This window comes from Mus caroli, unplaced genomic scaffold (assembly GCF_978045245.1).
Source record: "Mus caroli unplaced genomic scaffold, Mus_caroli_1 scaffold_17, whole genome shotgun sequence".
Classification (NCBI taxonomy): domain Eukaryota; kingdom Metazoa; phylum Chordata; class Mammalia; order Rodentia; family Muridae; genus Mus; species Mus caroli.
The window spans coordinates 19,900,979-19,972,510 of NW_028227272.1; the positions used below are offsets into that span (position 1 = coordinate 19,900,979).

The 71,532-nt window shown below is 43.7% G+C and overlaps 1 protein-coding gene, 1 long non-coding RNA gene and 2 pseudogenes across 5 annotated transcripts; 3 read left to right on the forward strand and 1 right to left on the reverse strand.

The window, feature by feature from the left end:
- Positions 1-10,286: 10,286 nt before the first annotated feature.
- Positions 10,287-10,956, forward strand: LOC110312041 (guided entry of tail-anchored proteins factor 1 pseudogene; annotated as a pseudogene).
- Positions 10,957-13,389: 2,433 nt separating this feature from the next.
- Positions 13,390-26,040, reverse strand: LOC147000609 (uncharacterized). The gene is made up of 4 exons (XR_015045748.1): positions 25,917-26,040; positions 21,436-21,483; positions 19,213-19,305; positions 13,390-13,415 (listed from the first exon to the last, which is right to left on the reverse strand). It is a non-coding gene; the product is annotated as an uncharacterized LOC147000609 (long non-coding RNA).
- Positions 26,041-33,918: 7,878 nt separating this feature from the next.
- Positions 33,919-56,897, forward strand: LOC110311183 (kininogen-1). 4 transcript variants are annotated; one of them, XM_021184424.3, is made up of 11 exons: positions 33,926-34,308; positions 35,881-35,991; positions 36,899-36,980; positions 42,699-42,871; positions 44,428-44,535; positions 48,514-48,598; positions 49,571-49,740; positions 52,604-52,711; positions 52,814-52,900; positions 54,378-54,455; positions 54,984-55,404. In XM_021184424.3, the coding sequence occupies exons 1-11, from the start codon at positions 34,114-34,116 to the stop codon at positions 55,224-55,226; spliced, it is 1,440 nt and encodes a 479-aa protein (XP_021040083.1). In that variant the 5' UTR covers positions 33,926-34,113; the 3' UTR covers positions 55,227-55,404. The 4 variants fall into 4 exon arrangements, with proteins under 4 accessions (XP_021040082.1, XP_021040083.1, XP_085688481.1 ...); XM_085832355.1 differs by having other exon boundaries at positions 33,927-34,308; positions 55,114-55,404; XM_021184427.3 differs by lacking the exon at positions 54,984-55,404 and adding an exon at positions 56,683-56,897 and having other exon boundaries at positions 33,931-34,308.
- Positions 56,898-68,479: 11,582 nt separating this feature from the next.
- On the forward strand, positions 68,480-70,022 carry LOC110312042 (AT-rich interactive domain-containing protein 1A pseudogene; annotated as a pseudogene).
- The last annotated feature ends 1,510 nt before the right edge of the window (positions 70,023-71,532 follow it).

Sequence of the window (71,532 nt, forward strand, 5' to 3'; positions counted from 1 at the left end):
AGGTGCTGTCAGCGTGTGCTGAATCAGGACTTTATAGAAGTGCAGCAGGAACAGTCGCTGGGCCAGAGTTCCTAAGGAATGCCAATGTAGCTCTACCCATGACCTTCTATGTGACTCGGTCTGTACAGGTGTGTGCACATATGCCAGTGTGCATGAGTTTCATGCTTGGCTGAGTGTGTGCCTCTGTCTCCATGTATGAGTTTTTCTGTGTGTCAGGATATGAACCAGTGTAGGTTTGTATCTCTGCCCATGTGTATATGAGTCAGAGTCAGAGAACCTTCCCATCAGGGTTTCTTCCCTGAATGATGTGGAAATCATAATACCTCAATGGGATTGCTTTAGGGCTTTCACAGAAATCCTTTTATTTTGAGCAAGTTTTAGAAGTGAAACCTGAGACACTTAAGCTTTCCTGTAACCAAAACAGCCTAACACCATGCGTCACAGAAGCAAAGACAAGTGAAGACAGGGGCTGAAGAGAGAACAAAGCATAGAGGGAAAGGCTTTGACTTTAGTTTCCCCAAAGTGGCATGCTGACGTCAAGAATTTCTTTTTTTTTTTTTTCATTTATTTTATTTTATTTTATTTTACTTTATTTTATTGAGTGTATGGTGGGAGAGTGAAAATGGGTCAAAAAGGAGGGAAGAAGGGAGGGAGGGAAGGAGGAAGGGATGGATGGAGGGAGGGAGGTCTTTCCCATGCTGGGAAAAATCTGTGCTTTGGGAAGGAAGGCAGCCAAAGGGGTTAGTGCTAGTGCGTAGTCTGTTGTGGTGCTTTATCCAAAAGACTTTGGTTCTGGCCTCCCATTTTATTCTCAAAGGGCAGTCTGGGAACCCTCTTCCTCCATGATTGTCCCCCACTGTGGAGCTTGCATGTGTGTGTGTGTGTGTGTGTGTGTGTGTGTGTGTGTGTGTGTGTGTGTGTGTGTTATGGAAAACAGAAGGCAGAAGGAACTGGCGGACCTCCTTATAAAAATCTAGCCATCTCACTGTCACCTTCATCCATTCCGTTGAGATACCCGAGAGATACCTGGAGGTCAAGAATTTCTACAGTTAGGAAGTTTATATAAGTCACAAGCTTTGCAATTTTTGTAAAAGTCAGACTGTAAATGTGTTCTGTTCAGAACCAAAGGTATGCCCAAGTGACTATTTATATTCCTTTAAGCCCACCAAATGTCCTGAATATTAATAACAAAAAGAAAAGCTTGCAAGGCAGTGATGGCACACACCTTTAATTCCAGCACTTGAATGCAAATGTTGGTGGATCTCTGAGTTCAAGGTCATGCTGTGCCACACCCACTCCAGTGAAATCTCGACAGGCCTAAAGACTTGGATGCAGTCCCGAGGCAAAGAGTTTCATGGAATCTTAGCCTCCTGGAACCTTGGCATTCCCATAGCACGAATGCTCCAAATCTGTCCCTGAGTTAGTCGGTTAATGGATCTGTGTGCTTTCTTTCAGTATCATTTTATTATAGGTGCCTTCAAGAAATGATTTTACAAATACCTAAATCAGGTTGAACTTTACTGCCTGGCCTTCACCAATGTCCTAGGCAGACCTTGAGCTGACCCTGGGCTTGGAATTTCGTAAGAATGTTCTTCATCCAGACAAAATGCCCCAGTGTTGACAGTTAGTAATCAGGCATCTCAGTTTTCCAGATCGGAGCTAGTATTCTCAGGGCTAGTTCAAAATAGTAAACTTAGAATTCTCATTGCAAACATGAATGGCAGCCTACATTACATACTAGTAGAAAGAAGGTGGGTTGTGGTTTTAGGAGGAACTGAAGTATTATTCATGAAAGGGTTATTAAAAAGAAATTCCCCTAGTGCATGTTGTTGACTAGGCCCAGAGGAATAGCATAAGTAGTTATTTACTAAGGGGCCCCCTGGTGGTGGGTTTAACAATAGACTAGCATTGCATCAGACCATTATTCACCTGGCTCCTGTGTTTAGCTGGTCTTGGATAGGGCCTTTCCTATCTCAACTGTAAACACTGCCTGGCTCCCATCATCTTTTATCTTATTTTATTTTTTTCAGTTTTTCGAGACAGGGTTTCTCTGTGTAGCTCTGGCTGTCCTGGAACTCACTTTGTAAGCCAGGCTGGCCTCAAACTCAGAAATCTGCCTGCCTCTGCCTCTCGAACCTCGCCCAGCTTCCCATCATCTTTTTATGTGTGCCTTTGTTTTTCTTTTTTATTCTTTTTATATTTTTTATTACGTATTTTCCTCAATTACATTTCCAATGCTATCCCAAAAGTCCCCCATACCCTCCCCCTCCCACTTCCCTACACACCCATTCCCATTTTTTTGGCCCTGGCGCTCCCCTGTACTGGGGCATATAAAGTTTGTGTTTCCAATGGGCCTCTCTTTCCAGTGATGGCCGACTAGGCCATCTTTTGATACATATGCAGCTAGAGTCAAGAGTTCCGGGGTACTGGTTAGTTCATAATGTTGTTCCACCTATAAGGTTGCAGATCCCTTTAGCTCCTTGGGTACTTTCTCTAGCTTCTCCATTGGGAGCCCTGTGATCCATCCAATAGCTGACTGTGAGCATCCACTTCTGTGTTTGCTAGGCCCCAGCATTGTCTCACAAGAGACACTATATCTGGGTCCTTTCAGCAAAATCTTGCTAGTGTATGCAATGGTGTCAGCTTTTGGAAGCTGATTATGGGATGGATCCCTGGATATAGCAGTCTTTAGATGGTCCATCCTTTCGTCACAGCTCCAAACTTTATCTCTGTAACTCTTTCCATGGGTGTTTTGTTCCCAATTCTAAGAAGGGGCACAGTGTCCACACTTTGGTCTTCATTCTTCTTGAGTTTCATGCGTTTAACAAATTGTATCTTATATCTTGGGTATCCTAAGTTTTTGGGCTAATATCCACTTATCAGTAAGTACATATTGTGTGAGTTCCTTTGTGATTGTGTTAGCTCACTCAGGATGATGCCCTCCAGGTCCATCCAGTTGCCTAGGAATTTCATAAATTCATTCTTTTTAATAGCTGCGTAGTACTCCATTGAGTAAATGTACCACATTTTCTGTATCCATTCCTCTGTTGTGGGGCATCTAGGTTCTTTCCAACTTCTGGCTATTATAAATAAGGCTGCTATGAACATAGTGGAGCATGTGTCCTTCTTACTGGTTAGGACATCTTCTGGATATATGTCCAGGAGAGGTATTGCTGGATCCTCTGGTGGTATTATGTCCAATTTTCTAAGGAACCGCCAGACTAATTTCCAGAGTGGCTGTACAAGCTTGCAATCCCACCAACAATGGAAGAGTATTCCTCTTTCTCCACATCCTCGCCAGCATCTGCTGTCACCTGAATTTTTGATCATAGTCATTCTGACTGGTGTGAGGTGGAATCTCAGGGTTGTTTTGATTTGCATTTCCCTGATGATTAAGGATGTTAAACATTTTTCAGGTGCTTCTCTGCCATTCAGTATTCCTCAGGTGAGAATTCTTTGTTCAGTTCTGAGCCCCATTTTTAATGCGATTATTTGATTTTCTGGAGTCCATCTTCTTGAGTTCTTTATATATATTGGATATTAGTCCCTTATCTGATTTAGGATAGGTAAAGATCCTTTCCCAATTTGTTGGTGGTCTTTTTGTCTTATTGATGGTGTCATTTGCCTTGCAGAAGCTTTGCAGTTTCATGAGGTCCCATTTGTCAATTCTCGATCTTACAGCGCAAGCCATTGCTGCTCTATTCAGGAATTTTTCCCCTGTGCCATATCTTCAAGGCTTTTCCCCACTTTCTCCTCTATAAGTTTCAGTGTCTCTGGTTTTATGTGAAGTTCCTTGATTCACTTAGATTTGACCTTAGTACAAGGAGATAGGAATGGATTGATTCCTATTCTTCTACATTATAACAACCAGTTGTGCCAGCACCATTTGTTGAAAATGCTGTCTTTCTTCCACTGGATGGTTTTAGCTCCCTTGTCGAAGATCAAGTGACCATAGGTGTGTGGGTTCATTTCTGGGTCGTCAATTCTATTCCATTGGTCTAGTTGTCTGTCACTATACCAGTACCATGCAGTTTTTATCACAATTGCTCTGTAGTAAAGCTTTAGGTCAGGCATGGTGATTCCACCAGAGGTTTTTTATCCTTGAGAAGAGTTTTTGCTATCCTAAGATTTTTGTTATTCCAGATGAATTTGCAGATTGCTCTTTCTAATTCGTTGAAGAATTGAGTTGGAATTTTGATGGGGATTGCATTGAATCTGTAGATTGCTTTTGGCAAGATAGCCATTTTTACAATGTTGATCCTGCCAATCCATGAGCATGGGAGATCTTTCCATCTTCTGAGATCTTCTTTAATTTCTTTCTTCAGAGACTTGAAGTTTTTATCATACAGATCTTTCACTTCCTTAGTTAGAGTCACGCCAAGGTATTTTATATTATTTGTGACTATTGAGAAGGGTGTTGTTTTCCTAATTTCTTTCTCAGCCTGTTTATCCTTTGTGTACAGAAAGGCCATTGACTTGCTTGAGTTAATCTTATATCCAGCTACTTCCCTGAAGTTGTTTATCAGATTTAGGAGTTCTCTGGTGGAATTTTTAGGGTCACTTATATATACTATCATATCATCTGCAAAGAGTGATATTTTGACTTCATCTTTTCCAATTTGTATCCCCTTGATCTCCTTATGTTGTCGAATTGCTCTGGCTAGGACTTCAAGTACAATGTTGAATAGGTATGGAGAGAGTGGACAGCCTTGTCTAGTCCCTGATTTTAGTGGGATTGTTTCAAGTTTCTCACCATTTACTTTGATGTTGGCTACTGGTTTGCTGTAGATTGCTTTTATCATGTTTAGGTATGGGCCTTGAATTCCTGATCATTCCAAGACTTTTATCATGAACGGGTGTTGGATCTTGTCAAATGCTTTTTCCGCATCTAACGAGATGATCATGTGGTTTTTGTCTTTGAGTTTGTTTATATAATGGATTACGTTGATGGATTTCTGTATATTAAACCATCCTTGCATCCCTGGGATGAAAACTACTTGGTCACGATGGATGATTGCTTTAATGTGTTCTTGGATTCAGTTAGCGAGAATTTTATTGAGGATTTTTGCATCTATATTCATAAGGGAAATTGGTCTGAAGTTCTCTTTGTTGGATCTTTCTGTGGTCTAGGTATCAGAGTAATTGTGGCTTCATTGAATGAGTTGGGTAGAGTTCCCTCTACTTCTATTTTGTGGAATAGTTTGTGCGGCACTGGAATTAGATCTTCTTTGAAGGTCTGGTAGAACTCTGCACTAAACCCATCTGGTCCTGGGCTTTTTTTGGCTGGGAGAGTATTAATGACTGCTTCTATTTCTTTAGGGGATATGGGACTGTTTAGATCGTTAACTTGATCCTGATTTAACTTTAGTACCTGGTATCTGTCTAGAAATTTGTCCATTTTGTCGAGGTTTTCCAGTTTTGTTGAGTATAGCCTTTTGTAGAAGGATCTGATGGTGTTTTGGTTTTCTTCAGGATCTGTTGTTATGTCTCCCTTTTCATTTCTGATTTTGTTAATTAGGATGTTGTCCCTGTGCCCTCTAGTGAGTCTAGCTAAGGGTTTATCTATCTTGTTGATTTTCTCAAAGAACCAACTCCACATTTGGTTAATTCTTTGAATAGTTCTTCTTGTTTCCACTTGGTTGATTTCACCCCTGAGTTTGATTATTTCCTGCCGTCTACTCCTCTTGGGAGAATTTGCTTCCTTTTTTTCTAGAGCTTTTAGGTGTGTTGTCAAGCTGCTAGTGTGTGCTTTCTCCAGTTTATTTTGGAGGCACACAGAGCTATGAGTTTCCCTCTTAGAAATGCTTTCATTGTGTCCCATAGGTTTGGGTATGTTGTGGCTTCATTTTCATTAAACTCTAAAAAGTCTTTAATTTCTTTCTTTATTCCTTCCTTGACCAAGGTATCATTTAGAAGAGTGTTGCTCAGTTTCCACATGAATGTTGGCTTTCCATTATTTGTTATTGAAGATCAGCCTTAGTCCATGGTGGTCTGATAGGATGCATGGGACAATTTCAATATTTTTGTATCTGTTGAGGCCTGTTTTGTGACCAATTATATGGTCAATTTTGGAGAAGGTCCTGTGAGGTGCTGAGAAGAAGGTATATCCTTTTGTTTTAGGATAAAATGTTCTGTAGATATCTGTTAAGTCCATTTGTTTCATAACTTCTGTTAGTTTCACTGTGTCCCTGTTTAGTTTCTGTTTCCACGATCTGTCCATTGGTGAAAGTGGTGTGTTGAAGTCTCCCACTATTATTGTGTGAGGGACAATGTGTGCTTTGAGCTTTACTAAAGTGTCTTTAATGAATGAGGCTGCCCTTGCATTTGGAGCATAGATGTTCAGAATTGATAGTTCCTCTTGGAGGATTTTACCTTTGATCAGTATGAAGAGTCCCTCCTTGTCTTTTTTGATAACTTTGGTTTGGAAGTCGATTTTATTCGATATTAGAATGGCTACTCCAGCTTGTTTCTTCAGAACATTTGCTTGGAAAATTGTTTTCCAGCCTTTCATTCTGAGGTAGTGTCTATCTTTTTCCCTGAGATGAGTTTCCTGTAAGCAGCAAAATGTTGGGTTCTGTTTGTGGAGCCAGTCTGTTAGTCTATGTCTTTTTATTGGGGAATTGAGTCCATTAATATTAAGAGATATTAAGGAAAAGTAATTGTTGCTTCCTTGTATTTTTGTTGTTAGAGTTAGCATTCTGTTCTTGTGGCTGTCTTCTTTTTGGTTTGTTGAGGGATTACTTTCTTGCTTTTTCGAGGGTGTGATTTCCGTCCTTGTATTGGTTTTTTTCTGTTATTATCCTTTGAAGGGCTGGATTCGTGGAAAGATAATGTGTGAATTTGGTTTTGTCATGGAATACTTTGGTTTCTCCATCTATGGTAATTGAGAGTTTGGCCGGGTATAGTACCCTGGGCTGGCATTTGTGTTCTCTTAGTGTCTGTATAACATCTGTCCAGGCTCTTCTGGCTTTCATAGTCTCTGGTGAAAAGTCTGGTGTAATTCTGATAGGCCTGCCTTTATATGTTACTTGACCTTTCTCCCTTACTCCTTTTAATTTTCTATCTTTATTTAGTGCATTTGTTGTTCTGATTATTATGTGTCAGGAGGAATTTCTTTTCTGATCCAGTCTATTTGGAGTTCTGTAGGCTTCTTGTATGTCCATGGGCATCTCTTTCTTTAGGTTTAGGAAGTTTTCTTCTATAATTTTGTTGAAGATGTTTGCTGGCCCTTTAATTTGAAAATCTTCATTCTCATCAACTCCTATTATCTGTAGGTTTGGTCTTCTCATTGTGTCCTGTATTTCCTGGATGTTTTTAGTTAGGATCTTTTTGGATTTTCCATTTTCTTTCTTGTGCCGATGTTCTCTATGGAATCCTCTGCACCTGAGATCCTCTCTTCCATCTCTTGTATTCTGTTTCTGATGCTGGCATCTATGGTTGCAAATTTCTTTCCTAAAGTTTCTATCTCCAGCGTTGCCTCACTTTGGGTTTTCTTTATTGTGTCTACTTCCCTTTTTAGGTCTAGTATGGTTTTGCTCATTTCCATCGCCTGTTTGGATGTGTTTTCCTGTTTTTCTTTAAGGACTTCTACCTGTTTGGTTGTGTTTTCTTGTTTTTCTTTAAGGACTTGTAACTCTTTAGCAGTGTTCTCCTGTATTTCTTTAAGTGAGTTATTAAAGTCCTTCTTGATGTCCTCTACCATCATCATGAGATATGCTTTTAAATCCGGGTCTAGCTTTTCGGTTGTGTTGGGGTGCCCAGGACTAGGTGGGGTGGGAGTGCTGCGTTCTGGTGATGGTGAGTGGTCTTGATTTCTGTTAGTAGGATTCTTATGTTTGCCTTTCGCCATCTGGTAATCTCTGGAGCTGTGCAGGATACACTCGGTCGGGTCCCGGTACCAATATGTCTGCTGCTGATGCTCAGGCAAAGCGCTCCCCCCTCCTCCTCTGGCCCGGAAAGTGGCCGGATGTCTGGGGCCTGTGCAGAATACACTTGGCGGGGTCCTGGAACCTATGTGTGCCTTTGTTTTGTGTAAAGAACCATTATGCATTGTAGGACCCCCGATATGGGGACCCCCCACTCTAGTCCAGGGACAGGATGCACCCACGAACACACAAGAATCCTTTCTTGATGCAATACACACGAGGCTTTATTGGCAGAGTTCTGGGTCAGCACATACCTCACACAGGAGGCAGGGGAGTCAACCCTGAAGCTCGGAAGCTAGGGGTTTTTAAAGAAGCAAAGGGTTAGGGGTGCGAGGAATTTCGACAAAGGTACGGGATTGGCTCATTCAAACATTAACAGAAAGATTACATGTCAGCAAAAGGGCATCAGGACTTTGTTCTGGTGGGCTTGGGGCTTATCTTTGTTCACATAGCAACCAGTTGATGTATGACTTTACCCGGTGTCAAGGGGCAATAGACAGAGGGGAGGTTCCGGCCAGATGGTGTTGATTCAGACAAGATAGCCCTGCTTGTCCTTGCATTCCTTTTCATCTTTACAGTCAAGCTGTTCTTAGGAATGCCTTAACAACAGCTCTGCCCTGGCATGCCTGGGCCTGTTCTGCTTTGTTCTTGGCCCCAGGCCCCAGGCTCATAGACAACTCTTTTACATGAATCACGAGTTACAAAAATCTCATTTTCCTTCAGCATCTCAATGTACTTTGGCAGATGTATTCACCTAGCTTTCTTGTTTTTCTTCTGTATTATAAGTCTGGTGCTCACTTTGAGAAATTACATTCATATACAACACTCCCTTGTATTTGCATGTTTGCCGACTCCCTGCCCACCTGTACTGGGACTCTGATTCTCCCACAGAGTGAAGGGCCAACTGAGGTCAGTCCAAGCCAATGCTGGTTTACAGAGTGAGTTCCAGGAAAGCCAGGGCCACACAGAGAAACCCTGATTCGATGAACAAAACAAAACAAAACAAAACAAAGGAACCTGAATTCTGCAGCAGGCTAAGCAAAGAGACCAGAGTGCTCTAATATGATCAAGCTTGTAACCTGTTCTCTAAAAGCACCAATGGCAGAGAGATCTGTGTAGGAAGTCAAGTGCTCCTGGTTAACAGGTTATCTACTTTCTTATATGCATAATATAGACATTTGTAAAAGATTGCACAAAGCTACTGCATTTATAAAAATCACAAAGGTGGATCCAGCAGTTAGTCACATGCGCAGGCATTCACACCTTCAACAATGACTGCAGGAAGAGCAGGTGCTTCTAGGAGAGCTGGCAAGTGCTGTAGCCACACAAGTCACCCCAGAACAGGCTAACAGGGCAGGTGCTCTTGCTAAGGCTGGAACAGTAGGTTTCAAGCTGTCAAGTCCAGGCACATTTTCAAACCTCTTGCATCCATTCACTTGTGTTTGAATTATGTGACTCGTCTTCCAACTTGTGGCCAAAATCTCCTGGTTTATAAAATCGAAAAGGAAAACACAGAGGCAATCAATACTACAGAGGTCTTATGAGATAAGACCAGCCTACAAAGCTGTAATTAGGAGGAAACAAGGAATGCCAGAGCATTAAATCCAGAAAACTTGCTTGCTACTTTGTTGGAGCCAGCCTTACCTCAGCTAGACTAGTGTTCAATTATTGTGACATTAATTTCTTATATCACTGTTAAATGTCCTCTCTATCAGTGCATGTGAAACTGACTAAAATTTTCTCATGGGCATGTTCCCTTACAGCAAGAGCACACACTTACCACTTCAATATGGTATAATTTTTTCTTTCATACAGTTTCTAACAAGTCAGGCCAGGACATCTCTTACCTTCCAATCATATCAGAGATAGAACTCCTTTAACTAAATTCTACTTTATGTAATTCAATGTTTCCTAAGAGTTTGTTTATTTCTTCTTGGTTTCCGGATCATCCCCACCCCACCCCACCACACATACCCCTCAAGCCCCACTCCCTTTTCAGTTTAAGCAGCTGACTTTGTATTCATGATTCTATAAAAGAATGTGGCTCCCCAGGGCAACATTCAGCTGGCCCCCATAGATTGGTCACCTGGTTATTTCTGGTTGGTTAATGTTCTACATGGTTGCTGGAACTAGCCAGTTTGCGTGCTGGGCTGGTTATTCAGTATATAGAGTACTGATGACCACTGTGGCTGGAAGGTAGAGAAAATCTGAGTGTGTTAACCTGGCTCCAGATGCCTGAGTTCAGATTTATAAAAGGGGCAGGAGGATTAAAGTGCAAGAAAGGAGTTTTTGGTGGAGGCGCTGTTACCATGGCGCTGCAGTAGTGGTGCAGGTGCCTGGGATCCAGGATGAGCGTGTCAGATGTGGCTGCAGGTGATGAGCTTCATGTTCCAGTGCAACAAGCTTAGGCTCACATCCTCCTTCTCTCCCTGTCATCCTTTATTTCCAGGGTGCTGCAGAAGGATGAAGAACAGGAGTCATGGATGAGAGCTGAGATACAGGACATGAAGCAGGAACTGTCCGCTGTCAACATGATGGAAGAGTTTGCCAGATACGCCAGGCTGGAAAGGAAGATCAACAAAATGACAAACTCAAAACTCATGTGAAGGCATGGATAGTTCAGTTGGCCAAGATCAAGTGGTTTGTAAGTGTTGCTTTCTACATTCTGCAAGCAGTGCTGATGATCTCACTAATTTGGAAGTATTACTCTGTCCCTGTGACTGTGGTGCCCAACAAGGGGATCACCCCACTGGACTGCCTGGTAGTCTTTCCGACTTGAGTAGCAGGTGGAATTGGAATCACCTGTTGGATTTTAGTCTGTAACAAAGTTGTGGCTATCATTCTCCACACTTTCAGCTGAGGGGAAGGCACAGCTACAAGTCTTTACGAAAAGGATTCTGATAGGTTAAAAAGCAGAGTGCAGGACTGGAGAGATGGCTCAGCGGTTAAGAGCACTGACTGCTCTACCAGACTGGACTTGGGTCCAATTCCCAGCACCCACATGGCAGTTCTAAACCGCCTTTAACTCCTGTCCCAGGGGATCTGACACTTTCACATATACATAGTCAAATTACCAATGTTCATAAAATAAAAATAAATAAATTGTTTTTTAAAAAAAGAAATCACAAAAAAATGAGAGAGAGAGAGAGAGAGCGAGCAGATTGCACACAAGTCCACAGATTCTTGTGTTTTACATTTGGGAATATTTGCTGTTGTGTGTCACCTGAGATTCTTGTTGAAGTCAGGATTTTCTACACTCGACATTGAGCTAGAAAGGGCACTGCCGTATCATCTGGCATAGTTCTGGATCCATACAGACCAGGAGCCACCAAGTGGCATCTGCTGATGCTTGTTCTGGGCATGGTTCTATTCCTGCACAAACACCATGATCAAGAAGCAAGTTGGGGAGGAAAGGGTTTATTCAGCTTACACTTCCACATTGCTGTTCAGCACCAAAGGAAGTCAGGACTGGAACTCAAGTAGGTCAGGAAACAGAAGCTAATGCAGAGGCCATGGAAGGATGTTACTTACTGGCTTGCTTCCCCTAGCTTGCTCAGCTTGCTTTCTTATAGAACCCAAGACTACCAGCCCAGGGATGGCACCACCCACAATGGGCCCTCTCATTCTTGATCACTAATTGAGAAAAATGCCTTACAGCTGGATCTCATGGAGGGATTTCCTCAAGGGAGTCTCTTTTCTCTGTGATAACTCCAGCTTGTGTCAAGTTGATACACAAAACAGACCAGTACAATTGACCTCTTGTCAACTTGACACACAAACACATCACTATTAAGTCTCAACCCTTACTTTTTTTTTTTGAGGCTTATATATCAGAGGTGTTTTAATTGTTGCAGACAAGATGTGTGAACCATGTAACAACTCCATTAGTGTCATTTTTAATTGTAGAAAAAGACACACTTTTCATATTACTACTAAACCTCCTTTTTATCTCAGTTACTGAAAGTGACATACGTTAGTGGATGTCGCTGCGCTTGTCCCTTGAAATGTCACACACAGTGTGTGAAAAGTATCACTGTGTATCTAAGCTTGCTCATTTTTTTATAGTGGTTCCTCCATGTGTTCATGAGATAATGTATATTTTTATTTAAAGCATTTCAAATGAAGTCTGTCTTTAAAGCATTGGGTGTTTATGCTGTGTACAGCAGAATACGGTTAAACAAGGTGCGGTCTGATCCAGTTCATCTGAGACTCCTTAGGCTCATGAGGTTACTAGGCAGAATTTTGCCAAGTCTGGTTGGTTTGTTGTTGTGTTTGTTTGTTTGTTTGTTTGTTTGTTTTGGGGGGGTTGGTTGTTTTGGGGCTTTTTTTCGGTTTTTGTTTGTTTGTTTGTTGTTTGTTTGTTGTTTTTGTTTGTTTGTTTGTTTTTAGACAAGGTCTCTCAGTGTAGCTGCTACTATCCTGAAGTTATGTAGACCAGGCTTGTCTCAAACCCACAGAGATCCACCTGCCTCCGTCTCCCAGATGATAGATCAAAGGTGTATGTGCTATGCCAAGACAGTTTTTGAAGCACTTTTCCTAGTTACAGTGTTTGCCAGTGCTAGTGTGACTGCAGGAGCAGTCCATCACTGCCTGGGCTGCAAGCTGTGGTATTCGCCTCTGCGGAACCATAGCACAGAAAAGCTCCCTGACAGCACTGCAGGTCTCTGCACAGCTCTGGCTGTCCTGGAATCACTATGTAGACCAGGCTGACCTGGAATTTACAGGAATCCTCTTGTCTCTGCCTCACAGCTGCTGGGATTAAAAGCATAGCACTGGGTTTTTAAGGATCATATTTATACTCCAGTGTTTCCTAATGCTCGCCTACGTAGCTCTTTGTTATTCTGACTGTACTGTGAACAGGCCAAGTGTACAAGCTTTGGTTTGGTTATAGACTGAGTGCCACCAGAGCAGACTTGAGAGTCCATTGATTTAAACTCAGCAAATGCTGCAGAAAGGTGCATGTGGCACCTAGGTTATTTTGCTGTATTTGTAATGGGCACAAACAGAGTTCAGCAGTAGGCATAGCTAACATTGCTAGGAGGACATGCTCATTAGCTCCAACATTCTCACCATGAAGGAAGCACGTGGGTGTCAGCACTTACACACACACACACACACACACACGGTGTGTAAGACTGTTAGTGTTCCTGTGTGTAGTGTATATAACACCGAGTAGGGGACATCAGTGTCTTTTTCTCCACATTGTATTTGTTTATTATTGGGTAATAAACACTGAGTAGAAAGGGACTGGGTGCCGTGGGAAGCGTGCTTCTGTCCCCTCCCACCTTGGCAGTTTCCTGGGTACCACTGGTACCTGCTTCTTAGGGTTCTCCAAGATGGTCCGTGTTTACGAATGTTGGTGTGTATGCATTTAAAGCCTTTAAATTTTTTAATTTTTTTATTACATATTTTCCTCAATTACATTTCCAATGCTATCCCAAAAGTCCCCCATACCCTCCCCCACTTAAAATTTTTTATAAGAGGAAACATCTGGGGAAAAAAAGGAGAAAAGAGTTGTTTAGCACCAAAAATAGATAAGGCAAACTCATCTGAGACTGGAGAGAAGCCATCTTGTGAAAAAGAGATGAGGAGGAGAACGGGGAGTAGGGTTCCTGAGACGCAGCGCTCTGCCCTCCCTTCTGGAAACAGCCTGGGCCAGATCCCTGGAGGGCACAGCTCTGTGGTGCATCTTGGCACTTCTGTCTCCTGATGATCTTTCTGAGCAGAAGTCCTTCATCCTTAGTTGGACATAGAAGTGGCAGTTAAAGTAGCCTCATGGGGAGATACGATGTGTTCAGGCCAGTGGTCCTCTGCGTTCACCCAAACTCAGCACTATGTGATTCTACAACAGAGGTACAAATCTATGTGGGGAGAGGCAGGCTGAAGGGACTCCAGGAAGGACTAGGGTTTGTTTTCTCCCCCACCCCCCAGCCCAGCAGAGTGCCTAGGTGAAACGGGAACTGATTGGAACATAAGTGATATTTCTTGAACATCTGAATTCATTCCCATATTTATACTACAACTTTCTTTGCACCTGGCAGCCAGTTTTTTTTTTTTGTCGTTTGGTTTTCGATGACAGGGCGTCTCTGTAGGCTTAGATTTTTCTAAACCTTCTTTAATTATGGTTCTTTGACACTTCAACCTCCCTTCTAGCCCACCACTCTGCAGAGGTAGAGAAAAGAAAGGTTAATAGGAAAAGGCGGTTGTGGACCTGTTTACAAATAGTTCTGTGAGGGCGATTCCAATCATCATTGTCAGCAGTCCAGTCCACCCGCAAACACCAAACACGAATCAACAGCTGTTTGATCCAGAAGTAACCTCAAGGCTCCACCAATTGGCTCGAGTCTGAGGATTATCCACTGTCTGTCAGGTTATACTTATACTCTTTCCAAACATCACATGTTCTCTCAAGCATCCACTCCAGTTAAGCATCACATGACCTTTCCCCAGGCAGCGTTCAGAAAAACACCACGTGTCTGCTCTCAGCAAAACATTCCCTCATAAGACAATTTCCAGAAAAACATCACAGGACACAACTGAGTCTCCAGTGAAACCAGAAATTCCCACTTCAGTACCCCTGATGCTCAGGGGAGGTGAATACTGAAAAGGGGGTGTGGGCTGGAGAGTTGGTCCAGCAATGAAGAGAACTGGCTGCTCTTCCAGAAGGTCAAGGTTTGATTGCCAGCACTGAATGTTTCTGTGATTACACTGCACCTCAAACAGTGTGTAATTACAGTGTCAGAAGGTCTGACATCCTCTCCTGGCCACGATGAGCTCTGAACTTATGTATTGCACTTAAATACATGCAGGTAAAATACTAATATTCATAAAATAAATAAAAATCGTTTTAGCCAGGATGTAGTTGTGCATGCCTTTATGCCCTGCACTGTAAAGGCAGAGGCAGATAGATTTCTGTGAGTTTGAGGCTGGCCTGGTCCGTAGAGTGAGTTCCAGAACAGCCAGACCTACACAAAGAAAAGAAGAAAAAGGAGGAGGAGGAGGAGGAGGGAGAGGGAAAGGAGAATGAGGATGTGTTTGTGTGTCGGGGTGGGGTGACTGCACACAAATGTGCACAGAGATGTATGTGGTTGTATATCCTAGCCCACTTATGGAGTTCCAAGGACAACTTGTGGGAGTCAGTTTTCTGCTTCTACAATGTGGGTCCTTGGGATTGAACTCAGGCTATCAGGCTTGGCAGCAGGAGCTTTTCAGGCTGAACCATCTCACAGCCTTTTTCTGGATTTTATTGGCACACACACAGTTTATTCCTAACTCACATATACCTGCCTCTGCCTCCCAAGTACTGGACTTAAAAGTATATACCACCACCGCCTGGCATATTTATACATTCTTAATAACTACCTTAAATTGGAGTTAGATTAGAGTATAGGCCAGATCTGGGGATGTAGCTCTGTTGGAAGAGTGCTTACCCAGCATGAACTTAACCCTGTGTTTAGTCCCTGGCTTGTGCATGGTCCCTCGATCTACACCTGTACCCCCATCACTGGATCAGAACTTCAAAGGCATCCTTGGCTACTCAACCAGTTCAAAGGCAGCCTGGGATACATGAGACCCTGCCTCAAAATCAAGTAAAGAAAATTAACAACAATAGAGAAAAAGACACATTTCAGGACCTGGTTGTACTAAGCATCCAAATGGAGCCATTAAAGATAGTACAGGGCACATGTTTAACATTCCTTCCTAGCCACCTCCAGCACCCATACCTTTCTCCTTTCCTCTGTCACCTGTGAGGCCAGTCAAGCAATACTCAGAATCTAGATTGCTTCATTACAAACTTGGAAGAATGGCAGGACAACCCTTCTTCTGCCTCCAGTGGGAGGGGCTTGAAACACTTTTCCAATTGGTGTCCTTACAAGGTTCAGAGTACAAGCAGAGTACACTCTTTGCTTAGGCTGTTGTGCTGGTTCGCTTTTCGTTTGGTTTGGTTTTTCGAGACAATGTTTCTTTGTGCAGCTCAGCCTGTCCTGGCACTAGCTCTGTGGTCCAAGCTGGTCTCCTATTAACAGAAATCTGCCTGCCTCCCATGATTAAGGCATGTGCCCGCAGTGCCAGGCTTGTTTTTGTTTGTGTTTTTCCATTCGAATCAAGTTGGAGCACCTGGGAAGAGGGAACCTTGAGAAAAGGCTCCATCACATTGGCCTGTAGTCAAATCTTTGGGAGCACTTTCTTGAAAAATAATTGGTGTGAGAGTGCCTAGTGGGAAACCCCGGGGCAGGTGGTCCTAGGTCGTATGAGAAATCAGGCTGAGCAAACCATGAGGAGCAAGCTAGTTAGCAGCACCCCTCTGTGGCCTCTGCTTGATTCCTGACTCCTGGTTCCTGCCTTGAGTTCCTGCCCTAACTTCCCTCAGTGATGACCTAAGAGCTGTAAGCTGGAATAAACTTTTTCCTAAATTACTTTTGGTCCATGTTTTATATAAGCCAGTGGTTCTCACCCTTCCAAATGCTGAAAACCTTTGATACCGTTTCTTAAGTTGTAGTGACCTGTTGGGCATTGGGGTATACACAGACAGGCTGGTCTCCCCTTGAACTGAGGTGGAACCCTGGAGTGGTGATAATTCACCTACAAGGCATGGTAGGCCTTCCCTCATGCTCCTGGAACTCTGGCTCCTGTAGAAGTTACCGCCCCCTCAGCCCCCCACAAGAGAAGCATGGTTAGTAGTCACGTAGGCAAAGTCCCAAGCTTCTGACCCTCAGGCTAAACACCTCCCCAGTTACCTAGCAACAGTAAAGATAGCAGCACACAATAAGAGGGGCTGCTTGGCCCCACCTCACTCTTTTATGCTCTTGCTCTTACTCCCCTTACTCTCCTCTCTCTTCCTCTCTATTTCTCTCTCTCTCTCTCTCTCTCTCTCTCTCTCTCTCTCTCTCTCTCTCTCTCTTTCTCTCTCTCTCCCCCCCCCCTTTCTCTCCTCTTGGCCATGGCCAGTCTCTCGTCTCTCTCTCTCTCTTTCTACCTTTTCTCTTCTCCCCTGCCTTTCTACAATAAAGCTCTAAAACCATAGACTGTCTCCTGGACTCAAGGTCCACTGTGCAGACTCTCACCTGCGTGGGACCCTCTCTCCCATAACCGTGGGGCTACAGGGTGTCACCCCGGGGCCCCCTGGTTTTGGGGGCTGTCCTTGTCCACCCCATCGAGTGGGGTCAGTGACTTAGATGCCCACCTGGCATCAAGTGGAAAGTGTCTGGCAGCCCTCCCACGTCTGCCTGCCCAGAGCATAGGAGGAACTCTGGCCAGACATGGGCTATCCTCCCTCCCCTTTTCCCCACCCCACCCCACCCCTTTTTAGTTCCCACAGTGACCCTGAAGAGACATGAGGTATTAGATCCTATCTCTGTATTAATCCTTGGTCCAGACTTCCTTGTCTCTGCACAAAGCTGAAGCGACCATTGTGCCCTTCCTGCCCCCCCCCCCCCGACCACCCCTCCCGTCCCCTAGGCAGATGCTGGCCTTGGGAGCAGACAAAGACAACCTACCCTAGCCTTGGAGTCGCCAAAACTTGCCCTCCCTCCCCTGATTAACAACCAGCATATCTCCGGTCCAGATGGCCCCTGCCCTTGAAGGAAGCAGGAGCCAATATCCTTGAAGTGATAAAAGCCCACTCTTGGACTATGAGAGAGAGACAATTAAGTGTTCCCGGACAGCTGTGACCAGTTTGTAAAATACACTAGTTTCTGATAACATGAGTTACTTCTTCCCAGGTCAGGAAGGTCCCTTTCCAGCTGTGCAGTTCTGCCCTGCTGTCTGAACAAATAGGTTACCAGGTGTGAAGGACAGCAGTCCTTTAACCTCTCCCCAGTCATGCAAGCCAACACTTAAGAATCCCAGCTTATGCATACTCCTAGATATATCTCAAGCCCCTGGAGCATTGCATTCCTAACCTGTGGAACAGGAAAGGCTTGCGATCCGGGTCAGACTCCTATAATAAAGACTCTCTTTGTTCTTTGCATCGAAATTCCTGGTGGTCTCCTGGGGTCCTTGAGAACTGGGCATAACAACTCCCCAACTGCAATACTATTTTTGTTATTAATTCATAACTGAACTTTTGCTACTGTTATGAATCCTAATGTAAAAATGTCTGTGCTTTCTAATAGTCTTAGGTGACCCCTGTGCAAGGGTCATTCAAATCCACCCCCCAAAGGTGTGGCAGCCCTCACACTGGCGAAGAACAACAGAAAGCAAACTAGGGTGGCCATGTAGCACTGGCACCCGGCAGCTCAGAGCATGCACTCTGCTCCTAGTTGTGCAGGCTCCAGCTCGCTCCTTGTATCAATGGTCCTCGTTTGAGTTTCCTCGTTGCAGCCAAACAGCATAAACATTCCTCTGTCCTTGCAGTGGCTTCCTATGCATAGCAAGAGTACTACCATTTTGTTTTCAGACTCCACTTAATCAGAGGGAGAAACTAACTTCACAGTCCCAGGCCCTAGGGAGCTGGAGACTTCCCAATAGCTGAGCAGCTTCCTTAATAAGAAATCAGTTGTCTGCGTTTGGACGTCCCAAGGACAACTTGTCAGGGGATAGTTGTCTGAGTCCGGACATCTCAAGAAAGACTTCTCCGTCTTGCTGGCAGGATCAAACGAAGTTCCTATTCCCAGGCCCAGGAACCTACTTCCAACCTGACTGGTGAAAACTCCCTCGCTCAACCCCTTATGTCAAAGTAAGATTGGGCAGTGTTACAGTCCACCCAGCTCTCCCTTGCTTTGTGTTCTCATCCTTTAAAGAGGCTGTACAACATCCCTCCAAGGTTGTAGTTCAGCTTAGAATTCTATAATATTCTGGCTCATTGTTGAAGTTCAGCTCCCGAGTCTGTTATGCGGCCCTGATGGATCGATAGCAGCTTGATTACAACACATTTTTTGTCGTCTGCATTGACGTGATGTGTGAGTTGTGTTGGATTATTTTCAATTTAAGCAGACCTCACAACAGAGCTGTCCCTGCTCCCAGAACATAAAGAGAAGAGGGGAAAAAAAAAAGTATAGGGCGGGAGAAAACTGCATGCTTGCTGGGCAGTAGCAAACAGACTTAGGTGATCTAACAAAGGCCCCATTATAGAAGTACAAGACATTCTGTCAGTGAATAAAGTGAGAGCCTGTGTCAGCCCTGAGGGGTCATCCTTTTTAAACTCTACAGTTTGGAGACACACAGAACAGTGCCTGTCTCCAGGCTTTGGTCATTCAGCCTACTGCCTCCCGAAACCTTCACAGCCATCTGACTTAAGCATTGGAGCATGTCAAGAGCTGTACCAGGGACTCCAAGGCTTACTTACTCCAACTCCCAACCTGGCTTTGTTCCACCATCCACCTGATTCCTCTGTCTCTTCAGCATCCTCTTACTTCATTGATCAGGTCTGATTATTGATCTGCAGATAGATGACCACGGTTTAAGACTCTGTTACATATGCTTTAAAACACATATGTCTTAGATTTATTTGTTTGTTTTATGTAGGTGTGTGCTCATCTCAGAATTCACGTGTGGAGGTCAGAGGACAACATGTGTGAGTGTGGAGACAGGACAACTCCATCCTCCATAAAATTTCTAGGGCTTGAGCTCAGATGGTGTGTTTGACACGGGTGCCTTTACACAGAGAGCTATCTTGCTAGCCAGCCAGATACTCTGGTTTGACATCTTAGTAATATTGTGATCCCTTTATAGCCTCTAAAACTTTATTTCTTCTTCTCCCTTCTCGCCTCCTCCTCCTCCTCCTCCTTTATTTTTGTCTTTTTTAAGACAGGGTTTCTCTGTGTAGCCCAGGCTGTCCTGAAACTCTGTAGACCAAGCTGGCCTCAAACTCAAAGATCTGCCTGCCTCTGTCTCCCAAGTGCTAGGGTCAAATGATTGTGCTGCCACCACCCAACTAAGCTTTATATCTTCTAAACTTCATTTTTCAGGACCTGGCCTGCTCAATTAGTTTACCTTAATACTGAGAATAGAGTCAGCCATAGATATTTTAAGTTTTTGGTTGAAATTGTGATGATGGCTGTGATGGTGGGTGCCTCGGATCCCAGCATTCGGGAGGCAGAGGCAGGCAGATACATGTAAGTTCAGAACAAAGACAAACAAACAAAAAGATGTTTATGGCTTTTAAAAGTATTTTTTTTATACGTGTGTTGGTGTTTGGCCTGTGTGTGTTTGTGTGAGAGTGTTGAATCCATGGGGATTTGAGTTACAGACAGCTGTGAGCTGCCATGTGGGTGCTGGGAACAGAACTCTTCTCTTTTGGAAGAGCAGACAATGACTTAACCTCTGAGATATTTCTCCAGCCCGGTTTATTAACTTTTTTAAAAGCCAGGGATGTATAGTACTAAAGAGCTCCCTTCTTTGGAGCCTTGACCACTCCTGGGAATTCTTTCTCACTTATCCTTAATAAACCTACATTTGTTCTACTCCGACAAGAAAGAAAGAAGAAGGAAGGGAGATACAGCACTGAGACACTTTGCATTTATACATTTACTTAAATGCTCATGACCATTTTTTCTGATTTCTAATATGAGCATTTTATTTACTATTTCATGGTTTCTATCTTTATGTGTAATGTGGAAAATGCAGAGAATTGCAAAAAGGAAAAAAAAAAAAAAGAAATGAAAGAGCATACCTGCAATTCCAGGACTTGGGAGGCAGAGGCAGGAAGTTTGAAAGTTCAAGACCAGCCTGGGCTATGTAAAGAGAACCTGTCTCTGAAAGAAAGAAAAGGGGTAGTGGGCAGGGTACAGATCTATCTTCATCTTAGAAACAAAGGAAATGACTAGATAGATGTCTTGGTGATAGTTTTAAAAATTATTTTTAATATTTATTTATTTATTTATTTGCTCATTCAAAACAGGATATCTCTGTGTAACCCTGGTTGTCCTAGAACTCTTTCTCTGTAGACCATGCTGGCCTTGAAGCTTAGAGATCTGCCTGCTGGGGTTAAAGGTATGTGCTATCACAGCAGGCTGGTTATAGCTTTTAAGAAATATCATTTCCAATGGTGTGTGTTTTCCCTAGTGGAACCATGCTGTAAGGACAGTGTGCAAGCTCCATTGTTACTGGATACAAACATAATGAGGTCCAGGCCTGGTGGTACATGTCCTCAATCCAGGCACCCAGGTGGCAGAGGCAGGTGGGTCTCTTAGAGTTCAAGACCACGCTGATCTATACATCGAGTTCCAGGCTAGCTAGAGCCGCTGAGTGAGAGAATGATAATTTTTTAGGCGCATCTTTAGATTTGGATCCTATAAATTCATTTTACACATCCATAAACTATTTCATCATATAATAACTGTGTAACCTTCACCCAATAAGAATAACGCACTGCTGAACACTTCAGTAAGTAACTCTGGGAGCACAGCGTTGTTTTGCTGATGTCACGGCCTGACTTCCTTCACCAGTGCAGCTCCGAGGAACAGCAGAGACACAGCCATCAGCCTTTGGAATCTGGCTTCCAAAGGAAACCAAGGTTCGTTCCTTCACCAACAGATATTCCCACAGTTTCAAAAGTGATTTCACTTACGTTTTTCGTTCCATTCAGATGCACATGGGGAGCCTTTGAGCCTGAGACCTTAGCAGAGAGTAACATTAGAGTGAGGTGAGTTTCCAGGAGGCGGAGGCTGCCCTTCATCCTTTGCAGGGAACTACAGCCCGATCCTACTCCACACTACCCATGCCCAGAGTCACGAGTGGCTTCTTTGTGTTCTCCTGGCTACTCTGAGAACCTGCTCTCCCCTCTTAGTGAATGCATTGCATGCTGTGCTCACTAGCTTTCTGTCCACGTGACACAAGCTCTGAAATAGGAAAGCCTCAACTGAGGAAATGCCCCCCACAAGATCTGGCTGTAGAGCATTTTATTAAGTAGCTTAAAATGGTTAAACTCTGCTGGGCATAGTGACACAAACTCTGTAGACTCGATCTTAAAGATTATCAGAAGAAATTATCTGCCACCTGGTGCCCGGCTGTGAAGTTGCACCCTGAGATCCAAAATCCACCAGGAAATGGAGTCTACAAGTCTACAAAGACTGAACCCTTAAATGTCTTCTTGACCAGAAGCAAACCGATGATGACTTTGTTTCTAGGTGAAGAATCTCAGTCTAGACAGCAGTTAAAACTGAAACAACCAAAACAAAATTTAAGAATATGAATTACATTTTGAAGAGAAGTTACCAGGCAGAAGAGTTGCCAGCCTTAATCCCAGCACTTGGGAGGCAGAGGCAGGAGGATTTCTGAGTTCTAGCCAGCCTGGTCTATAGAATGAGTTCTAGGACAGCCAGGGCTACACAGAGAAACCCTGTCTCAGATGGGGGCAGAGAGAAATGATTAATAAAATGTAAGCCAAAGTATTCATTAGATGGAGAAAAACAAATTTTCAACTTTCTGTGCCCGCTTCAGCAGCACATATAGTAAAACTGGACCAATATAAAGAGGATCAGAACAGTGTCTGCCAGAGGGTAACATGGAAATTCTCAAAGTGCTCCAGATTTATATATTGTGGGTTTTTTTTTTTTAAATCTATTCAAGGGCTGGAGAGATGGCTCAGCCTTTAAGAACACTGACTACTCTTCCAGAGGTCCTGAGTTCAATTCCCAGCAACCACATGGTGGCTCACAATCTCAATCACCATATATGGATAAGACAAGATATTTCATGACAAAACCAAATTTACACAATATCTTTCCACAAATCCAGCCCTACAAAGAATAATAGATGGAAAACACCCACACAAGGAGTGAAACTACACCCTAGAAGAAGCAAGAAAGTAATCTTTCAACAAACCCACACACACATATTTCCACCTCTAACAAGAAAATTAACAGGAGGTAACAATCACTTTTCCTTAATATCTCTTAATATGAAAATTAATATTACCAACATATCCTAATCTATTGAATTTCAAAAATATGAGGAATTAGAAATTTTTCAGCTGTCATCCAGTGGTCTCTAATTTGGTAATGGGAGAAATAGGTCCAATAATTGTACAATCCATATATACTTTCTGCTTGTTTGTATGTGACAGGGTCTTGCTGTGTGCCACAAAATGGTCTTGAAGTCATGTTTCTCCTATCTCAGCCTCTCTATTAGTAGGATTGTTTATTTGATGTTTTTATACTATACTATGGTTTTCAGAACAGCTTGCATATTTCAAAATTATTTATACAGCCAAAAGAAATGTAGACAATTAATTTGGGAGGTGGTTTGTAAGAGAACAGCAAAGAGTGAGACTGAAGGCTTTGCTTGATATTTATAATTATTGTATCAATTTTGAAGAGGACTTTATAACTTACTCTTATTCTGAGTTGAATGCTTTTCAAAATCATCACAGCCAATGCACCAGAATCCTACCCTCACCTAACATCTGTGCCACCCTCCAAGCAGAACCACTCTTCATTGGAACAATTGATGAATGACTTCATGGATAGACCATCTTAATACACACACCATCTCTTAAATGAATGTAACCTGTTCCCTGTGGGCTGAGAATGAAGACAATCACTCAAGTCAAATAGCTTTGACTGTAGCAGGAAATCTGTATCCAAAAATCATGCCTATAATTCATTCCTTGGTGCAGAAGAACTGTCAACTCTTAGCTTATCTACTATGGAAGTAAAATCCTATGGTGATGTGAGGGACATTCAAGTACAGCTTTATTACAATGAACTCCAATGTTCAAAAATTGTGCTTATTTTGTGTTTGTACTGTAAAAGCCAAGATTTTAAGCTCTACTAAAAACAAAACAAACAAACAAGCAAAAAGACTTTATCTATTTATGTTCATTAAAGAAACTAATATTGATATATTATTTTAAATATCATACAGTTAATATATTTAAAGTTATTTAAAATTTATATTGAGAAAAGCATATGTATTTTCAGTATTGGTATAGACAAGCATCTACATAAGACTGTTCAATTGAGTGTTGTTTTATATCAAACAACTTTTATAATACTCATTTTTATTGTTACAATATTTTATAAATTTTAAAGAATATGATAAAAAAATAAAAGATATTACAGGTTTTGAAGGGAGGGTCTCCAGGGGCAGTTGGGGTACAAAAAGGAAAGAAGAATGCGATGTAAGTCTATAAGTCTATTTACTCAAAATGTGTTTTTAAATGTTAACAAATTCAGATAAATTGAAATTATGTATCTTGTCTCATCATAATGCAATAAAGCTTAAATTTTAAAAAAAGACTAAAGCAGGCAGCCACTTATGTCTATCAAGACAACAACTGGTAAACTATGAAAAGAGGGTGGGGAGAGAGGGGAATGAAGGACACCCTCTGTCCAGGATCTGAGAGGGAGGCTGTGGAGGAGGAAAAAGAGCAAACGAATTAAATGGGAACTCCGCTTAGCCTTTGTCCTTCTGAACTAAGGATGCTTGTTTGTTTGTTTGTTTTGCATACTCACAGAGGGAATAAAATAACTCCTTCCAAAAAGTACCACATACATGACCTATGACCCTTTTAGTCATATATGTATATGTGTAAATGATGATGATACCAACTTGTTTATGGTTGTCATTATTAGCATTTCTTCTAGGCTCTGCCCAACAGTTACCTAACAACAGCCAGGCTTGTTATAAAAGGACTGTTCTCTCTCTCTCTCTCTCTCTCTCTCTCTCTCTCTCTCTCCCCCCCCCAACATGTTCCAGGCTGGCCTCTTCCATTCTTTCTCTCTCCTCTCTCTGTCCCCTTTCTTTCTCTGCTTCTACTCCCTTCCCCACAACCCCTTCACATGTCCCAAATAAACTTCATTTTATACAAGACCAGTTGTATAGCTGACACGAGGGAGCGGGGACTCAGCATGGACCCCCTCCTGCCACATCATGCCACTGCATTCCAAAATATATCAGTTATAACTACAGATGGCCATGCATGAATGTCCATAGTCAAACTCCATGTATTCCTGCTGCAATGGAATGCAATACAGACCCAAGAAAGGCTCGAGGAGTCTCTTATACAATGATGTGGAACTGATGTCCCAGATACTTTGGCTCAGTGGTTAAGAGTGTTGGTTTCTCTAGCAAAGGACCCAGGTTTATTTCCCAGCAACCACATAGCAGCCCACAGCTGTCTATCACTCCAGTCTCAGTCCCGGGAAATCTGAGTCCCTCTTCCTAACCTCAGCAAGCACCAGGATCACATGTTATGCACATACGTACCTATGTGCAGGCAAAACATCATACGTGTAAATTAAGAAAATCTATTTGTAAACAGGTCCACAACCGCCTTTTCCTATTAACCTTTCTTTCCCCTACCTCTGGAGGGTTGTGGGCTAGGAGAGAGGTTGAAGTGTTAAAGAACCATAATTAAAGTAGGTTTTGAAAAAAATCTAAGCTTACAGAAAAGCCCTGTCATGGAAAACCAAACCAACCAACCAAACAAACAAACAGACAAGCAACCCAAAACAAACAAAACTGAATACCAGCTACAAAGTTTTAGCATGCTCATGAGAATGAATTCAGATGTTCAAGAAATATCACTTGTGATCTAATTAATTCCCATTTCATGTAGGCACTCTCCTGGGCTAAGGGGAAACGAACCCTAGTCCTTCCGGGAGTCCCTTCAGCCTGCCTCTCCCCACATAAATTTGTACCGCTGTCATAAAATCTCGTAGTGCCAAGTTTGTGTGGACACAGAGGACCACTGGCCTAAACACATCTCTCTGTCAGGCTACTTTAACTGCCACTTCTATGTCCAACTAAGGATGAAGGACTTCTCAGAAAGATCACCAGGTATTGTGGTAAATCTCCAACCTCAATAAGCCTATTCAAGGAAAATGCAACTCAGCTACATGGTTATAAACTGCACGCCTATATTAGGCAGATATGTCTCTACACCACTTTCTTCCCAAGCTATGAAATCCCTGCGACTTGCAGTTCCTCCAGGTCGTGTGCTTCTGCTCCATCTTCCTTCTCAGAGCTCTCCCTCTGTCCTCCTCTGTTCCCATCTCCTGCATCTTCTCCTCCCCTCCTCTTCCTGTCTTGCCTGGAAAAACCCACCTGCCGCAGACCCTCTGGGCCCCTTTGTCTGCGTGGAACGGGTCTCTCTAGTCTCGGGTGGGCAAAGCGTCGGATGAATTGACAGACAGATGCACACAGGAGAGGTTGTGTAGAATCTGAATGTAATTTGTCAAATCAAGCATCAAACTTTTTATACAGAAGATAATAAGGAAGTTGGGTGACACACCAGCAAGGTACAAAGAAGTTACTGGAATCTTACATAAAACAGAGGAATGCAAACACAGAAGGTCTAACAGGAACCACCTGGGATAGAATTCATTGTTAGCAACTGGGATCAACAAGGGCTCCACCTAAGATTCACTTAATCTTAGAAGCCAGGGTCAAGGGCTTAGTGCCCTTGCCATAGTTCCTATTTTAGTCTATTGTATTGTCCACCTTCCCCTTAGGCCATTGTAAATACGTGTGTATGGGTGTAACTCAGCTATAGTTCTAAGTATCTATTCTGGTTTCTCCTTCGGTCAGAAACTTCCTTCTTCCTTGGTGATGGTAGATTCCTGTGAAGGGCAGTGACCTAGCTTTTACTCAAAGTGATAGTGTAATACCAGAGGCAGTTCTGAATGTCACTGAATAGCAACATTCTTACTGAATTCCAAGCCCAAGGTCTTGCTCAAGGACTTTCTAGGACTGTTGGAACGCTGGCAAAGGCTTTTAGCTATGTCAGAATTCAATCTTAAAAGGCATTATAATAGGATAATACTAAAAGAGAGCACGTGGATCCATACACTAGACTAACGCAGGAATGGAAAATTAACGTATGGGTTAGAGAGAACGCCAGACTCCAGGAGCGAGTTTCTGTGAAACTCTTTTGCCTCGTGAGTAGCTTTCAAGCCTCAGCCTTTCAGGCTGACTCTACCAGAGAGCGTGGCACCCACCTCCTCATTTTTGCCCATCAATTGGCTATTTGTCATCTTTATTAGCCAATCAGATAATTAAGAGAAATTCCTCTACATCTCACCTTTTCTGTCCAATTAATAAAATCTCTAGTCCCAGATATAATTGAATGAGTAGACGGTAAGCTAATAGGATACAGATCATCTTTGGATCAATATGATCTAGATGTGTATCCTGCAATTTCCTTTTGACTAGAGCTAACTCCTTCTCAGCCTCCGGGCTGAGATAATAATTTCCTGGGGCTAAATCTTTATCGCCTTGGAAGACTAGAAATAAATTGTTTAGCTCTTGAGTGGCCAAGCCAAACATAGGCCACAGCCAATTAATATCTCCCAGTAGCTTCTGAAAATCTTTAAGGGTCCTTAATTATTTTCTTCTGATTTTCACCTTTTGTAGCCTAATCTTTTGCAGACCTATTCTATTCCCTACATAATAGAATCCCCTCTTTGTATTTTTTTCAGGGGCGATTTGCAATCTCCAGCAAAGCAGGGTTGTTTTTACTTCGTCAACATTCTTTCCAGGATATCTATATCTGGATCAGCCAATAGGATGTCATCTTTATAATGATAAATAATGGATTGAGGAGGGCTGGTGAAATGGCTCAGCAGGTAAGGGCACTGACTGCTCTTCCAAAGGTCATGAGTTCAAATCCCAGCAACCATATGGTGACTCACAACCATCTGTAACCAGATCTGACGCCCTTTTCTGGAGTGTCTAAAGTCAGCTACAGTGTACTTACATATAATAAATAAATAAATAAATAAAATGGATTGGGGAAATTGTTTGCAAATTATTTCAAATGGCTGTTGTACAAAATATTGACACAAGGTAGGGCTACTTAACATTCCTTGTGGCAGGACTTTCCAGTGATATCTTTTTATTGAACAACCTCTATTGAAGGTAGGTAGTGAGAGAACAAACCTTTCCTTACCTTGTTCATGTAGAGGAATTGTGAATAAGCAGTTTTTTAGATCAATCACTATGATAGGCCATTCCTTAGGCAACAAGGAAGGCAATAGGACTCTGTAAGGAACCCATTGACTGAATAATCTTATTAATTGCTCTGAGATCCATCAGCATCCTCCAAGTAGCAAACTCCTGAGGTTGGTAAAAGGCTCACACAAGTGTAGGGGAGGAGTTAAAGATGAGGAGCTGCATAGGTTTTGTTGGGTCACATCTAGCAAGAGTCTTATCTTTTAGGGCTGCATTGACAGAATTGAGAGCTTGGACTGCCTCCGGGGACAGTGTTTTCAGGGAGGAGGGACTTTTGTCTCCTTTAGAGGAAAACCTGCTCCATTTTTCCCCACAGCAGTCCTGATGAGAAGAGACAGTCCATGGTTTTAAGGCATTTATTGTCATGGCAGAGGTTGTGATGAGTGAAACCGTACCCCACTTTCTCAGGGTGGGCCTGAGGTTAAATACCTTTTGCAGGAAGGAGTGTCTGGGAAGGAAAGCTTATTGGCTAAGCCCTTCAGACCTTTAGGTGCCTCATTAAAATGGAGATCTGTCTTGAGGCTATGTGACCTGTGATCATGTCCTCTACCTGAGGAGGAGCTTGGGACATTGCCCTTACATGACTGATGGCCACAGAATTATGACAAGCTGAGGCCTTGTGGCAGGAACCTGGTGTCTAGGAGCGTGGCAGATAATGCCTTCTATCCCTTGCAGTTATCTGCTGAGTCTCCAGAGTTTAAACCTAGCTCCACCAGAAAATAGGACGCTTTTCATGGTCCCACGCATTTATTGATGAGACTGGGAGTTCACGTAGCATTTACTTTATATATTGGTTTTAGTCCAAACATGGTTCACACATCTTGTCTGCAACAATTAAAACAGTTCTGATATATAAGCCTCAAAGGAAAAAAAAAAAAAAAAAGGTAAGGGTTGAGGCTTAATAGTGATGTGTTTGTGTGTCAAGTTGTCAAGGGGTCAATTGTACTGGCTGGTTTTGTGTGTCAACTTGACACAAGCTGGAGTTATCACAGAGAAAAGAGGCTCCCTTGAGGAAATGCCTCCATGAGGTCCAGCTGTAAAGCATTTTTCTCAATTAGTGATCAAGAATGAGAGGGCCCATTGTGGGTGGTGCCATCCCTGGGCTGGTAGTCTTGGGTTCTATAAGAAAACAAGCTGAGGGAGCTGGCAAGATGGCTTAGTGGTTAAGAGCACCGACTGATCTTCCGAAGGTCCAGAGTTCAAATCCCAGCAACCACATGATGGCTCACAACCATCCATAACGAAATCTGGTGCCCTCTTCTGGAGTGTCTGAAGACAGCTACAGTGTACTTACATATAATAAATAAATTAATTAAAAAAAAAAAAAAAAGAAAGAAAGAAAGAAAGCTGAGCATGCCAGGACCTGGTTGAGTTCCAGTCCTGACTTCCTTTGATGCTGAACAGCAATGTGGAAGTGTAAACTAAATAAACCCTTTCCTCCCCAACTTGCTTCTTCATCATGAAGTTTTGTACAGGAATAGAAACCTTGACTAAGACATCATCCATCCACAAGGTGATTCAGGATCTCAACTCCTGATTTTCCCTGCCTGAAACATTGCCCCCTTAACACTTTTTTTTTTCTGGTCCCTTTGTGTACAGCTTATGTTAAGGCAAGACTGAAGGATCATGAAGGTGGTTTTCATGATCCTGAAAACCACCTTCTGGCTTTGGTGTACATAATTTTTCTGGTAGTGGTGTATATTTTATTAGCTAAAATCCAGTCACCTGGACAGACTTAGTGCTAAACTGAGACATACTCTAAATGTATTCCAGGGAGAGGTGAGAATGGGTGTGATAAACAGGCTGCCAAAATCAGACAAAGGAAGCTTAATCAGTCACATGCTTTGACTCTTTGAAACCCAAACAACTCAGAGGATCATTCTGGTTAGCCTTCTCCAAAGCTGCATTGTTTGCCCCTGGATGTCCTGGGTGTGAGTTTTCATTGGAAATGCCCATGGTGATCCAAGTCCTTCACGACAGTGCTTACTAACTTCCTTGTTCTCCATCTACCAGTTCCTCCTCTCCCCACTTCCTCTCACCCTGGGAACTTAACTATGATTCAATTTATGTCAAAGACATCTATACATCAAAGAGCCTGAAACTATTGCTGGGCCTCACAGACAGAGTTAAGAATACCCATAAGCCCTAAGACTGCTGTCTTACTGTGTACTCAGCATGTTTGATTGATCTCTGGTCTTAAGAACAATGCTACTATCAACCTTACCTTGGATTTCCCACGTAATCAGCTTTTCATAACTAATGTTTTATTTTGGTTTGCTTTGTTTTGTTCTGCTTTTTGAGACAGGGTTTCTCTGTGTAATCCTGGCTGTCCTGGAAGTCACGTGGTATACCAGGCTGCCCTTGAACTCAGAGGTCCACCTGCCTCTGCTTCCAGAGTGTTGGAATTAAAGGCATGCGCTACCATTGCCTGGATGCATAGTGGTGGTCTTAAATTATGATCTTTCCATGCTCCTAACCCAAGAGTAATGCACATGTGTATGCATGTGTGTTTTGATAACCATTTGCTAAAACCAGCAAATAGGTTGAAAGTAGCCTTATAAAATGAGTATCAACCACAAATGTTGGATATACCTTGGATATTGCTTGTTTGTTTGATTGATACTCTAAAGAATTTACAAATCAACACTCTTAGGAAACATTGAATTACACAAAGTAGAATTTATTAGAGCTGTTCTATCTCTGATATGATTAGAAGGTAAGAGGTGTCCTGGCCTGACTTGTTAGAAACTGTATGAAAGAAAAAAATTATACCATATTGAAGTGGTAGGTGTGTGCTCTTTGCTGTAAGGGAACATGCCCATGAGAAAATTTTAGTCAGTTTCACATGCACTCATAGAGAGGACATTTAACATTGATATAAGAAATTAATGTCACAATAATTGAACGCTAGTCTAGCTGAGGTAAGGCTGGCTCCAACAAAGTAGCAAGCAAGGTTTCTGGCTTTAATGCTCTGGCATTCCTTGTTTCCTCCTAATTACAGCTTTGTAGGCTGGTCTTATTTCATAAGACCTCTGTAGTATTGATTGCCTCTGTGTTTTCCTTTTATATTTTATAAACCAGAAGATTTTGGCCACATTGGAAGACAAGTCACATAATTCAGACATAAGTGAATGGATGGATGCAAGAGGTTTGAAAATGTGCCTGGACTTGACAGCTTGAAACCTACTGTTCCAGCCTTAGCAAGAGCACCTGCCCTGTTAGCCTGTTCTGGGGTGACTTGTGTGGCTACAGCACTTGCCAGCTCTCCTAGAAGCACCTGCTCTTCCTGCAGTCATTGTTGAAGGTGTGAATGCCTGTGCACGTGACTAACTGCTGGATCCACCTTTGTGATTTTTGTTTTTGTTTTTGTTTTTGTTTTTGTTTTTTGTTTTTTTCGAAACAGGGTTTCTCTGAATAGCCCTGGATGTCATGGAACTCATTTTGTAGACTAGGTTGGCCTCGAACTCAGAAATCTGCCTGCCCCTGCTTCCCAAGTGCTGGGATAAAAGGCATACGCCACCACACCCCGCTCACTTTTGTGATTTTTATAAATGCAGTAGCTTTGTGTAATCTTTAACAAATGTCTGATTAATTTTGCATATCTAGAAAGTAGATAACCTGTTAAACAGGACAACTTGACTTCCTACACAGATCTCTCTGCCATTGCTGCTTTTAGAGAACAGGTTACAAGCTTGATCATATTAGAGCACTCTGGACTCTTCCATCAGCCTGCTGCAGAATTCAGGTTCCTTTGTTTTGTTTTGTTCATTGAATCAGGGTTTATCTGTGTGGCCATGGCTTTCTTGGAACTCACTCTGTAGACCAACAGGACCTTGAACTCAGCGGTCTGCCAACATCTGCATTCAAGTGCTGGAATTAAAGGTGTGTGCCATCACTACCTCTCAAGCTTGTCTTCTTGTTATTAATATTCAGGACCTTTGGTGGGCTTAAAGGAATATAAATAGTCACTTGGGCATACCTGTGGTTCTGAACAGAACACTTTTACAGTCTGACTTTCACAAAAATTGCAATGCTTGTGACTTACATAAACTTCCTAACTGTAGAAATTCTTGACCTCCAGGTATCTCTCAGGTATCTCAACGGAATGCATGAAGATTACAGTGAGATGGCTAGATTTTTATAAGGAGGTCGGCCAGTTCCTTTTGCCTTCCGTTTTCCATAACACACACACACACACACACACACACACACACACACACATGCAAGCTCCACAGTGGGGGACAATCATGGAGGAAGAGGGTTCCCAGACTGCCCTTTGAGAATAAAATGGGAGGCCAGAACCAAAGTCTTTTGGATAAAGCACCACAACAGACTACGCACTAGCACTAACCCCTTTGGCTGCCTTCCTTCCCAAAGCACGGATCTTTCCCAGCATGGGAAAGACCTCCTTCCTTCCCTCCATCCCTTCCTCCTTCCCTCCCTCCCTCCTTCCCTTCCTTTTGACCCATTTTCACTCTTCCACCATACACTCAATAAAATAAAATAAAATAAAATAAAATAAAATAAAAGGAAAAAACAAAGAAAAGAAATTCTTGACGTCAGCATGCCACTTTGGGGAAACTAAAGTCAAAGCCTTTCCCTCTCTGCTTTGTTCTCTCTTCAGCCCCTGTCTTCACTTGTCTTTGCTTCTGTGACGCATGGTGTTAGGCTGTTTTGGTTACAGGAAAGCTTAAGTGTCTCAGGTTTCACTTCTAAAACTTGTTCAAAATAAAAGGATTTCTGTGAAAGCCCTAAAGCAATCCCATTAAGGTATTATGATTTCCACATCGTTCAGGAGAAGAAACCCTGATGGGAAGGTTCTCAGACTCTGACTCATATACACATGGGCAGAGATACAAACCTATACTGGTTCATATCCTGACACACAGAAAAACTCATACATGGAGACAGAGGCACACACTCAGCCAAGCATGAAACTCATGCACACTGGCATATGTGCACACACCTGTACAGACCGAGTCACATAGAAGGTCATGGGTAGAGCTACATTGGCATTCCTTAGGACCTCTGGCCCAGCACCTGTTCCTGCTGCACTTCTATAAAGTTCCCATTCAGCACACGCTAACAGCACCTGACTCCAGGCCTCCAGGCCTCTCAGGCAGACTCCAGCTCATACTAGAAATTTCCATCAACCACACAGAAGCCAACTTTTGAGATTTCTTTTTTACTTTTACTTCTTTTTCTTTTTTCTTATTTCCTAATTTCCTTCCCTCTGTCTTTCCTTTCTTTTCTTTTATTTCTTATTTTTATTGTTACTATTATTATCGTTATTATTCTGTATTTGTGAGAGAGACTGAGAAAGAATGAGAATGTATGTGGGCAACCACACAAAAGCCACAACCCACATGTGGATGTCAGAGAGCTCTCAGGAGTAGATGCCTCCCCAGACACCTTGGTAAGGCAGGTCTCCTTGCTTTTCTTGCTTACAAACTCCAGGGTACCTAAACTTCCTGGTGGTCCTCTGGCCTTCCCCTTCTGGATTAAAATAGGAATACCAGGGTTACAATTGTGTGTCACCATCCAGAGGTGTTCTATGAACTCCTGGCTTCAAACTATGCTTGCCAGCCTGAGGCTTGTGAGGCAAGCACTTGAATCAGGTGAGAATCTGCTGGCCCCACCCCTTCTTCACATAGACCAATAGAACCCAGCAGAGAGGTTGGCATGGCCAGAGGCCAGACAGGATGCCCATGGTTTGTCATGTGCCAGTGTCCTGGGTGGAGCTCCCAGCATGTGGCTGATGGTCCTGCACTTGTGCTTTTGAAGAACACACCGGAGCTAACAAAACCCTGAGTCTGTACACTCTGACATGCCACAAGCAATATTGTGTAGGAGGTGTTTCTACATTGTCCTCGTTGTTCACGTATGAAGAGACCTTTGTAACTGGGCCAAGAGTAGCAAGAAGATACTGGAAATGGTTGTTGGTTTTAGCTCCTTTTACTGGTTTCTGCTGTAATCTACTGTGCAGAGTTGAGCAATGCTTTAGAAATGGGCTTTGCACTCCCACGTTCTTTACAGAGGCAAACAGGTCAACAACCCCATGTTGCAATCCTCCAGCTCCATACCTGGTTGGACATCGAGCAGAGTCCTGTTTGTTCTCTGGGAAGAGGGCACACAAGAGGTGACCTCAAGAATCTAAATAGGGGGCTAAGTGGTGAGGCAGAGAGAGCTGAGGCAGGAGAGATCAGAGCCCGGAGGCTGCCAAAATCAGCTTCTGAGTTGGTTTCTCATTCTTGGCAAAACAGTCCCTCAGTTCTAGGGGGATCCTTAAATCATGAAGCTCATTACTACACTGCTCCTCTGCTCCGGACTCCTGCTGAGTTTAACTCAAGGAGAAGATGCACAGGAAATTGACTGCAATGATGAGACTGTATTTCAGGCTGTGGATTTCGCTCTGAAGCAGTTTAACCCTGGGGTAAAAAGTGGCAACCAGTATATGTTGCACCGAGTGATGGAGGGCACTAAAACGGTGAGTAACAGTTTTCCTGTGAAACCACTTGTAATTGGTGCTCTCGGGCACAGGGGTAGAGGTTGGAGATGGCTAGTTCTTAGGCTTCCTGGGTGATCATGACAGCAGTATCCCAGGAAGAAAGAAACCACAGAAGATGGAGATGTTCAAAAGGGACAGGCATAGTGGGGAATCCAGCAACGCAGTCAGCTTGCAGCAGGGGAATCCACTGCATCTGTGAACCCAGCCTTAAGGGAGAGTTCCCTCCTGGGATGGATACAGGGAGTAAGAAGAGAGTTGGCATTATTGCCTTGGACCAAGTATCTAGCACTGCGTGTGTGTGGCTGATTCATTGAGGTTAATAGTAAGGTTTCCACTAGCTTTCTTTAGTTTTGGGGGGAGAGAGTTTGAGCCATGGTGTCATTTAGCTTTCAACTAACCACAAACTTGCTGTGTAGCTGACAATGACCTTAAACTTTTGATCCTCCTGCTTCCATCTCTCTGGTGCTACACATACCGGCATGTGCCCCCATGCCAGGTTTCTGTGATACTGGGGAATCAACCTCAGGACTCTGCCATCTACACTCCACCAGGGGAAAGTTTGGCAGGTTTTCACTATATTCTTACTGCTTTGTCAGTGCACGCAGGTAGGAAAGGAATGAAAGCAGGGTGCATAAATTAGAGAAAAACTATCTTTAAGATTTTTTTAAAATTAAGTTTACAGACTAGAGAGATGGCTCAGTGGTTCAGAGTACTGGCTACTCTTGGGGGGTGGGCTGGGATCAGTTCTCAGCACTTATGGTAGCCACAACCATCTCTAACTCCAGTTCCAGGGACTACGGTGTGTCTTCTGGCCATCCTGGGCACCAGGCACACATAGAATATATATATACATACATTTGGGCATACACTCACACTCTTAAGATTAAAAATTAAGAATTTACATTTAAAAGTCTTTCAATAAATAAATTTCATGTAAAAGACTTTCTTTGGATTGGTCTCAATATTTCAGCATGAAAAAAATCCCAATCCTTTGACAGCATGAGGATAAACAGAAAGCCCTGAAGGACACAGGCGTGTGAGATTCAGAAGGTGAAGGGAAGCCTCTGTTTCTCTCTGCAGCACAGCCCGCAGTCTGCTTCCTCCGCTCAGAACCATATCCTCTAGTGTCTCCACTGCTGACAGATGGGGCTCGTGGGAGTTTCCTTGTACAAGGTCCATGTAGCTCTCCTGGCCTTGACTTCAAGGTGGTCCTGTCTCAATCCACCAAGTGTGCTACTGGAATTCCAGGCTTCATCCTATGCCCAGCTTCACCCAGAGATGTTGAACTCATAGATGTACATACATGTAAACCAGGATTTACATAAAAGAGAGCAGGGATAATACCATGGATACTGCTTTGAAATCACTGAGAGTATAAACATATTATGAACATCAGTCCAAGGAGTATTTATACACCTGTAAACATTTATTTTTTAATAAACACGGCTGTTCTTATGTCTGCTCAGGACTGCTGTTTGTAATGTGTCAGGGTCCACAAACTTGCTGCTGGGTCCCCTGAGTGACTCCAGGTGTCACCCTTGCTTTCCTCAGGATGGCTCTCCAACCTTTTATTCCTTCAAGTATCTAATCAAGGAGGGCAACTGCTCTGCTCAAAGTGGCCTCGCCTGGCAGGACTGTGACTTCAAGGACGCCGAGGAAGCCGTGAGTGTGCTCTTTATAGGAAAGCCCCAGCCTGCCCCACAGAACCCCCAGGGTGCTCTGAAATGTCCAGAAGACTGGTAAATGACAGATCAGTGGGAAACTTGTACCAGTGTGGGGTACTCCTAACCACTTAGTTCCCAGGCACTTGTTTACAGCAGGCCCCCTGCCACCTCAGACAGTCATCAGCTGTTCATGGTGACAAAATGTGTCAAGTACCTGTGGTGCTGTTTCCACAAGGTGGGTAAACTGAGGCAGTGAGAGGCACCCAGGCAGCAGGAGCAACTCACAGACAGCAGTGTGGAAGTGGGAGGTTCTAAGAGGTTAAACTGAAGTTTATGTAAAGAGCAGGCACCCACTGAACCTGAGGGGGAAGTCAAATCCGAAGCTCCTCCTGTTGGTCCTGAGGCACAGCATCCGGCTGGGTGACAGAGAAGCAGCCACAGAGCTCCACATCAGGGCTCAAGTTCAGAGACCTTACTCTGCCTCTCCCGGACCCGTGAAGATCAGTGGTCTGTGGAAACAATCACTAGGTCACATTAATATTCATTCTCACGTCTCACAAGTTGGTTAATGGGCTGGAAAGATTGCTGAGTGGTTAAGAGCGCTTGCTGCTTCTCAGAAGTCCTGCGTTAGGTTTCTAACACCCAGATGGACACTTAGAACCCTTTGTAACTCTAGTTCCATTGCTTCTGCCGCTGTCCTCTGGATTCTGCAGGCACCAGGCACACATGCAGTGTACAGACACACATGCATCAGAACAAGTAAATCTAAAGAAAGCAAAACAAAATCTCTATTAGAGAAAAACCTTTCTTATTTTTTTTTTAAAGCCACATTTAGTCACAGCACTAGCTAGGTGTCTCCATGAGACAGAAAGAGTAGACCAAATGCCCTCTTTCTTTTCTTGTAGGCCACTGGAGAATGCACAGCAACTGTGGAGAAGAGAGAAAATGAGTTTTTCATAGTCACCCAGACCTGCAAGATTACTCCAGGTGGGTGGTACGTCTGGGGACCTGGCCTGTTGGTGGCAGTGTGTGGGAGCCTGGGGGTTGTGGAATGTTGATGTTAATCATTCCTAGGACTCTAGAACACGATCCAGACTAGCTGGCTTCACCCTCCTAGAAGGTGGCAATGGCATCTACAGTGTTGGGATTGTGGTAGATATTGAGCAGAGTAGAACTACACCAAGTTCTTGGATTGGGCCAGGCTTGTGTCAGTCATCCCCTGAGACCTAGCCTAACTCCTGTGCTCTTAGTGGAGGCAGGGGCTCTGGGCTGGCTGACAAAGAATGAAGCACCATGAATCTGACTCCATTCCTACAGAGCATCCTACATGTAGTGTAGGCTTTGAGGTGTGCCCTGGTCCAGAATCATTCCTTCTTTGTTGGAGAAGTTATTTAATCCTGCCCCAGGGTTTTACCTCACCTTAGGTCATTTAGTTTTTGGATAAAAGACACAGTCAACCTTCATGTTTGCAATAAGCCTTAAACAGTACAAATGCCAGACAGTCGCCTACCCTCTATTGTGCTAGAATCTTCTTTCCTATAAATAATGCTGAGTTATTAATAACTATTTAGTATGTTTTATCTGGATTGTTCTTACCTCCACTGGGCCAGCCCACAAGGCTGTCTGTGTACTTGTGGCTCATGTGTAACACATGGCAGCTTCTCCTTCTACATCTGCTTTTCCCTGGTGATCCTTCTCTGACCCCAAAGCCCAGGAAACCCAAATGCTACCTATGTACCTTCTGCCCAGCTATTGGCTGTTGGCATCTTGCTGGGTCCAAGATGTGTGTGTGGACTCTCTAGTCTCTGGGACAACCAAGTCTTGGGGGTACTCAACTTAGTATTACAAAATAGACCAAACCTCAAAACAACGTTTTCTTCTTCTTCTCCTTCCTCTTTGCCTCATCCTCTCCTTCCTTCCTTCCTTCCTTCCTTCCTTCCTTCCTTCCTTCCTTCCTTCCTCTCTCTCTCTCTCTCTCTCTCTCTCTCTCTCTCTCTCTCTCTCTCTTCTTCTTCTTCTTCTTCTTCTTCCTCTTCCTTTTCCCCTCTTCCTCTTCCTCCTCCTCTTCATTTTCCCCTCCTCCTCCTCTTTTCTTTCTTCTTCCCCTTCCTCCTCCTCCTCATCCTCCTTCTTCTTCCTCTTCCTCTTCTTCCTCTTCTTTATTTTGTTTTTTTTTTTGTTTGTTTGTTCTTGGTTATTTTTTGTTTTTCAATACACAGTTTCTTTGTGTAACAATCCTGACTATCCTAGAGCTAGCTTTCTGGACCAGAATGGCCTGGAACTCACAGAGATGCACCCACCTCTACTTCCTCAGAGCTGGGACTAAAGTTGTGCACCACCATGTCCGGCTTCATTCCAAATTTTTATCATCTTCCTTTTCCTTTTCCTTTTCCTTTTCCTTTTCCTTTTCCTTTTCCTTTTCCTTTTCCTTTTCCTTTTCCTTTTCCTTTTCCTTTTCCTTTTCCTTTTCCACAACTCAGAAGGTACATAATAGAATTGCACCCTTGACAGGATGGGATGCTAAGAAATGAGATGATAAATCTGAACATGGAATATCTGGGCATCTGAACACTGACTCTGGACAACGATAGCTGACACTCACAGAGCACTTATGATATGGGAACTTTCATACATTAACTCCTCCAACCATTACAGGTCAGTCAGTGTGGTATTTTGTCCTCATTTTTCAAATGAGGAAACTGAAGTTGGAACAGTGAAGTAACTTACCTAAGGTTATACTGATACTCTGTAGGAGAGTGGGTAGAGTAGGTCCTTAGTTAAAAAAAAAGCAAAAAATCCTCCTTTAAGAATAAAAATATAAAGCAATTTATTAACAGATACAGCCATTATTATCATTTTCTATAATGTTGTAAAGATTCCATGTGTTTGTAGCAGGATGAGTGTGTATGGGCGATGCCAATCATGAAAATGTTCCTGCAGCTGGCCTCTGCAAGATGCAGAGAGGGAGGGAAGGGGGAAGGGGGAGAATATATTCCCTAGAGCAGCATCTTCAGCAGTTTTGATATGGTTACTCACCATAGGGGCATGTTTCCATAGGTCTAAGTTGTCCATATAGAACCCACAAAGGCACTGAACTTCATCTCTTGCAAGAAGTTGCATTTAGGGCTGGAGAGATTGTTCAGCAGTTAATAACACTGACTGTTCTTCTGAAGGTCCTGAGTTCAAATCCCAGCAACCACATGGTGGCTCGCAACCATGTGTAATGAGATCTGATGCCTTCTAGGGTGTCTGAAGACAGCTACAGTGTATTTACATATAATAAATAAATCATTTAAAATAGTTACACTTAAAGAAATCAGCCCAATGTAGAGAAGAGCTCATAAGCTCCCATCAGCAATGAAAAATTCTATTCCTATTTCAAAACCATCTATATAGAAATATACAGCATGGAAGGCACTCAGTTACCCAGGAGAGGAACATCACATTTCTTACTCTTCCCTCCCTCAAACCCACTCTCTTCTACTCTGTTCTGTCTTGAATGAGAGCTGGCTGGTGTGCGGTGGAGGGAGGAAATCCACCCTGGTCATCTCCACAGCTCCTGTGGCTTTCACCTCATTTGATCTGTAAGACTTCCAGCCTTCCCATCAAATTCTCTACAGTTGTAGAACTGTCCAGTTCCCTGATCCAACTTCTTCTGCAAGAAGAGAAGGGAAAACTGTTTATAAGGTTTCTGACAGCAGTAGAGATGCCATACACCACACAGTCCTGAGGTGAGTTGTGTTGAGCAGCAAGCGGTGTAAGGGGTTGAATATCAGCAGAATAGCCCAAGACTTAGTCTACTGACTAGATCATACCTATTGTGTTAAGTCAGCTTTTGGCTACTGCAACAAAGTACCTGAATTGGACTTTACAGCACATTTAAGATCCAACTAGATCTGAGCATTATAGTGCATACCTGTAATTCTCACACTGGGGAGGTTGAGGCAAGAGGAGAATTAGGACTTTAAGTTCATCCTCAACTACAGAGCAAGCTGAGGATATCGTGGGGTATATGAGTCCTTGTCTCAAAAGGAGAGAGGAGAGGAGGGAGGAAGAGAGAGAGAGAGAGAGAGAGAGAGAGAGAGAGAGAGAGAGAGAGAGAGAGAGAGAAGTGGGAGGAGAGATCCAAGGACAGAAGGCACACAGGAAGTGTGTTCCAAGAGGTAAGGAAGCCTTGATCCCGAGGTGGCATCTCTACTGGCCATACCACTCACTCTGCAGCCATCCTCTATCAGACAGGGCTCTCACCTTGGTAATTTAATATAAATACCTATAAAAACATTTGACATTGTTTTATTGCAAACCATTGAGTGGGTTCCTCATTCCACATCAGCATATTCTTCTCTTCTGAGAGCCTATGGGAACCCTAAAATCCTATGTAAATCCTGGGATTACTTGCATTTTCCTGGGGAGAGGTTACAGCTCTCATCAGATTTACCAAAGAACTTGTGAGCTTTGGGCATAGACAGTGATTCTAAACAGGGTCAGTATCTCCTGCCTGGAGCACTGGCTTCTCTCTCTGACAGTCCCTAAATCAAACTGGCCCTCTCTGTGTCACACTGGACACTCTGGCAAACTGAATAGATGCCACCTCCCATACTACGGTTCCTTTCCCATCCTGATTTCTCAGTGCCATCTGCCCCTTCTCTTCGCCCCCACTCCTCTCACATGTCTTGTTTATGCCTGTTGCCACGTTCTTCCTTCTAGCTCAGCATGCTCATCTTTTTCATAGATGTCCCCCTCACTACATTCTGGCCTCCTGTCTTTCCTAGCTCTTGCCCACCCAATGAAATTATCTGTCTACACTCTGTCCTTTGTACCTGATTGTCATCTCCTCACAGATGTGACATTTAATGCCTCCCTAGAATCTAGCTCAGCACCTGCAAGGGAATAGCAAGGGCAGATGACTAGGAAAGGCTCCTCTTGGGCTGACTAATGAGAAAGCCTCTTGCCTTATGTTCTGCTCATATGAAAACAGAGAGCAATACTTTCTGGCCAGCACAGCACCTCGCAATGACTTCACCAATGACAAACACCAAATGTAAAGCTTAGCAAGTGTAACAAAATACTGTGTGACATAAAAAAATGGAAAGACAATCCTGTTCAGAGGGGAGGGCTCTTCTCCAGGAGCCAAAGCATTGGACTGACTTTATCAGATAGTTAGGTGTCAGGGAGCTTTCTTTAACCTTGAAAAAAAAGTTATATCTGTAATGTGCTTTATTTTATAAAATGGTGAGTTAGTGTATTACTGTGATCATGAAAATACATTAAAATAGGGGCCTAGTGATGTAGCTCAGCTAAACTCACTCTAAAGGTGGTGGGACCTAGGAGAATGGAGCTGATAAATGAGGCACACTACAGTCTCATGAAATAACCAACTTTATTGGGAGCTTCAGATAATGTATTCTCTGAGGGTTAAGAAAGGTCAGATCAGTAGAGTTCTCATGAGGGCAAGCTGTATACAAGCACAGGGATAAGCCACATGTGACAAAATAACATTTTTCCATAAAGTCATTGTGATGGCTATTCCTGGTTGTCAACTTGACTACATCTGGAATGAACTACAATCCAGAAATGGAGGGCTCACCTGTGATCCAGATCTTGAGGCTGGAAGACACAGGCTTTTGACCTGGATCTTGACGTGGTAATCTTGAGGCCATGAAAAGTTTAGATCCAAGCAAGGTAAGTACACACCTTAAATAACAGGAGACTGAGGCAAGGAGATCTCTGAATTCAAGGTCAACCTGGAGCATAGCACATTCCAGATCCAGATAAGTGTGGTGGTACACACTTTTAATCTGAGCCATACCTTGTGCTGGTGGCCTACATAAAGACACTGGAAGAAGAAAGACTCACTCTTCTTCATGTGCTTACACTTACTTGCCAGCACATCTGTTAGAACCTAATTCTTCAGGATTCCAGCTTATACAGAAGACAAGGTAAGATAACTAGCTTTGTGGCCTGAGCAACTTCCCATTCACAGCTGTCCATTGTTGGGTCACTTGGACTACAAGTTGTAAGTCATTATAATAAATTCCTTTAATATATAGAGAGATTCCATAAGATCTTTGACTCTAGAGAATCCTGAATAATACAGTCACATAATGGAATGTTTAAAGATTTAATTGAATAACAATAGTAAACAACAATCAATAATCTGAAGTAAACTCATTCCTGATATATCTGGGAGGAGCATGAACCCTCATTCCAAGAATAATTCTGTGCTTTCAAGAAACTGAGGTCACAAGACTCCTGTCTTGTATTCTTGGAGTGTTCTCACAAGCACTCCTCACACAACTTCCTTCCTGAACCCTGTTCTGAGAAGCTAGTATGCCCGAAGGCCTGGCTTCAATCCCCATCAGTTCATACAGCAGCCATAGAAGCCTCTGGAGAAAAGCAGAGGAAGGAGACCAGACACTTGAAGCCAACCATAGCTGCATAGACACTTCCAGACCAACCTTGAATATATGAGACCCTGTCAAAAAATGAAATCAATAGAAGGGCATAAAATAAATGTTCTCAACAATCTCCATCCTTGCTTTTGACTGCACAGGAGTCCTAAATTCTCATTATCTTTAACTCATACATGAATTACAGAAAGTCAGGTTTTCAGGGTCTTTCTAAATGGTCTCATGGGTTTAGGACCATGAATATGAGATGCATTTTCATTTATTAATGCTGTCTCTTTGTCTGTTCTTTGTCAAGGTAAGGGCCCCATACTGAAAGACAATTTCCCCTGTATTGGTTGTGTGCACGCCATATCGACAGATAGTCCAGACCTGGAGCCTGTTCTGAAACACTCCATCGAACATTTCAACAACAACACAGATCACAGCCACCTCTTTACTCTCAGAAAAGTAAAAAGTGCCCACAGACAGGTTTGTTTTTCAATTGTTTAAGACATCTGATGTGCTTAAAAATCTGTTAGATTGGCATTTTGTCACCTAAAATGAACCATTGGCAGGAGGAACCTACCTGGCACATGCTGGCATCGTCCTAGAGTGCCCTGTGTTTCCATGAGAATAACTCTTAAGGCAAGGAGCTTCTCAGGGGTCCAGGTGAGTTGTGCCATGCAATAAAGGAAAGGAACTCTCACACACCCATTCCTTCTGCAGTGCATGGTTTCTTCCCAGAAATGGAAAAATGCGTGTCATTCTGGCTTTAAGGTTTTACCAAATCTCTATTTTTATCTTCCTGTCATTCATTAAAAATGGCACCAAAGAGCCGGGCGTGGTGGCGCACGCCTTTAATCCCAGCACTCGGGAGGCAGAGGCAGGCGGATTTCTGAGTTTGAGGCCAGCCTGGTCTACAAAGTGAGGTCCAGGACAGCCAAGGCTACACAGAGAAACCCTGTCTCGAAAAAAACCAAAAAAAAAAAACAAAAAAAACAAAAAAAAAAATGGCACCAAAATATTAAATTTTTCATAGAAAGGTGGACACGACTTTCTAGGTATGCCTGAAATTGTACTGCCCACTTCCTCCTGGTGGTGTTCAGTGGAAATATCTAGTAATCTGATCTTTTCTTTCTTTGTTGTTTGTTTGTTTGTTTGCTTGTTTGTTTGTTTGAGGCAGAGTCTCTACACAGTCCTGGCTGCCTTGAAACTCACTCTGTAAACAAGGGTAGCTTCAATCAATCTGAGATCTCCCTACTTCTGCCTCTGATGCTGGGATTAAAGGTTTTGACCACCAGGCCTAGCTTGGAATCAGATTTTTTATTGGCTCCTTTATCACAGCTTTTCTGAGAGCTCATCTGGTCCTTTGAATTTCAGTTTCTTAAGAATTCCTCAACTTAGAGAGTAACAATCTGTACTTTTACTTCAACTTGCTCCTGTGTGTGATGTGTATTTTACCCACCTGCGTTCATGTACAGCAGTCAGCATAGGGACCATGGTGACCATGACCACAGATGGTGGGACAGGGCTGCCAAGAACAAAGCAGGAGAACGTCACTGTCTGGTGACCTGCAGCCAGAGGGCTCCCCAGGACAGGCCACTCCCATTTCACATTACTCCTAGCTAGAAAATCATATTGCTTCACAAAATTGGGTGATATTTGCATTCTTGGCAACCTGGGAAAGAAAGATTGTGGGGTCTTTGAAGATATATAGATAGAGATATATAGATATATAATATGTATGATATATAAGCTATATATTCTATACACATATATATGCACATAACTTTACATTAGCAGTTACTTTGAAGTGTCATGGAGTGCGTTGTATGTGTCTCTGTGTGTGAACGTGTGTGTGTATGTGTGTCTGTCACAATACTCAACACTTGCTCAGTGATTCTATTGCCCAGTAATAATGACGGTTTGTACTTCTTGAACACTTGTTGTATCCAATTCAATGTTTAAAGACATTTATATTTTTGCTCACTGTGAGTAATGTTCAACCTGAGGTTCAAGTACTCATTCAATCTAACTCATTTTAGGTGGTGGCTGGCCTGAATTTTGACATTACCTACACAGTTGTGCAAACAAATTGTTCAAAGGAGCGTTTTCCTTCCCTCCGTGGAGACTGCGTGGCCCTTCCCAATGGTGTAAGTAGCAGACATTTAATGACAATCTTGCACAGTTTGCTGACAGTGTTTCCAGGACTGTCAAGCTCTGTGATTTGACACCAAGATGTCACTTAGTAGTTCACACTCAGGTTCACCCAGAGTCTTAGGACCTAAGTTGCTGGTCAAGGCATCCAAGTGTGTCACACTACATATCTCCATCCTGTCAGGGATTAGGCATGGGATTTGTCATGGTGATGGGTTGTCACACTCTCCTGGCTTCCTCCTCCTCCATGTGTGCTCCATGTTCACACAGGGTCCTCTGTGTCCCAGCTTCTTCCTGCAAACTCCCCTGTGGTGCTTCCTCACCCTCCCTCTTCTCCTGTCATCTAATAAATGCATCCTGGGAATCCTCTCCTGCTGTGCATGACATCTTGTCATTGAAAAGATGTCAGTGACTGTTCTGTGGCCAGTGAATGCCAAGGTGACCAAGGAAGGAACCTTCCTGGAATATTACTGTAGATGTTTCTTTAATCTAGTATCTCTGCTTTGACAGTTTTTTTTTTTTTTAAGAAAATGTCCCATTTCTTTTTTTTTTTAAAGATTTATTTATTTATTATATGTAAGTACACTGTAGCTGTCTTCAGACACTCCAGAAGAGGGCGCCAGATCTCGTTACAGATAGTTGTGAGCCACCATGTGGTTGCTGGGATTTGAACTCTGGACCTTCGGAAGAGCAGTCGGGTGTTCTTACCCACTGAGCCATCTCACCAGCCCTGCTTTGACAGTTTTATGTCATGAGGGAAAGGTGGGAAATCTAGACCACACTTTGCTAATTTTCACAGTAAAGCATTGGAGACAAATGCTATATGCATCCTTAAGAAATGCTTATGCAAGGTACAGCAGTCCATAGATTAATACTGCTTCCTGAGCCTCTTGTGTCATTAGCAAATCACTCTAATATGTTAAGGACAAGAAAAAAAAAATTAGGACACAAATTCTACTCACAGGAGCAATGAAGAAAGGAGGATTAGGCGTTTAAGATCATCTTTAACTGCTCAGTGGGTTTGAGGCCTTCATTGGTTTGAAAAGCTGCTGTTTCAGAAAGAAAACCAAAACAACCTAAATAAATGAAGGAAGAAGGGGAGGAAACAGGAGGCTGGGTGTGGTGACACACACCTCTACCAGCACTGCAAAAGCAGCAGATGTCATTGAGTTCAAGAGCAGTCTGCTTTACAAACCGAGTTCTAGGCCTTCTAGGGCTGCATAGGGAGACAATGCTGTCTCAAAATTTATTTTAGATTTAAATTTTAAAATAAGGAATGAAGGAAGGAAGGGAAACTGTGTATACAGAGTCAGGCAAATATACAAGGTCAAATAATATAAATATAAAAGTGATAGAAAGTAAATGTGTTATAATTCAGAACACTGATAACCTTCAGGTTTTTTTTTCTGATTTTGCATACCTATTGAGATTTCTTCAATAGTTCTTAAATGTTCTAGTTAATCATGCATTAATTTATAGCTGTAAAAAGAGTCATAAAAAACCCTACCAAGCCGGGCAGTGGTGGCGCATGCCTTTAATCCCAGCACTTGGGAGGCAAAGGCAGATGGATTTCTGAGTTCGAGGCCAGCCTGGTCTACAGAGTGAATTCCAGGACAGCCAGGGCTACACAGAGAAACCCTGTCTCAAAAAAGAACAACAACAACAAAAAGACACAAAATGAAAGGAAACATTTATGAATCTTCTGCCCTTTAAGGGCTTAGTGTGAAGATCATGTTCAAAATTCCAGAACCCAACACCAAAAGACAGACCAATCTAAAATGGGCAAAAGATTGAACAGACACCTCCAGATTTGCAGGTAGCCAATAAGCACATGAGGAGATCCACAGGACCACCAGCCATCAGGCAATACAAATGCAAACAGAATGGTCCTAACCCCCAGAGGGATTCATGCATATCCCCTTTGTCTTTTTCATGGGTGAAAAGAAAGGAGAATTGTGGGAAATTTTCAGTGACTTCTTTTTCTTAAAAGTTGTGATTATTTTATTTAATTTTTTACATTTATTTATTTATTTCAAGTATATGAGCTTTTTGCCTACATGTATAATCTGTGAATATGGATATACAGTATACACAGAGGCTGGAGAGGTGGTTGTGAATTGCCAGGGGAGAATCAAACCGCAGTCCTCCGTAAGAACAGTCAGTGCTCTGAACCTCTGAGCCAGTTCTCCAGTTCTGTGATTATTTTACATGCTCTACTTATTTTTTTTTACCTAAGAATTTTTCCTCATCATTAGGAATCTTTTGTTTGTTTGTTTGTTTGTTTGTTTGTTTGAGACAGGGTTCTCTTTGTAGTCCTAGCTGTCCTGGAACTCACTCTGTAGACCAGGCTGGCCACAAACACAGAAATTCGCCTGCCTCTGCCTCCAAGTGCTGGGATTAAAGGCGTGGGCCACCACTGCCTGGCTAGAAATCTTGGTAAACTTTAAAGATGACTCTGCAATAATATTCCAGCAAGGACACCATAGATTGTTTTTTACCACAGTGCTCCTACCTTTGGATACCTAGGTTATTTCTAGTTTTTATATAATAGTAACTTAGCAAACATTTTTGACAATGAAATTCTTTTTGTATTTGGCATTCCTTTATAATAAGGCTTCAGTTTTATAAATGATAAACATAGTTATTAAAATCTTTTAAACTCTTCATTTATATAGTTTTTACATTTATAGTTGTTTGCTTAAATAAATTGATTTAAATTCTATTGCATTAAAATTCAATATTTTATAGCTAAATATATTTTAGTTTCTCAATCAATAATTGAGTTAACGTGTTCATTTTGCTGAAATATTTTCATAAGTATGCTAGAAGTTTATGGGTTGAATTTATGGATGAGTAATTATATATTCTTTGCCCATTCTTTCCTTTGTGTGTGTGGTATATGCAGGTATGTATGTGTGTGTGTGTGTGCTCACCTGTGCAGATACATGTGAAGGCCATATGCTCAGCTGCCTCTAAAACAAAACAAAACAAAAGTTGAAGCCAGGGAAGAGATAGCTCAGTCAGTAAAGGGCTTGTCTTTGGATCTCTCTTTCCCATGTAGACATCTAGAATCCTAGCATCAGGGAGACAGAGACAAGACTCCTGGGCTCACTTGACAGCAGCCTACTGGAATCAGTGAGCTCAGGGTTCATTGAGAGATCCTGTCTTACTTAGGCATTCCCTGTGCAGTGGACAATCCCATTTCTTCTCCCTCTTTCGGTGCTCCTTGTCATAGCTATCATGGCTAGCATGTGCTTTTCATTTTTTCCATTGCTTTTATTCCTTTTTCCTCCCTTTTCCTGATATAATGATTTGTAAAGTAGACAAACTGTCACAGGATTTTCCCTGTCCAATTACATTAGTACAAAGGAGGTCTGCAGTTGGCCAGGGACAAGGGAGGCAGAGCTAAGAGTTGCAGAGCAAGGGAGAGTCTCAAGGTAGAAGGAAAAGGAAGATGGCTGCGGACGTGAACCCACGTGGTGGTGTTTTCCAGCTAGGTTAGAAATATTAGGATAAAGCTCTTATCAGTATCAGTTGGCTCTGAAATTTAATGTATTGGCATCTTGTAAATTGTGACATTATTGATACATAAATCTGATTGATTAATTAAGCTTTAAGAGTCTTGATTTTTACCGGGTTACTGGGTATTGTGATATGCAACTGCCAGGTTGGCGGTTCTATTTAGTTACTGGAGTGCGGGATTGCCGACTACTTATGACTAAGGAAGAAGCAGCAGTAATGCCAGGGACAAGCGACCGAGAGCTGGGTACACAGCAATCAGGTGCAGCCGGGGCTAGCTCCAGAGAGTTGGCAGCGGCAGCAGGAAGGGGCACAGGAGCGTGGTCTGACTCCACGGAAAGTTGGCAGGTTTAGTTTTTTAATATCTCCCGCAACAGACATACTTACTGTCTTTTATTTTTTACTAGTTGTTTGCTTTTCACAATGACTTCTGTTTATGATTTTTTAACCACCAGGATGATGGTGAATGTAGAGGAAATCTCTTCGTGGATATTAATAACAAAATTGCCAACTTCTCGCAGAGCTGTACCTTTTATTCAGGTGAGAAAGCCCACATGGAGACACAGGAAGTGGTGCCAGCCTCCTTTTTACTTAGCTGCACCGGGTCTGTACGTAGTCAAGGCAACACAGTGACTGAGCAACAATGTGTCTTCCCCAGACACGGTAGCCTTCAGGGACAGTGGCAGCTGCCTTTCCTTTTGTGTACACTGTCCTTAAGTCCCATGTTTTAAGTTGGAGAGAATTGCATCTTGTTTTTAACCACCCACCATGGAATCCTTCCAGGTAAAGGTGGGTTTTCTAGTGTGTTTTGATATGGTGAGCTCTGAGGAAAACTTACAGTTAAGTCAGCATTTTCAATAAAAGGGCTGACTTCACTCCCACTGACATATAGTTGTGAACGTGTCATGTTGAGAAACACCACTGTGCACCTGTCATGAGGAGTGCCGCTGTGCACAAGTCATGGGGATCACTACTGCGTATGTGTCATGAGGAGACCCACTGTATATATGTCATGAGGGGCACTACTGTGCACAAGCCATGAGAAGCACCACTGGCACTGCCTGTTCAGTGGAGCCATGGACTCTAAGCTGGCCATTGGAGAGCCAATGCTCTATGTTCACAAGCACTTTGCTCAAAGTTAAACATTTCTCTATAGTTTACATCAAAAATGGGAAATTTTAAAACGGGCATGGTAGCATACACCAGTAACCATTCTAGGTCAACAACTACATGCAGAATTCAAGGCTGGCTTGGGACACATGAGATCCTGTATCAGGGACAAAACTCAAAGCAATTACAACATATGGGTGAACATGGGCAAACATGTTTCCCTAAATGTGACTTCAAGGAGGACACAGGGGAGCAGTGACTATCTCATGGACCGCCTTCCCTGAACCTTATTGTTTTCCCTTGCACTCTGCATGAATGAGGATGCAGGGTGTGATTGTGACAAGGGCAGGCAAGTCTACTCTTTGGGTGTACCTACTGACTTTAAATCTGATTTTATTTCAGAACACTTGTTAGAACCACTTTCCAAGAAATGTGCTGGCTGCCCCAAGGACATACCTGTAGACAGTCCGGAGCTAAAGGAGGCACTTGGTCATTCCATTGCACAGCTTAATGCAGAGAATAGTCATACTTTCTATTTCAAGATTGACACCGTGAAAAAAGCAACATCACAGGTCTGTAAATAGTAAGAAAAACAGAAGGTGGTGGCCTATGTGTAGATGGATTGTTAATATGACCCTTGATCTTGGCTCTGGTTGGGGAAACAGGACTCAGTAACAGGATTTGGTGGTTTAAATCCCAAGTCCCAACTCTGCTGTGTGCTTGAGTGTCTTGGACAATATCTTTAAATGAATGGCTCTATTTCCATGGGCAGTGGTGGTCCATGACTTTAATCCCAGCATTTGGAAGACAGAGGCAGGTGGGACTCTGAGTTTAAGGCCAGCCTAGTCTACAAAGTGAGTTCCAGGATAACCAAGTCTACACTGAAAAACTCTGTCTCAATAACGAAGACAGGGGGAAAAAAGCGGGGAAGAGGTTTCTATCTGAAAATGTCTGAGGCAAAGCTCAAGTTAGTTAATGTATAACAAATCACTTCCATACTCCAAGATGGTGAACAAATACCAGAAACCACTGTGTAATTAGCAAAATACAAGCAACGAAAAGCAGTTTTCATTCTCCGACATCTCAGTCTCACCTCTCATAGGAACATCTTGTGTTGTGTTGTGTGGTGCACACCTGTAATCCAGACTCTCAGAAGTTGAGACAGGAGGATTGCCACAAGGTCTAGGTCAGCTTGGACTACACATAGCAAAATGCAGCATCCTGTCTTTATACAAACACAGAGAAAGAGAGGGGAGAGAGAGAGAGAGAGAGAGAGAGAGAGAGAGAGAGAGAGAGAGAGAGAGAGAGAGAGAGAGAGGGAGAGAGAGAGAGAAAGAGAGAGAGAGAGAGAGAGAGAGTGTTGCCATGTTCTTGCTCCCTCTCCCTCTGCCCCAGATGCCCTCATTTCTTATAACAACTTCTCTAAGGACTCAACTCTCCTTTTACCCTGTCAATAAACGCTATTTCCTTTTACCTGGGGTCAGAGGATCAGCTGTATTAGAAAAGCCAAAACCTCCAACACCTCCTGTAATTATGATCAGAGTGTTTAACAACAGATTCCTACTCTAGAAACTGGCTTCCCAGGGTATAGGGTAAAAAAAAAATAAGTTATCAAGATAAAGGCAAGCCATTGGGGAAGCCAATACCATCTTCCAGATCTAGTAAGAAAATATTCACGTAAAATTTCACACTTTTGGCTTGGTAATTGAGTTTCTAGGAACCTAACAAGAGCCTCCATATGCGACCATAATCATTGTCATTTCAATTTTAAGAGCAAAAGATAAGATAAACTGTCCAGCTGATCAGCAGGGCCAGTGATGGCTCAGATGATAAAGGCATTTAACACTGGCCTGATGGCCTGAATCCCATCCCTGGACAGGAGGAAACTGATTTTACAGAGTTGTCCTCCAACTTCCACACACATGCCATGGCATGTACTCCCCCCCCCCCATCCCCGCCCCACACACACTCAAATGCCTATTAATAATAATACCTAGATACACAATATGGGACTGAGTAAATGAAGCCAAGCAAATCCTTACTGTTGAGTGTTAGGCAAAAACGTAGAGGTATCTTTGTAAAGAATGTTTGATGGGGGACAGTCTCCTGCTTTAGTAACTGCCTGTTTGTTTTCTATGTGCTGATTGACAGTTTTATTCCCTTGGCATTTAATTTCTGTAATTCTTTATTCATTCTGGATATTAGTTGTTGTCTGAACTGTAACTGGTAAAGATTTTCTCTGATCATGTGGGCTATAGGCCCTGTTGGTTGTTTCTTCTGCTGTGTAGAGACTTTGTATTTTCATTCAGTCCCATCTGTTGATACCTGGGGCTGGTTCCTGCCTGTGCTGTTGGTCTTCCTTGTCTGTTTTTGCGCCAGTCGTAGGCTGTCTCTGTCACTATGGCTCTATAGTATAATTTGAGGTCAAGTACTATAATACCTTCAGCATTGTCTTACTCCTTAGGACGGCTTGGCCATTTGGTCTTTTGTGGTTTCATATAAATTCATGTATTTTTTCTAAGCCTATGACATATGACATGGGAATTTTTATAGGTACTATATTAATTCTGTATATTAATTGTGGTAGTACAAACATTTTCACACTATTAATTTTCCAGGACCATGCACAATATTTCCATTGTCTAGTATCTTCTGTAATTTCCTTTGCCAATATCTAGACATTTTTACTGTAGAGAATTTTATTGTAATAGTCTTTGAATCATTTGGTTAGATATATTCCTAACTACTTTTGAAAAAAAATTTTGAGAAAGTATCTCATTATACAGTCCAGACTGACTTGAAATTCACTCTCTAGACCAGGCTGGCCATGAACTCACAAAGATCTACCTTCCTCTGCCTCCCCAGTGCTGGGATTACAGGCATGTTCCACCAACAACTGGTTTGTTTAAAGATATAAGAGGTTACTTAATCTTAAAAATATATGAAAACTAATAGATAATCTAAATATTTTCCTAACTGGGTAATTTAAACTACACACGGATTTTCTGATTCAGTATTTGGCAGAGAGACAACAGAAAATATTTTAAGTTTTCCCTCCCATACGTCAGATTGTACTAAAATTCAGGCCCTTGAGTTACTTGGTAGGTGTGGTTTATAGCTTATGAACATTTAAATTAGTATGTGAATATTAAAGTGAAAGGTTACCCTGTATTTCTTTTACTCAGTGAAGTAAGCTGACCCAACTAATATCCAGAAATCTTAGATATACATACAAACAAAACGATGTATCAGATATGTGCACCTTGTAGAGAATTTTATACTGGTAGTCACACTACAAGGACAGTGTAACTTTCTAAGATGGTCAGGTAATATTTAAAATTTCCAGATTCTAACTTTGACCACACTGAAGTAAAAAAGTGCAGTTTGTTATAGAAATCCTCACTAAATATTTGTCTTGTACTATTAACTTTACAGGTGGTAGCAGGAACTAATTACGTTATTGAGTTCATAGCCAGAGAAACCAAATGTTCCAAGGAAAGTAACACAGAGCTGACAGAAGATTGTGAGATCAAGCACCTTGGAGTGAGTAGCACTGTCCCTGTGTGACACTCTAAGGGTCACTTGCTCATGGGCCTCATGACTAATGCTGATTTATTTTCTCTTGTCTTCTGTTTTCATGATTAGCAAAGTCTCAACTGCAATGCTAACGTGTACATGAGACCATGGGAGAACAAAGTCGTCCCGACTGTGAAATGCCAAGCATTAGATATGGTAGGATTGGAGTATTGTCAGCTTGGGGTCAGTTCTGTCTATTCCAAAAAGCAATATTGAACATGAATCATTACTGAAATAACCTGGGGGAGGGGCTGCTCTTTTAAACCCATAAGAAGTTGTACATATCTATGCTGATCTTGCATTTTATGGCTGGGAAAGAAAACAGGTCACCTCTCAGTCACTTAGCTCACTGTCAGCGTTCCCTGCCTGGTAGTGAGGAGAAGACCAGGGCACTACCACTAGCCACACAACTCCAAGACGCACCTAAGGCCTTAGCACTACTGTGTGCTGGGTTCTGCTCTGTACATTGAAGGACTTTGTGAGAAACGTGGATTCACTCCCCTTCCACAGTTAAATGAATACCAAAATGCACTTTAAAACAGTCAGGGTCGGCCGGGCGTGGTGGCGCACGCCTTTAATCCCAGCACTCGGGAGGCAGAGACAGGTGAATTTCTGAGTTCGAGGCCAGCCTGGTCTACAAAGTGAGTTCCAGGACAGCCAGGGCTATATAGAGAAACCCTGTCTCAAAAAAAAAAAAAAAAAAAAACAATGTGCCTAGGGCTTCATTACTTACCAATAATGGGATGCTAAGATTTGAAGTGCTCTGAGGCTCCAGAGTGAATCACTTCACTAAGTCCCTCTTTCCCAGGCACTGCACAGCAAGCTCCTTGCACATTCTCATCAGTCCTGAGGACCCTGGGAGGCAGATGCTGTGGTTTTATTTTGCAGCAAAGTGGACTTATTGTGTAGAGTGTTGAGTGTAGGTCAACTCTGAGCCCACCCTTTCCATCATGATCCCGACAACTAAAAGACATGTGACTCCAAAGCCTGAGTACTTTCATATCTGAGCACAGGCCTCAACTATAAAAGGAGAGGTGGAGCATATTCAAGAAAGCCACACCTCTGTGCAGATTGCCACCTCTCCTTTCTGGTTTAGGTTCTTGTCATTTGTTACTATCTCTAACGCATTGTAAAAGACCTTCCTGTCACATTTGTGAGCAGGTCCTGTGGTGGCACAGCCTGACAAAATTTGTCTATAAAGACCTTTAAGGATAATAACAGCAATGGTTGGAACAGAAATGATATCAGATATCAAATTGAGTACCCGAGGGAGGATGTATTCAAACAACCCTCTTTTCTAAATGAAGAAAAACCCTTAGCCTTAGAGTATCATTAAGAAGAATAATCAGGGCAGGACTGAGACTATAACTCAGTGCTGGAGTATCTGCCCAACATGTTCAAGGTTCTTAGTTCAATCCCTAGGACCACAAACAGAGCCTACAAATTTCAAGAAAGATTAAAAGAGAAGAAATATTGTTAATTTATTTCTCTAGAATAGTAATACTATATTCATATCTGGGAAAGACTCACCCCATTGTGATGCAGCATGGCATCATCCAGCACTTAGTCTCTTCTTCCTTCATCATCAGCCTGCTACTAACATAGGGCATTCTTCTTACTATTTCCTCTGTAGACTGAAATGTTAAGAAGGCCTCCAGGTTTTTCTCCTTTCCGGAGTGTCACAGTCCAAGAAACAAAAGAAGGAAGAACTGTAAGTCCACCCTACATTGCCAGGGAGCAAGAAGAGAGGGATGCAGAATCTGAACAAGGACCCACACATGGGCATGGCTGGTTGCATGAAAAGCAAATCAAGGCTAAGAATCACCATGGTCATAAGCATGGGTATGACCATGGCCATTGGTCCCCATGGAGGCATGGCCTTGGCCATGGACACCAGAAACCACATGGCCTTGGTCATGGACATCAACTTAAACTTGATTATCTTAGACACCAAAGGGAAGATGGTGATGACCATAAACACACAGTGGGACATGGTCATGGTCACGGACATGGTCATGGTCATGGTCATGGTCATGGACATGGTCATGGTCATGGACATGGTCATGGTAAGCATAAAAATAAAGACAAAAACAGTGTAAAGCAGACTACCCAGAGAACAGAGCCTTTGGCAAGCTCTTCTGAATACAGTACTACATCTACACAGATACAGGGGAGGACAGAAGGACCCACCTTGACCCCTCCCCGAGCCCAGCCAACTGTTACCTCTTCTGGTTTTCAGGACTCAGATTTCATTGAAGATGTGGTAGCTACCACCCCACCATATGACACTGGGGCCCAAGATGATTTGATCCCTGATATCCATGTACAGCCAGATAGCCTTTCATTTAAGCTGATATCTGATTTTCCAGAAGCAACTTCCCACAAATGTCCTGGGCGCCCATGGAAGCCAGCTAGCTGGAAGGATCCAAACACAGAAACAACAGAATTTTCTGATTTTGATCTCCTTGATGCTCTTTCTTAACTTACACAGCCTAGGTAGCTTCACAAATGCTCTCCCAGCCTCTCTTCCTACTGCCCAAGCACAAACATTGTGACCTAAGTCATCCAGCCATGGTGATCAGAACAGCCTGTCAATGGGACTTTATCCCATTTATTTATTTATGTGGACTGATCGATAATAAAGCTGCCATCATTCTGAATCCCTTCTGAGCCTGCCTCACACACTTTCTGAACCAATACAGGAAGAAGCCTACCAGAATCCACTGCTCTGGTAAGGAGCGGATATCTCAAGATGCCCATTAGCATCTGCATACAGAACTGTGGCATCTGTGTCTAGAAAACAAAGAAAACCAAGAGACTGAATGTTGAGCTTATGGATGGGGGAAAATACCAGCAAAGCTTCCAGATGTGTGTGTGTGTGTGTGTGTGTGTGTGTGTGTGTGTGTGTGTGTGTGTGTGAGAGAGAGAGAGAGAGAGAGAGAGAGAGAAGAAAACAGAAACAGGCTGATCAAAGGGATTGACGGGGAGTAATGAATTGACTTTATGTTTCTCAAGCAGGTGAATTATAGCAAAGAGACTCTCACTTAGTAGCTTGTCCTTGGAATTCCTTTTCTGGGTGAGGCTGTTCCTCACCCAGTCTACCCACTAGCTAGTCTCCGCCATAAGGCTTTCAAGCAGGGGCTTTTTGGTAATGCTGCTGAGGTTAGATTAATCAATCCTTAGTTCTCAGAAGTTCTGAGTCCAGCACTAAGGACAGAAAGTAGAAGGGAGAATATTGAAGAAGGTTTGCTACAGCAACCTTTTATTTCTTGTGACAAAGCAGGTTATGGGATTTGATGGAAACATCATTCCTTCCCTTTAGGAGCCAGTTCCTTAGCCTTAAAATTGTTCTCTTGTTTTTGGTTTTGGTTTTTTTTGTTTGTTTTTGTTTTTTTGCTGTGACACTGAAGACCATTAACTTTGGAAAAATAGAAAGAGATTAATAGTTTCCAACTCAGACCGTGCGTTTGCCTGGAAAAAAAAAAGATATGACTGTTTGAACCCACTGATAAGTCCTACAGGCTCCTCCACACAGCTCCATACCACATGGTCACTGAGAGACTCTAGGTAAATTCTCTAGTCACTGAACAGATCTGAACCCCAGAAGGGAACCTGTAGGGAAGACAACAGACTTGGCATAAGAACAATCAGAATATATGTGATCAAGGGTCTCACTTACTGCAGTCGCCACAAACTCAGTTTAGAGAAAGCCAAGTGCACTGAAGTGATGTGCAGGAATAAGAATTGAGGATGTGGCTCCCCACAGCTACCCCAGCCAGCGGGCTGCTGTGGGAAACTGCATTTGAGCCGAGTGTTCCTCTCACTTCAGTCACTGAAGACCCAATGACCCTGGGAAACATTCTCACCCTGAAACCTCTGCACTGCTTGGCAAAAGTTGAGCAGAAGCAGGAGATTAACAGCAGTTTACTATATTACAGAGGCTCCTAAACGCGTGCGAGTACAAGGGCAGACTCTCAAAGGCAGGGGCAGAGCCAGCGCCTGAGCGTCAGGCAGAATCTTCACAAGTGAAGCAGTTGCCCCAGCAATGACCCAGAGGGAAGGACCAGAAGAATCCTGGGATGTGTGGAGCGCGGGACCATCGTCTTCATCACCCTGATCCTAGTGGAAATAAAATTCAGACTTGATGATTTTACACTGGTCTCCTTTCAGCCATTCCTGACTTGAGGCGAATTGAAGCTGTCTCCAAAGCTTGAGTTTGGCCACAGGAGCTTATAGTCTCTCTCTGGAACATCCTCTCTAAGGTAGACAGGAATCCTTAGATGGACCTTCCTTGCCACAGAGGCACGGGCGCTACAGGGATGATTAGAGGGTCTCACTTCTGTGAGAACTTTTTCTTTCTGCACCCCTCTCCTGCTCACTAAGCCAATGCTAGGAATAGTTAGACTTGCTTACCAGTGTTTCTAAATCTGTGTCATTACCCAACTAGATAATAATCTATGTCAATATGGTATCTACCAACATCTCATTATCAGAAAGTGACCAGTGACCAACCAGGGTGGCATATACTTGTTATCCAAACACCGGGGAGATTGAGACAGGAGGATTGCTGAGAGTTTGAGGTTAGCCTGGGTTGTAATGTGGGTTCAAGAGTCCAAGCACAGCCTGGGATACATAAAGAAAGGCTGTCTTTTAAAATAATCCAGGAATGGTGGTGCCGGCTCTTAATCCCAGCCCTTGGGAGACAGGGGCAGGTAGATCTTTGCGTTTGAAGTTAGCCTGACCTCAAGAGAAAGGCCTAGGACAGCCAGGGCTCCACAGAGAACTCTGTCCTTGAAATGAACGTGTGGGAGTAGGTTCTTGAGCAGGTACTTGTGAGCACACACCTGCATGAACACACACACCTCTGCATATACATACATACCCTGCACACACACACACACACGTACCTGCATACACACACACCTGCGTACACACACACCTGCACACACACACATACTCCTACAGACACACACCTGCACACACACACATACACACATATACCTACACACTCAGAAACACACACCTGTATATGTACATATCTGCATACACACACATACCTGCATACGCACACACACAGGCACAAACACACACACACCTGTGTACATATGTCTACCTTCTGAGAACCCAAGTTAAGCCACCACTCTCTCACAAAAAGAGATCCCCCACTTTCCTCCAGCACTCTGACCTACATTCCAAGAACCTTCTGGAACACCTGCTCCCTCCATAGAGCCCTCATTCCTAATTCCCTCTGGTTCTCTAACCCTAACACAACACAGAGCAAAGCCAACATCCTTTAATAAAAGCAGAGAGAGCCAGACATTATAACACATGCTTTTAATTCAGCACTTGGGCGGGGGAGGGTGTCGTTATGAGTATGAAGCCATCCTGCTGGTCTACAAAGCAAGTTCCAGGCCAGCCAGGGGTGCATGGTGAAACCCTGTCTCAAAAAAAAGAAGAAAAAAAAAAAAAGACTGCTTTGGAACAAATTCATCTCAACTCAATACAGGGACAGGATCATGGTAAATGGAGGAAAAACTTAAAGCAGTTTCATTAAAATCATGAACAAGACAAGGCTGACAATTGATTCTCTTGATTAGTACTTAGTGTGGGGCAATAAGAAAAGGGATATTACTGATGGCTAACTGAGGCAGAAGGCAGTGAGGTAGGCTGTCAGTGGGGGTGTGGATGGGGGAGGGAAACCAGGTGTGTGTGTGTGTGTGTGTGTGTGTGTGTGTGTGTGTGTGTGTGCAGGTACGTGTGTGTGTGTGTGTATGACTTTTGGCTATGTAACTCTCTTACTGGAGTTGAAAACTGAAGGCTTCTGATAGAAGCTGGAGATTGAGAAAAGAAACAGTTATTTAGGTTCTACAGACACACACCTGCACACACACACATACACACATATACCTACACACTCAGAAACACACACCTGTATATGTACATATCTGCATACACACACATACCTACATACACACACTCTTTGACTTAGGAACCTCTTGCTGGCCAGGCAAGTTTGTATCTTACTCTTTGTGAGCCAGAGGAAAAGGAGAAGGAAAAGGAAAAAGAAAAAGAAAAGGCAGGGCAGTGGTGGCGCACGCCTTTAATCCCAGCACTTGGGAGGTAGAGGCAGGCAGATTTCTGAGTTCAAGGCCAGCCTGGTCTACAGAGTGAGTTCCAGGACAGCCAGGGCTACACAGAGAAACTCTGTCTCGAAAATCAAAAACAAAAACAAAAACAAACAAAAAAAAAAGGAAAAGGAAGGAGGGAAGGAAGGAAGCAGGCACACACACAGAAACATGCACACTGGATGAAACAGAAAAGGGCTACATGGTCACTTCATTTTCATTCTTAGATTTTATGCTTTCTCACACAAAAATCACAGCATACAATTTTTCCCATTAATTTCTTTAGTTATTCACATTATATTCCAATTCAGCTGCTCCTCTACTCCTAGTGGCCCTCACATAGATTCTTCCCCCATTCCTCCCTCCCTTCCCCTTCTCCTCTGAGAAGGGTGATCCACCCTCCCTGGGTACACACACACACACACATATCGAGTCACTGCAGCACTAGGTACATCCTCTTGCCCTGAGGCCAGAAAAGGCAGACCAGCTAGAGGAATGTAATTCACGGGCAGGGAACAGGTTCAAAGACAGCCTCTGCTGCAGTTATTGGGGCACCCCACATGAAGACCAAGCTGTATACTGCCACGTATGTGGGGACCTAGGTCCAGCCCATGGTCCCCTCCCTGGTTGGTGATTCAGTCTCTAGAAGCCCCCAAGAGTCCAAGTTAGTTGACTCTGTTGTTCTTCCTGTGGAGTCCCTGTCCTCTTCGGGTCCCTCAATTCTTCTCCTAACTCTTCCATGTGACTCCCTGATCTCCATCTAATGTTTGATTGCGGGTCTCTTTCCCTTGGCTGCTGGATGGAGCCTCTCAGAGGACAGTTATGTTAGGGTCCTGTCTGCAAGCATAACAGAGTATCATTAATAGTGTCAGGGATTGGTGCTTGCCTTTGAGATGGGTCTTAATTTGTGGCAGTCATTGGTTGACCATTCCTTCAGCCTCTGATCTGTTTTGGTCCCTGCACATCTTGAAGGCAGGACACATCTGAGTGAGGTAACGCAGAACCAAAAGGGCATGCATGTGTGTATGCATGTATGTACATAAGTATGTACTCACTTATAAGTGCATTCATTTTCATGCTTTGCTTTTTATTGAATACTAAAGCATGAGAGACACTCTTCCCCTAACGCTCCACTGTAGGGATCTGCTTGGCTTCTTTAAACTTCCCATATTGTTGATTTATTATTATTATTATTATTATGCTTATATGTGTGTTTGGGGGTGTGTGCGCCATGCATGCATGTAGAAGTCAGAGGACAACATTGTGGATTTGGTTCTTTCCTGTCTTTATGTGAGTTCCAGGGACAGGATAAAGGCCTTTATTATCTGAGCTATCACTGGCCCTGCTGATCAGTGAAACATTTTACCATGTTTTCTGCTCTTGTAATCAAAAGAACAAAGACTATGGTTGCATATAAATTCTCTCGTGGGCTGGAGAGATGGCTCAGCCGTTAAGAGCACTGACTGCTCTTCCAGAGGTCCTGAGTTCAGTTCCCAGCAACCACATGGTGGCTCACAACCATCTATAATGAGACCCAATGCCCTCTTCTGGTGTGTCTAAAGACAGCTACAGTGCACTCACATAAAATAAACAAACAAACAAACAAATCTTTTTAAAAAATTCTTCTCTCCTACAATATGTCCCGACCAACGTTTCCCCTCTCTCCGCTCCTCCCAGGCTCCACCCTCTACCTCCCTTCTCCCCCAGATCCTTCCTCCTTTCCCTTCAGAAAAGAGCTGGACCCCCAGGGATAGTAGCTGAACAGGGCATAACAAAATGCAATAAATCTAGGCACAAGCCCTCACATTGGGCTGGGTGAGGAAAACTAATAGAAGGAAAAGGGTCCCAAGAGCATTCAGAAGAGTCAGAGACACCCTCCACAGCCACTGTTAGGAGTTCCACAAAACACCAAGCTAACAGCCACAGCATATATGCCAAGGACCTAGCACAGACCCATGTAGGCTCTGCGATTGTGGCTTCAGCTTCTGTGAGCTCCTAAGAGCCCTGCTTAGTTGATTCTTTGGGCCATGTTCTCCTGGCTCCCATCAGCTGCTAGAAAGAGGCCTCTCTGGAGATGATTGGGCCAGGGACCCATTTATGAGTATAACAGAATATCATTAGGAATCTTTTTTATTGGGTGGGGGGGAGGGGTTAAAGACAGGGTTTCTCTGTGTAGCCCTGGCCATCCTGGAACTCACTCTGTAGACCAGGCTGGCCTCGAACTCAGAAACCCACCTGCCTCCGCCGCCTCCCAAGTGCTGGGATTCAAGGCATGAGCCATCACTGCCTGGCCATTAGGAATCTTTTATTGTTTTTTCCCCCTCAATCCCTGGTCTCCAGGCTTTCCAGCCTCTAGTTCCAGTCATCCAGTCAGTGTGGGACATGGTGTGGGCCTCAGATTAGAGCAGTAATTGATTGGCCATTTCCAAAAGTCCTAAGCCTCCACTGCCCCAGCATGAATTGCAGGAAGGACAGATTGTAGGTTGAAGGTTTGGTGACTGGGTTGGTGTCCCAGTCCCACCACTGGAAGTTGGTTGGTTACAGAAGTTGGCTGGTTCAGAATCTATGTCCTCTGTTACTGGGAGTTCTTGCTAAGGTCACCCTTGTGGAATCCTTGAGTCTCTACTGCACTAGGTTTTCACAGTATCCCCCAAGTGGCCTCCAATAACAGTCACCTCTCCCTCAAAGTCTCTCCTCCCACTCCTGCGACCTGATCTCTCCTGTCCCCATCAGCCCCTAATCCACCTGCAAAATCTTTTCTATTTCCCATTCCCAGGGAGCTCTATGTGTCACCTTTAAAGCACTTTCTACTACTTAGCCTTTCTGGGTCTATGAATTGCAATATGATTATCCTTAATTTACAGTTAATATCAATGTATAAGTGAATACATACCATGTTTGTCTTTCTCGGTCTTGGTTACCTTACTCAGGATAATTTTTTCTAGTTTCATCTGTTTTTTTTTAATAGCTGGGTAATACTCCATTGTGTAAATGTACCACATTTTCTGTATCCATTCTCTGGTTGAGGGACATCTCGGTTGTTTCTAATTTCTGGCTATTGTGAGTAAAGCTGCTGTGAACATAGTTGAGCAAGTGACCTCATTGGTAGAATGGAGCATCCTTTGAGTATATGTCCAGAAGTGGTATAGCAGGGTCTCACGGTAGACGGATTACCAGCTTTCTGATTTCCATAGTGGCCGTACAAGTTTGCACTCCCACCAGCAATGGAGGAGTATGCTCCTTGCTCCACATCCTCTCCAGCAGAAGACTATGTTTTTAAAAAGAAGACAAATGAATGAGTCAGGTAGCCTAGAAACTGAATGACTGAAGAGTGACTGGGTTCGTATCAAGGAGATCTGCTAGTCTGTACCTCAAGTCTATGTCTGCTGCATGTGGGTGGCTGGGTCCAAGGGCACTGAGGTTGTGTTCCAGGGTCAGCTTTGGTTCTCACCAACTGCAGAAAGGATGGTTACAGAGCTGCTGATGGGGAGTGCAGGAGACTCTGCCATGCTGCTGTGTTCCTCAAAGCAGGAGTGAGAGGGCTTGTATGTGCATGCACTCGTGTGTGTGTGTGTGTGTGTGTGTGTGTGTGTGTGTGTGAGAGAGAGAGAGAGAGAGAGAGAGAGAGAGAGAGAGAGAGAGAGAGAGAGAGAATGTGCATGTATTCTGTGTATGTGTGCCTGTGGAGGGAGGGGAGGAAGTGTGTGTGAGGGGGGAAGGGAGAGAGAGGAAGTGTGTGTGTGATAGAACCCAGTGCCTTACACAGAAGCAATCTATACGTGAAATAGACCCTCAGCTCCAAAATTTTATTATTTATGGTTTTGTCGTGGGTGTGTTGTTTTGTTGCTGTTGTTGGAGGTACTGTTTTTAACTTGATTTATTTATTTTGGTTTTTTGAGACAGGATTTGTTTTATTTTAGCTTGTTTTAATATCTATCTATCTATCTATGTTTTGTTTTTGTTTTTTTGAGACAGGGTTTATCTGTGTAGCCCTTGCTCTCTTGGAACTCACTCTGTAGACCTGACTTACCTTGAACTCAGAGACTCGCCTACCTCTGTGTCCTGAGTGATGGGATTAAAGGCCTGTGCCACTACCACACAGCAAGGATTTATAATTTTTCTGTTTTTGGATTTGTGATCTTAAGTGGAACAGTTTTTATTTATGATTTTGCTCAGCACACTGGGGGAAGACATGACCCTCAAGGCCTTCAGGCTATTTCTGGTCTAGGTGCTGATATAAATGTGAGGAGTTCAAGGGAAGAGCAACACTAGATTGTCCCCTCTCTGTTCCCTTTTCCTGACTGTGGATGCAATCTGACCAGCTGCCTCACACTCGGGCCACTATGACCTCCCCACGGTGATGGACGACACCTTCAAACTTAGAAATGAAACAAACCCTTCCTTCAAAGAGGGAGGGGGAGCAGGAGGAGCGAGGAGAGGACGCAGCGGGAGAGTTCCGGGCATGAAAACTTGAGAGCCTCTCACTCTACAATCTATGCTTTATAGCGCCAAGTACAAGTATTTTGGAAATTTTGGTTTGGGAGCCTAGGGTTTAGAATACTAAACTGATAAAACAGTTGGAAACATCAGGTAGTCGACTCATAAGTAGGCGTGGTAAAGGCTTTTTTTTTTTTTTTTTTTTTTTTCAAGACAGGGTTTTCTCCTGGCTGTCCTGGAACTCACTTTGTAGACCAGGCTGGCCTCGAACTCAGAAATCCGCCTGCCTCTGCCTCCCGAGTACTGGGATTAAAGGCGTGCCCCACCAAGCCGGGCGGCTTGGTAAAGGTTTAACCACACAAATCAGAAAGCTCTTGGTAAATGATAATGACAAATTCATTTTGCTCTGGTCTGATTTTTCTCTTCTTGACCACTAGGTGGCAGAATGAAGCCACAATAAGAGGACATTTGCAAGTCTCCTAAGGGTTTTTATTTGTTTGCTTTTGTTTTTCCTTAAAGATTTGTTTGTTTGTTTGTTTGTTTTGATTTTTCGAGACAGGGTTTCTCTGTGCAGTCCTGGCTGTCCTGGAACTCACTCTGTAGACCAGGCTGGCCTCAAACTCAGAAATCCGCCTGCCTCTGCCTCCCAAGTGCTGGGATTAAAGGTGTGTGCCACCACTGCCCGGCTAAAGATTTATTTATTTATTTTGTGTATATGAATATATGTGTAGTAGCTATCTTCAGACACATCAGAAGAGGGCATCAGATCCCATTACAGATGGTTGTGAGCCACCATGTGGCTGCTGGGAATTGAACTCAGGACCTCTGGGAGAGCAGTCAGTGCTCTTAACTGCTAAGCCATATTCTCTAGCCCCTTTAAAGATTTCTCTTATTTACCTATTTTATGTATATGAGTGCTTTATCTGCATGTACACCTGCATGCCAGAAGAGGGCATCAGATCTCATTATAGATGGTCCTGAGCTACCATGTGGTTGCTGGGAATTGAACTCTGGACCTCCAGAAGAACAGCTAATCCTCCTAACCACTGAGCCATCTCTCCAGCCCCCAAGTCTCCCAAGTTTTAACGTTTGGTTCCTTCTTTTATTTAGTGGGAAAGAAAAGTAACAGGCCATACATACAAACACAGGGCGTGTTCTAGTGTCTGAATGAGACATTGACTGAGCTAGCGGGAGCTGCCTTAAAGATCCTTCTCCTGGTTATGAGTAGCATACAATTATGACGGTAGCATTCAGGAGTCTGAGGCAGGAGGATGGTTATTACAACATTACCTGAGCTAAACAGCAAGCCACGAGCCATGTTGGGCCAGTCAGCAAGCAGCACTCTCCATGGCCTCTGCATCAGCTCCTGCCTCCAGGTTCTCTGAGTCCCTGTCCTGACTTCCTTCAATGATGAGCAATGATTTAGAAGTGGAAGCCAAATAGCCACTTTGCTCCCCAAGTTGCATTTTGGTAATGGTTTTTTCATCACAGCAGCAGTAACCCTAAGACTGTCATGTAGTCAAAGACACGTTATAAGCAAAGTGAAGCACTTTTTGTTTTCTTGGTGGTGATGGTTTTGGGGAATTTAGTTTGAGTGTCTGTTTGTCGTCGAGATAGATCTCTTTCTCTCTCTATGTGACTGGGATGACCTAACCGGTGAGCCTTCTGCTGGGACCCTGTGAGCCAACATGTCAACCTTGCTTTCTTGGGTTACACCTAAAGTGGCTTTCATGAGAGTCCTATCAAGCTATTACTGGCCCACAACAATCCAAAAACTTGTCAAGAAACTGAAGAATGAACCAGTTCCCATATCTAGGGAAAAAACTAAACGTAAGACGCCTGACGATTTCAAGTGAACCAAATTCAAAACTAACTCCAGGGCCTGGGGACATAGCTCAGCTGCTAGAGTGTTTGTCTAGCATTACAAGACCCTGTGTTCCGTCCCTGGTAGAAACTGGGTGTGGTGGCCCATGCCTGTAACACTAAGGGCTTGGGAAGTGAAAACAAAAGGATTAGAAGCTCAAGGCCATGCCTGACCACATAGTGAGTTTGAGGTCAGCCTGGACCACGTGGGACTCCATCACCACATTAACTTAATTCGTTAGCTAATGTAGAAAACAAACTCTCTGCAAAGCTGATGTCGCTGGCTAGCGAGCTCGTCTTTACCATGCCCAGCCCCATCTTTCTTTCTCTCTTCTCTAGACTGGTTGGAACTGATGAAGGAGGGAAGGCCATTGGCCTCTGGGTCCTATCAGCCTTTACTTGGGAACACTTTCTTGCCGTGCACAGCAGGCCCTCCCACCAGTGGGGCTCCCGTTATTCCAGTACCCTCTCAATACTCCCAGAGCCAAAGTCGTCAGCCCCTGGAGAAGCACTTGCATACACTAGCTGCACCCCCCGGAGCTGCGCACAGCATCCACCCGAGCCACAGGTAGCTCCTCCTCTCTGGGGGACAACACCCTTACAGTTTGGGTCTTGGCTATTCCAATCTCTGCTCGTGGTTCCTTTCCAACCTCTTCATTTTTCTTTCTTTTTAGGATGTTAGCTGCTTCTCCTAATTGCGATCTGCACAGTACTCCAATGTCTTCTCTTTGTTCATTTGCCTTTCAAGTTCTCCAGTATCTAAGTAACAGAGTTCTGCAGTATACATAAGCACAGTCAGGGAGGTGTGTCCATCAGTAACTAGACTCTGACTAGCAGGGTACAATTGGGCCTCTATGCCTGTGGGCTCTGTATCTAAGGAGCCAGCAAACTGTAAATGCAAACTTTTTTTTTTTTTTTTTTTTTTTTGGTTTTTCGAGACAGGGTTTCTCTGTATAGCCCTGGCTGTCCTGGAACTCATTTTGTAGACCAGGTTGGCCTCGAACTCAGAAATCCGCCTGCCTCTGCCTCCCGAGTGCTGGGATTAAAGGCGTGTACCACCACGCCTGGCTGCAAAACATTTTTTAATTACATTTTGAGGCTAGGGAGATGGTGATTAGTAACAGCACTTGCATGAAAACCTGACAGCCTCAGGTCAGATGGCCAGAACCCATGGAAAGCTGGATGCACCCTAAGGGAAGATTGAAGGTAGAAACATAGAAGCTTCCAGAACTTTCTGGACGACGGGGACTAGAGTATGCAGAGCAGAGATAAACAAGAAACAGCCTGCACCAAATAAAATGGAAGATGGAGACTGACACCCAAGCTTGGCTTCTGACCTCTACGTACATGCCATGGCATGTTCATACTCTCTCTCACACACATGCACTCACATGCACAAAACAAACAAATGTTTAAATTGCATCTGAACGTGTACACACTTGTCTCCTCGTTATTACTCTCAAACAGCATCACCTGACAACTACTCGCATGTACGTTGTGTTAGGTATTATGTGCAATGTCGGGTTGAGCACACGGACAATGTATACAGGACATACACAAATACTACTTTATACAAGGGACTTGAGTCTCTGCCATGAGTTTCACAACTGTTGTCCAGCTGGGTGCGGGTGGGGCAGGCAGGGACAAGGGTCTCATCTCAGAGCAGCAATGGGGAATGGCTCCAGCCAGAGAAGGCCACTGGGTGATGCTGCCCTCTTGTCACTGGAGTCCCAAGCAGGAGCCCCTGGTTGTGACCAGAACCCAGCACTGACAAGAAAGTGCAGGGTCCCATGCAAAACTCAGCTTCCTGGTCAGGCCAGGTGTTAATGGGGGAGAATCCTGGAGACAGGGGAAGGGGCAGAGGAGAGAGGGGCAACTGGTGAATGGCAATGAGGGAGGGTATGGGGGAGGGAAGAGGACATTACACTGGGTGCTCTTCTCCTTTCCAGAGTTTCTGCTTCTGCCACACCTCCAGGAATCCTCATGGGAACAGCTCCCTGCTGAAGCAGCCTTGAGGAGCCAGGTGGAGGATGTGGGCTCCCTGCCAGGAGCAGGTATGGCTGTCAGTGCTGTCTCAGGACTCCTGTTCCCCCAGGCCATCTACTGTCACCTGGGCTTAGGGGTGGGAGAATTCTGTGGTGTCCAGGCAACCTTTCCAGTTCTAAAATGCTGTGGGTGGGGAGACTTTTTAACAGTTTTCATGGTCCCACCTCCCCATTCCTCCAAGAAATCCACCACTGCCCTTGGGCTTGGCCTCTGTCCGTCCTCCCCACCCTCTTCCCTGTCCCTTCTCACTAAAGTTCCTTGCTCACCTCTTCCTTGTCCTCTGTCAAGCGTTGCAGCTCTTCCACTTGGGAAGTCATAGGAGCAATTAAGAACATCCAGCCTCCCATGCCAATGATTTGATTAATTAATCTCTTGGTTACTTTCTAGTGCACAGGTACCTAGTATCTATGATAGCCCTGGGACTGTGTCAGGATTAGCACCCATCTGGAGAGACACTCTTCTTACTGTGTGGGAGCATCAGCTGTCAATTAAAAGCTGATGTCCAGTAAACTGAGGCAGCGTTAGAGGGTGGAAGATGTGACAAAGACACTGGAACTCTGGGGAAAGAGTTCCCCTCCTCTACAGGGGAAAGCCAAAGCCAGGCCTCTGTTCAGGATGTCAGAGGCAGGAGATTTGCCTTGACTCTAGGAACATGAAACTGAGGAGAGGTGACTAACCATGTGGACAACATAGAATAGTTTAAAGGGTTATGTAAGTTAAATGCTAGTCAGAGAGCAGGCCAAAGCTTATGGCTTAGGCATTTGTTATCAAATAAAAAGCCTCTGGTTTGTTATTTGGGAACTGGGGCATGAGTGGAAAAGCCTGTGGTTACATACCAGCTAATACTGAGCAACTGCTAGCCTTGTTCCTGGTGGGGTGTCAGGTGCTCATCCAAATGTCATCTTCCCAGTGCCCCAAGCTTCTAGCCCTGTTTTCAGGTGGAGAAGCTGAGATGGAAAGATTCCCTTGGCTACATCCTGTAGCTGGATTCTACCAGATCCCTGCTTTCGACTCTCACCCCCACTGCTAGGGAGGCAGATGAGTGGAGCAAACATGTGCACAAAAGATCCCAACAACTGGATGGCTGCAGAGATGGCTCAGTGGTTAAGAGAGGGCTCTGTGCATGCAGAGGACTCAAGTTCAGTTCCCAGAGCCCGCAAGAGAGGCATCCAACTGTCTCTAAGTCCAGCTTCCCGGGATCCAATGCCCTCGTCCCAAATGCACTTGCATAAACACATAATCAGAAATAAGGTAGACTCTTTAATACCTCGATCCTAAACTAGAGGAGGAAGAGGAAGAAGGGGTTGGAAATGGTGAGGAGATGGCCCTTTTTTGCAAAGACAAGCCATCTTCAGAGAATACTGAGGAGAAGCTAGTCAGTAAATTTGACAAGCTTTCGGTAAAGACGGTGCAGAGGAATGACCCGTTTGTGGTGGACTGCTCAGATAAGCTTGGGAGCGTGCAGGAGTGTGACAGTGGCCTGCTACACTGGCGGATTGGTAGTGGGGATACCACTGAGCATATCCAGACCCACCTTGAGAGCAAGATAGAGCTGCTGCCTTCTGGTCTTTATGTGCCCTGCCCAACACCTCCTTGGAAACACCTCACAACAGTAGAGGGCACACCAGGGACAATGGAGCAGGAGAGCCCCCCACACACACACACCCTGCTGGCCTTCCAGAAAAAAGGATCACAGCCATCGTGGATGACATGTTGTCCACCCGGTCTAGCACACTGACTAATGAGGGGACAAAGAGTGCAGTGCAGAGGCCACCAAGGAAAGCAACAAGTTTCCATTTGGCGTTAGCCCAGCACAGAGCCACGGGAACATCAAAATTTTAGAGGATGAACCCCAGAGTAAGGATGAGACCCCACTGTGTACCCTTCTGGACTGGCAGGATTCCCTCCCTAAGTGCTGTGTCTGTGTCTCCAATACTATGCGGAACCTGTTTTTGTGCCAGGCAAAAACTTTGAGATGTCCAAACACCCAGGGCTGCTGATCTGCCGCATCATAAGCACCCAGAGTGGAAGCAGGTACCACTAACTTATAAGAAGGAGAAGGAGCAGGACCAAGGGGTGAGCTGTGACAAAGTGGAGTGGTGATGGGACTGCTTGGAGATGCTCCGGGAAAACACGCTGGTCGCCCTCGCCAACATCTCGGGGCAGTTGGACCTATCTATCCCTGTACCCTGAGAGCATCTTCCTGCCTGTCTTGGACGGGCTCCTACACTGGGCAATTTGCCCTTCAGCTGAAGCCCAGGACCCTTTCTCAACCCTAGACCCCAATACCGTCCTCTCTACCCAGAGATTGGTCTTGGAAATCCTCAGCAAACTCAGCATCCAGGACAATAATGTGGTCCTGATCCTGGCCACGCTGCCCAGAGAAGTTGTATAGTACCATGGTGCTCTTCCTCAATGACTGAAAGAACCCAGTGTGCCAGGAGATGGCCATGGTACTGCTGGCAAATCTGGCCCAGGGGGACAGCCTGGCAGCTCTGGCCATTGTAGTGCAGAAGGGCAGCATCAGCAACCTCCTGGGTTCCTGGAGGACAGGCCTTGCTGCCACACAGTTCCAGCAGAGCCAGGCAAGCCTCCTGCATATGCAGAATCCACCCTTTGAACCAACTGGTGTGGACATGATGTGGTGGGCTGCCCAAGCACTGCTTGCCCTGGCCAAGGTGAACAACAATCACTCAGAGTTCACTCTGTATGAGTCACAGCTGTTGGACATCTCCATGTCACCATTGATGAACTCATTGGTTTCACAAGTCATTTGTAATGTACTGTTTTTGACTGGCCAGTCATGACAGCCGTGGGACACCTCCCCTCCGTGTGTGTGTGTGTGTGTGTGTGTGTGTGTGAGTGTGTGTGTGTGTGTGTGTAGAATTTAGAAACTGGGGCTGGAGAGATGGCTCAGTGGGTAAGAGCACCCGACTGCTCTTCCGAAGGTCCAGAGTTCTAATCCCAGCAACCACATGGTGGCTCATAACCATCCGTAACGAGATCTGGCGCCCTCTTCTGGGGTGTCTGAAGACAGCTACAGTGTACTTACATGTAATAAATAAATAAATCTTTAAAAAAAAAAAAAGAATTTAGAAACTGACTGTTGCCCTTTATTTATGCAAAACCACCTCAGAATCCAGTTTACCCTGTGCTGTCCAGCGTCTCCCTTGGGAAAGCCTCTCCTGTTCTCTTTCCTCCCCACCCTCACTCCCTCACACCTTTCTGTTCCCCATCCTCACCTGCTTCCCTCAGGACCCCACCCTACTTGAAAAGACAAAGCTCTTCCTACATAAGACTTTTTTGTTGTTGTTGTTTTGTTTTTTGTTTTTTGTTTTTTTTTTGAGACAGGGTTTCTCTGTATAGCCCTGGATGTCTTGGAACTCACTCTGTAGACCAGGCTAGCCTCGAACTCAGAAATTTGCCTGCCTCTGCCTCCCAAGTGCTGGGATTAAAGGCGTGTGCCACCACTGCCCAGCGACTTTTTTATTTTAGCCAAAGTTACTGTTGTTTACAGTGAGTTTGGGGGAAAAATGGCTTTCCCGGTCCTTGCATCAATGGGATGGGATGCCACATTTCATAGCTGTTTTTAATGGTTAAAACACACACACACACAGGGGAAAAAAATACAAAACCCCCTGAAGGACAAAGGTGACTGCCGAGCTGTGTGGTTTGTGGCTGTTCATTCCCAATCTTGCAGGAGCAGAGAAATTCACAGTTGTGAGCAGGCCCTGTTCACTGGAGAGGCCTGTAGAGTGTAGATCTTTTCATGTACTGTACACCTGATACTGTAAACGTACTGTAATAATAATGCCTCACATGGAAACGAGAGAAGACGCTGGGTCAGCAGCAAGCTGTAGTTTTTTTTTTTTTTTTTTTTTTTTTTGGTTTTTCGAGACAGGGTTTCTCTGTATATCTCTAGCTGTCCTGGAACTCACTTTGTAGACCAGGCTGGCCTCGAACTCAGAAATCCGCCTGCCTCTGCCTCCCGAGTGCTGGGATTAAAGGCGTGCGCCACCACGCCCGGCTGCAAGCTGTAGTTTTTAAAAATGTTTTTAATTAAATGTTGAGGAGAAAAAAAAAGGCTTTTCTCCCAAAGTATCCTATGTGAACCTACACCGCCCTGACCTCTTTCTCTCCTCCCTGATTGTATGAATAGCCCTGAGATCACCTCTTAGAACTGTTTTTAACCTTTAGCTGCAGAGGCTGCGCTGCCGTGTGTGTGTGTGTGTGTGTGTGTGTGTGTGTGTGTGTATGATGTTGTACATTGCACATACCCTTGAATCTCCACAGTTTGTTCTCCGTTCCAGCTACCCC

Excerpts from the sequence above, each read along its gene's own strand:
- LOC110311183 (XM_021184423.3), top strand. The coding sequence starts at position 34,114 with ATGAAGCTCATTACTACACTGCTCCTCTGCTCCGGACTCCTGCTGAGT. Across the intron at positions 35,992-36,898 it reads TCAAGGACGCCGAGGAAGCC|GCCACTGGAGAATGCACAGC; the intron begins GTGAGTGTGCTC and ends CTTTTCTTGTAG. Across the intron at positions 44,536-48,513 it reads GCGTGGCCCTTCCCAATGGT|GATGATGGTGAATGTAGAGG; the intron begins GTAAGTAGCAGA and ends TTTAACCACCAG.